The sequence below is a fragment of the Arachis hypogaea genome, chromosome 15, assembly GCF_003086295.3.
Source record: "Arachis hypogaea cultivar Tifrunner chromosome 15, arahy.Tifrunner.gnm2.J5K5, whole genome shotgun sequence".
In the NCBI taxonomy this organism is placed as follows: Eukaryota; Viridiplantae; Streptophyta; class Magnoliopsida; order Fabales; family Fabaceae; genus Arachis; species Arachis hypogaea.
In genome coordinates this window covers 72,514,119-72,586,207 of record NC_092050.1, presented here as the reverse complement: position 1 = coordinate 72,586,207, position 72,089 = coordinate 72,514,119, and the positions used below count along the sequence as shown (strand labels likewise).

General features: G+C 36.2%; 2 protein-coding genes and 1 long non-coding RNA gene across 10 annotated transcripts in view; 1 reads left to right on the top strand and 2 right to left on the bottom strand.

The window, feature by feature from the left end:
* LOC112750320 (putative formin-like protein 15b) overlaps positions 1 to 3,094 on the top strand; it is a 4,409-nt gene extending 1,315 nt beyond the window's left edge. The window contains exons 3-11 of one of the 6 annotated variants that reach the window (XM_025798992.3): positions 707 to 807; positions 899 to 1,014; positions 1,447 to 1,555; positions 1,637 to 1,687; positions 1,762 to 1,843; positions 2,041 to 2,135; positions 2,212 to 2,283; positions 2,529 to 2,604; positions 2,689 to 3,094. In XM_025798992.3, coding sequence (XP_025654777.1) covers positions 1,490 to 1,555; positions 1,637 to 1,687; positions 1,762 to 1,843; positions 2,041 to 2,135; positions 2,212 to 2,283; positions 2,529 to 2,582 — 420 coding nt within the window. In that variant the 5' untranslated portion in view covers positions 707 to 807; positions 899 to 1,014; positions 1,447 to 1,489 and the 3' untranslated portion in view covers positions 2,583 to 2,604; positions 2,689 to 3,094. Of the gene's footprint in view, positions 1 to 706; positions 808 to 898; positions 1,556 to 1,636; positions 1,688 to 1,761; positions 1,844 to 2,040; positions 2,136 to 2,211; positions 2,284 to 2,528; positions 2,605 to 2,678 lie in introns of all 6 variants that reach the window. The other 5 variants (XM_025798990.3, XM_025798989.2, XM_025798988.2 and 2 more) reach the window with 5 other exon arrangements.
* A 36,274-nt stretch (positions 3,095 to 39,368) lies between these two features.
* Positions 39,369 to 41,391, bottom strand: LOC112750322 (uncharacterized). Of its 3 annotated transcripts, none has more exons than XM_029293156.1 (4): positions 41,371 to 41,391; positions 41,196 to 41,232; positions 41,000 to 41,140; positions 39,369 to 40,147 (listed from the first exon to the last, which is right to left on the bottom strand). In XM_029293156.1, the coding sequence occupies exons 3-4, from the start codon at positions 41,096 to 41,098 to the stop codon at positions 39,809 to 39,811; spliced, it is 438 nt and encodes a 145-aa protein (XP_029148989.1). In that variant the 5' UTR covers positions 41,099 to 41,140; positions 41,196 to 41,232; positions 41,371 to 41,391; the 3' UTR covers positions 39,369 to 39,808. The 3 variants fall into 3 exon arrangements, with proteins under 3 accessions (XP_029148989.1, XP_025654785.1, XP_025654782.1); XM_025799000.2 differs by having other exon boundaries at positions 41,000 to 41,129; positions 41,371 to 41,385; XM_025798997.3 differs by lacking the exon at positions 41,371 to 41,391 and having other exon boundaries at positions 41,000 to 41,129; positions 41,196 to 41,355.
* Positions 41,392 to 41,477: 86 nt separating this feature from the next.
* LOC114925417 (uncharacterized) lies at positions 41,478 to 42,996 on the bottom strand. The gene is made up of 3 exons (XR_011872996.1): positions 42,593 to 42,996; positions 42,301 to 42,496; positions 41,478 to 41,629 (listed from the first exon to the last, which is right to left on the bottom strand). It is a non-coding gene; the product is annotated as an uncharacterized lncRNA (long non-coding RNA).
* Between the last annotated feature and the right edge of the window lie 29,093 nt (positions 42,997 to 72,089).

Genomic DNA, 72,089 nt, shown 5'->3' with positions numbered 1-72,089 from the left:
AATAAGACTTGCTGCTACCGATTCCAAATTCCAATGCTCATTTACCTACCTGTTTCTTGAGAACAGCCAGGCTCTTGGTGTGCAAGAGTGAAGAAAATTCCTCAGTGAACTAATAAAGCCACTAAATCAAACTTTGGGCCTTCTTAATTAGTAATAATAAGAGTATTTTTCACGCGGTTAATGAGATCGGTTTGAAATTATAAACCACCGTGAGAAGCATGAGTTTCTTGCCAAACTTAAACCCTTCATAATTTAATTTTTTTTATCATTTTATTAGTTTGTATACCCAATTTTAGTTTTCTATATATCCAAATAATTACTATCTTTTTATTTTGCTTTACTCAATGTCTATTAAAGAGAACAAGGATTGTACTACTTAATTTGATGTCACTCTATCTAAGAATGTATAAGTAGCAGTTGCGTGTGGGGTCCAGTACCTTAGAAGGAAGGAAGGAGGGATATAGGTCCCATAGCTTTGGATCTTCAAACGTATATAAACAATTTGGGAGCTTCTAAGTTTCACCACCTCCTTCACCAGCCATAGTTAAAGCCTCTCAATCTAAAAAAAAATGGAAAAAAAAAAACAGCTTTTCAAGTTTAGTTTTTAGTTTGAATGTGTTGATAAGAGAAGAGAAAATGGAAAGTTTGGTGATGAGTGGGAAGAAGCTTTGTGTGATGGTGTTATGTTTGTACTGGGTTTATGCAGTGACAGCTTCTATTACATATGATCACAAAGCAATTGTTGTTAATGGGCAGAAAAAAATTCTGTTTTCTGGTTCTATACACTACCCCAGAAGCACACCTCAGGTACTTTCTTTCTTAATTATGTTTTTATTTTATTAATCATTCTTTTTAATTGTATTTTCTCATTGTTCATTGATGGGGGAAATGCATGTAGATGTGGCCAGAGCTTATTCAAAAAGCTAAATAGGGAGGGTTGGATGTTATTCAAACCTATGTGTTTTGGAATGGCCATGAACCTTCTCCAGGAAAAGTAATTCACTTTTCAAATAGGTACGACTTAGTTAAGTTCATCAAGGTAGTGCAGCAAGCTGGACTTTAAGTTAATCTCCGAATTGGTCCCTACATATGTTCTGAATGGAACTTTGGGTAATGATCTTCATAATTTGGCTTATAATTCAATATAATATTAGTTTCTGTTGAGGCAAGATTAGAAATTTCACTTCCTTTCTTAACAAAGTTACAGTGGAAACAAATGCTGTCAGCCTTGATTAAAATTGTTCTTCACACCTATTTCAAGCTAGTTTCTTTTCTGATTATGAACTGAATAGTAGAAAAAAATTCTGCAGTTTCATCTTTGTTTTCTTTGTGTCTGTTGTGCAGGTTGTCTCTTGGATTAATAATTGACTATTTATCGAGTAGAATAGTTGGATTGAGATTTGTAATAGTGGGATCTTCGATTCTCAATTATTCTTCTTAATGCAGATAGAAGCCAGAAGATTGTGTGTGCTATGAATTTTTAGAGCTGATGAAGGTGCCACGAGTAGAGTCAAAGTTAAGAGTATTCTCTTTCAAGATTCAATTTCTGTCTCAGGTATGGTGGTGCTTGCTATATTTTTCTATATGTTTTGTGGATTTGAACTTTTGATTCAGTTATGCTTTCTTCTTTTTGCAGGTTACAGAATTTAAGAAGAGTTTAAACGCTGTGAACTCTGCTTGTGAAGAGGTACATTGTGCATGAAACTAACAAACTGTGTTATTGGCATTTCTTGGACCTCTTGCATTTTCTCTTGGGAATAGGTCCGAAAGTCTGTCAAGCTGAAGGAGATCATGAAGAAAATTCTTTTTTTGGGTAATACATTAAATCAAGGAACAACTAGGGGTATGTACTTTTTTCTTTTAAATGTTAATGTCCTTATCATTCCCTGGGACTTCGTTCTAGCTCTCTCAATTTTCTATGTTTGGATAATCACAGGCCCTTAATTTTTCAGCAATTAAAATTTAATTTGATTCTGTTAGATCTTGTCTAACATAAACTTACAGTTTATGGATTACTATTTATTTATTTAATTTATGTAGGATCCGCAATTGGATTCAAGTTGGATAGTCTTTTAAAACTTACTGACACTCATGCTTCTAACAATAAGATGACATTGATGCACTATCTTTGCAAGGTATAATAACAATTGCACTAAAGGAATATATCATTTGATCACTTACCTTCTTTCCATTTTGCTATTTTGGCTCTAGGTTCAAGCTGATAGGTCACCTGGACTGCTTGACTTCCACTTAGACCTTGTAAGCCTGGAAGCTGCAACTAAGGTGATGATTTATGCTTGGTTGGAAAAAGAAAATTATTCAACTGCTAGTTGCTAGTTTGGTTGGTTTATTGGTTCTGTTTCACTTTGTTCCCCTGTAAAACTGAGCACATATCTCCTCCTCTGAATTCTTGCAATGATATGTGTGTGACATGAATTAAAAGTTAACTCACACTTTAGAAGTATGCTACTACTGATCAATGGTTGTTTAAGCTCTTCCTTCTCATCACTGATATTGGATCCGTGCAGCCTGTGTCAGGTGCTGAATCTATTCCAGGAAGGCAAAGTCAGTGGAAAGGATAATACAAAGACTAATGAGACTAAGGTTCGTTCACATCTAGTGGTTCAAAGAATAATCTAGGATTATTGGTTACATACTTGTATTCATTGATTTGGTAGGATGATGCAGGAAAAGATGGTACTGGTGCAAAGAATGATACAAGGAGCGATGCCCAAGCAGCTGAAAAAAGCGAGAGAGAGAAATCTAACCCAGTCACAAAGAAGGATGGAGAGAATAGCACTCCTGCAAAATCAGCTGTATGATCAATATCTTAATAGCTAGCTACTCGGGAAGTTGTTGTTTTATCTCAATGAATTGACAATGAGCTCGAGAAGCGATTCCTCCTCCGGACAATGAGTTCGAGAAGCGAATAAGACCAGAGGTGATACCTGCAAGTGAGATAGGGGTTATATTTTTGTAGAGTATTAGTAGTAAATTCTAAGTGATATCATAGTTATTTTGATATGGCTATGCTTATTTTAATATGAGATGTATGAATATTTAAAATTAATATCATTTTAGTACTTTTGGATCATTATTATAAATATATTTTGGTTACAGATAATTTTGATTATTTAAAAAAATTATTTAGTATAATTATGTATTTATTTTTATTTTATAATATTTAACTCATTTAATTAAAAATGTAGAATTATTATATATGTAATTATAGTATTAAATATTATGTTGTATTAATAATTATTAAAATATTTTATAATAATAATAATAATAATAAACGAGACCTAAGGCTACATTTATATACAGTAGCTATAGTATACAAAAAAAAAATGAGGGACCTAAGGCTACATTTATGAAAAGTAGCCATGGTATACAATGTGGCTATGCTTTACACGTGATGCAGTAGTGTTGAAAAGCGTAGCCTATTCTAGTAAAAATAGAAGCTGAAAAGTGTAGCCTTTGGTCCTGGACAACATAACTTGAAAAGCGCACCGTATTCCCAAACGTCAAAAGCGTAGCCTTTGAAAATAGGCAACGGCCGAATAGGAATCACCCTAAAAAGCGTAGCCGTATCCCAAAAAGCGTAGCCGTAGCTTAAGGCATCATTTTTTTCACTTTTAGCTACACTTTTCAAGTGTACCTGAATAGGTGTTTTTTTTTTGTAGTGTAAAGAAGTAGAAATAGAAGACTCTAGTACCACAATTAATATCTCAATATATATATATATATATAGTAGCGTATATAAAAGAGAGAGAAGAGTGTGTTAGTAGTATAAGAAAGAGAGAGAATTTTTATTGATTGTTTGTGTAGTTTGTTCCTTAGTTGCTTCTCTATTATATTTATAGGTAAAGGAAGTTTTACATTTTCAATTTCATAACTTTGGTTTGCCTTGAGAAGTTGAGTAATTCAGTCGAGAACCAAATCAGCTGCCCATATTAATGGGCATCCACTTTGACCATTTTGATGTTATCGCAACACTCCCCCTTGGATGCCCATTTAGGTTTATGCCTTGTTAAAATCTTACTACAGAAAAAACCCAATGGGAAAAAACTTTAGTGAAGGAAAAAGAGTACAATATCCTTTGTGATGAGGACTGCCTCATTAAAAACCTTGTCAAGAAAAATCCAATAGGAAAAAATCTAACCAAGGAAAAAAGGGTACAGTCTTCCCCTCTTCCCAATCTCATGTACCAATCTTTCAAAGGAGAATTTTGGAAGTGACTTTGTGAATAAATCTGCCAGATTGTCACTTGAACGGATCTGTTGGACATCAATTGTTCCTTGATTTTGAAGATCATGAGTGAAGAAGAATTTGAGAGAAATATGCTTTGTTCTATCTCTTTTAATGTATCCACCCTTAAGTTGAGCAATGCATGCTGTATTATCTTCAAATAGGACAATTGGAGCTATCTTATGATCAATTAGTCCACATGATGACAGAATATATTGGATCAAACTCCTGAGCCAAAAACACTCGCAACTTGCTTCATAAATCGCTAGTATTTTAGCATGATTAGAGGATGTTACTGCAATTTTCTGTTTCGTGGACCTCCATGATATAGCTGTACCACCATATGTGAACATGTATCCTGTTTGAGATATTCCTTTATGTGGATCAGACAAGTATCTAGCATCTGCATAGCCAACTAGTTGTGACTAGGATCCATATAAATAAAACAATCCCATGTCAACCATTCCATGAAGATATCGAAAGATTTGTTTAATTCCACTCCAATGTCTTCTGGTTGGAGAGGAACTATATCTTGCTAGTAAATTCACAGCAAATGATATATCGGGCCGTGTATTATTAGCAAGATACATTAGCGCTCCAATGGCACTAAGATATGGTACTTCAGGACCAATGATATCTTCATTTTCTTCTTTAGGACGGAATTGATCCTTTTCCATGTCCAAAGACCTTACGATCATTGGGGTACTCAAGAGATGTGACTTATCCATATAAAATCTTTTCAAGATCTTCTTTGTGTATGTTGTTTGATGAATAAAGATCCCTTTTTTTATGCTCGATTTACAGGACGAGACAAAATTTAGTCTTTCCAAGATCTTTCATCTCAAACTCTTCTTTTAGAGTTTTTATAATTGTTGGAATCTCTTCAGGAGTTCCAATGATATTTAAATCATCAACATACACGGTAATTATAATGAATCCAGATGCAGATTTCTTTATGAAAACACACGGGCAGATATCATCATTCTTAAATCCATTTTTGGCCAGATACTCAGTAAGATGATTATACCACATTCGTCTAGATTGCTTTAGATCATATAAAGATCTTTGCAATTTTATTGAGTATAACCCTTGCGAATATTCATTGGATGGTTTAGATATCTTTAATTCTTCAGGGACTTTCATATATATATATATATATATATATATATATATATATATATATATATATAATGAGTCGTATAAGTAGGCTGTTACCACATCCATTAAATGCATATGTAATTTATGATATGCGGATAAACTGACCAAATAACGCAAGGTTATTGCATCCACTACAGGAGAATATGTTTTTTTATAATCTATACCGGGTCTTTGTGAAAAACCTTGTGCTACAAGTCGAGCTTTGTAGTGTAGAACTTCATTTTTCTCATTTTGTTTACTCACAAATACCCATCGGTATCCAACAGGTTTTACATCTTCTGGTGTACAAACTACAGGTCCAAAGACTTCACGTTTTGGAAGTGAGTCTAACTCAGCCTTCATGACTTCTTTCTATTTTGGCCAATCATTCCTTTGTTAACATTCTTCGACTAATCTTGGCTCAAGATCCTTATTTTCATGCATAATATTCAATGCCACATTATATGCAAATATTTCATTGACAATTGTCTTATTTCGGTCCCATTTCTCTCCTGTAAAGACATAATTTATTGAGATCTCGTCATTTTCACAATTTTCAGGTACTTGAACGTCTTCTGGCATTAAAATTATATTAGAATTCTGGACAACTGGAGGTATCTTTACTATGCCTTTTTCAACAGGAATAGTATTTACCTCTTTTCTTTTTCGAGAATTTTTGTCTTTATAACCGACAGGCCTGCCACGCTTCTGGCGTGAATTTGTTTCAGTGGCTATTTGTCCGACTGGGACCTCAATTCGAATTAGGGCATTTTCCGCTGGTATATAAGATTTGGTTATCCTCTTTGTATCAGAAAATGCATCAGGCAATTCATTTGCTATTCCTTGCAAATATATAATCTTTTGAGCTTCTAGTTCATATTGCCCTGATCGAAGATCTAAATGCATCTACGATAATGCATTCCAATTAAGTTCCTTTTCAGGAAGCTTATTCTCTCCCCCTAATGTTAGAAATTTTGATTCATCAAAATGACAATATGCAAACCGGGATTTAAATACATTTCCAGTTTGTATCTCAAGATACCTTACTATAGAAGGAGAATCATATCCAACATATATCCCCAATTTTCTTTGGGGTCCCATTTTGGTGCTATTAGGTGGTGCAATAGGAACATATGTCGCACACCCGAATATTCTTAAATGGAAAATATTTGGCTGCTGGCCAAAAGCTAATTGCATAGGAGAGAACTAATGGTAACTCGTTGGCCTCAAACGAATAAGTGCCGTGGTATGTAAAATAGCATGCCCCCAAAACAAAGTTGGGAGATTTGTTCTCATAAGTAAGGGTCTAGCGATTAATTGGAGGCATTTAATAAGTGATTCTGCTAACCCATTTTGTGTGTGAACATGAGCTACTGGATATTCAACACTTATTCCATTAGCCATATAATAAATATCAAAAGCTTGGGAAGTAAATTCACCAGCATTATCAAGACGAATTACTTTGATTGGATTTTCTGGAAATTGTGCTTTTAATCGAATAATTTGAACAAGTAATCTCGCAAACGCCAGGTTGCGAGAAGACAATAAGCACACATGTGACCATCTCGAAGATGTGTCTATCTGGACCATAAAATATCTAAAAGATCCACATGGTGGATGAATAGGTCCACATATATCACCTTGAATCCTTTTTAGGAATTCAGGGGACTCAAATCCAATCTTTACTGGTGATGGCCTTAAAATTAACTTTCCCTGAGAACATGCAGCACAACAAAATTCACTAGATTTAAAAATCTTCTGGTTCTTTAGTGAATGTCCATGGGAGTTTTCAATAATTCTCCGCATCATGGTTGTTCTCGGATGACCCAATCGGTCGTTCCAAGTTATAAATTCATTTGGGATTGTAAACTTCTGGTTTACAATCGCATGTGATTCAATTGCACTAATTTGGTATAATATAACCCAGATGAAAGTGAGGGTAACTTTTCTAATATAACCTTTTTATTTGAATCATGAGTTGTGATACATAAGTACTCATGACTTCCTTCATTCATAGTCTCAATATGATATCCATTTCAGCGAATATCTTTGAAACTCAATAAGTTTCTTAGATACTTAGTAGACAATAGTGTATTATTTATTATAAATTTTGTTCCTCCGGGAAACAAAATTATAGCTCTTCCGGAGCCATCTATCACATTGTCTAAGCCAATAATAGTATTAACATATTCTTCTTTTGGCACAAGATGGGTAAAATATATATCACTTTTGAGAATGGTGTGCGAACTTGCACTATCCGCAAGGCATACATCTTCATTACATATCTTTTCCATTTTCTTCAAAGATAAATAATAACAAAATGAGTAGTAAGACATGCACAGTTAAATTGAATTCTTGATTGGAATTATTTTTCTAAGAAACACTATACATAATGTCATATACTAAAATTTTATTATTATCACTATTATTATTATTATTACACATGATTTCAAAAATTCTTAAACATAAACATTAATTTTTTATTATTTATATACATCATATTTGAAACTTAAATACATAGAAAGTAAAACTTAACAATAAGTTTCTTACATTATTTATTTACATGAATACTTAACAATCTCACATATTAAACTATTCCATCATTGATCAAATGACCAATATTTCCTTTAGGATCTTTAAAGAAATCAGATACATCATAATGAGTGGTGGAATTTTCAACATCATTTGAAACAAAATTTGTTTCCTTTCCTTTGTCATCCTTTTTAAGTGATGCTTGATAAAGATCGACTAGGTGCCTTGGGGTACGACAGGTATGCGACCAATGGCCCTTTCCACCACAACGGAAACACTTATCCTCTGTCAATTTATTTTGCCCAGAGTTTCTTTCTTTATCCTACTTCTGGTGCGATCCTCTCTTGTGAACATAATTCCTTTTTCTTCCATAATTTTTCTTGTTACTAAAACATTGCCATTTACCTCTTCTGGGGTAATGATTCGCTGCATTTACTTCAGGAAATAGCGCGGCGCCAGCTGGGCGCGCTTCGTGATTTTTTAAGAATAACTCATTGTTGCGTTCAACAACAAGAAGGCAAGAAATTAGCTCAAAATATTTTTTAAATCCCTTTTCTCGATACTGCTGTTGCAGGAGCACATTCGAGGCTTGGAAGGTTGAGAAAGTTTTCTCCAACATATCATTATCAGTTATCTTTTCACCACAGAATTTCATTCGTGAGGTGATTCGAAACATTGTTGAATTATATTCATTTATGGATTTAAAATCCTGTAGACGTAAGTGCGTCCATTCATATCGGGCTTGAGGAAGTATCACCGTCTTTTGATGATTATACCTTTCTTCAAGGTCTTTCCACATATCTGCATGATCTTTTAATGTGAGATATTCATTTTTCAATCCTTCGTCAAGATGACGACGAAGAAAAATCATGGCTTTGGCTTGATCCTTATAGGATGTATTATTTACAGCCTTAATGGTATCTCCAAGATCCATTGAATCAAGATGGATTTTAGCATCTAATATCCATGATAAATAGTTGTTTCCAGATATATCAAGAGCATTAAATTCAAGATGAGAGAGTTTCGACATATTAAAAATTTGTTACCCGAGTCTTCCTAAAATTTGATTTGAGTCTCGTGCTGATAACGTGTTGTGAAATAAATAACTAAGATATGGTAAATATAAATAAAGAAGTAGACATAGAAGACTCTAGTACCACAATTAATATCTCAATATAATAGAAATTATATATATATAAAAGAGAGAGAAGAGTGTGTTAGCAGTATAAGAGAGAGAGAGAATTTGTATTGATTGTTCGTGTGTTTTGTTCCTCAGTTGCTTCTCTATTTATAGGCAAAGGAAGTTTTACATTTTCAATTTCATTAACTTTGGTTTGCCTTGAGAAGTTGAGTAATTCAGTATCGAGAACCAAATTAGCCGCCCATATCAATGGGCATCCACTTTGACTATTTTGATGTTATCACAACACTTTAAACCTTGAGTTTTTGGGTCTACTCAAGTCAACAACCCTCCTAACTATACTCTTGCATGAAATTGATTTCTTAAAAAAAAAATTAATGTGTAGCTTGATGCTTCAAATTTTTTAAAATGGTCTTACGTATAAATGTCTTGAAATACTAATTAAGAATATCATTTTTTAAAAATACAAAGTAAAAAATAATTTTCAAAATTCTTATACTTTCTTAACCAGCATTCTTCTTTAGTAAAATTCTTTCTTAAAATTTTATTATTGTTGTTGTTTGGAATTGTTAGAAAAGTTAATGAAATGCTTGATTCGTACATTTAAAATTTCTAAAGTAAGGTACCCAGTACTAGAAATTAAAAATTAGCGACCAATTTAGAGACCAACCTTTTTTGGTATAAAAAAATCAATTGATCACTATTAGCAACTGATGTTGTTTGTTGCTAAAATTGATCTCGTTATTCTGATATTTTTTTGTAATGACCAACATAGTCCCTGTCCATTTGTTCGAATGACAACACGAGCTTTGACCAAAAAATGATCCACTTCGACCATTGACCTTGTCCTCCGTCTGCCAACGCGGTCTTTTTGTTATTTTCGCTATCAAGGAGTAAGGAAACTTGCTAATGTGTCTCATTAAGTTGCTGATATAGAATGTTAAGCTGATGTGTAAAACCCGGTTAATTAATGACTAATTAACCCATAAATTAAAATATATTCTAGAAAATAAGAAATAAGATTTTATGGTTTAATATGATAGAGAAGATTAAAATGAGAATTTTTACACCAATTTTAAAGAAATCGGCCCAAGATTAGGCCGAACGGGCCAAACCGGGCCAACCGGACCCATGTTGGTCCCAAGGCCCAGCCAAGCCTCACTTAACTAAGAGAGCTCAGCACTCTCTCCCCCTCAAAAACACACACACGCTGAGAAAGGGAAGGGGAAACTCAAACCCTTGCCCTCATTTGCTTCCAACTTCCATTGATCATAACTTTTGATCCAGAGCTCCGATTGACGCACCGTTTGTAGCCACACGACCACAGCGTCAAGCTTTACAAAACCTATAAGGTTGTGCAAGAGGTAAGCCACGTTTTAACCTCTGTTTTTCCAGTCCTTAATTTCGAAAATTTTGGGTAAAAATGTTGAAATTGTGAGCTCTTTTGTGTTATAGGATCCAATTAACTTGAAGGGAAGGCTTAGTCTTGCCTCCTTGATCCTTAGGTAAGGTGAGGTTCTCAACCCTAAGCTAAACACTTGGAATTTTGTGATTTGGAGATTGAGTTATTATATTTGGGTGTGATATTGTGGTTTAGGTAGTGTATATATGTGTATTGGAACTTGATTGATGGTTTTGGAAAGCTTTGGAGTGGAGCAATAAGCTTGAAAATCTGTTGGTGAAGTTTTGGGACCTTGAAGGTTGAATTTGGAAGTGTTCCGAGTTGAACGGGAATCGGCCAAGGTATGGTTTCAGTTTCCTATATCTAAAATGTAATGTAATGTGAAAACTTAGGCTAGCGACCCTAGGATATGATTTTGAAATGTTGATGTAGTTGTTGGATGAATTGGATTGATTTGAATATATGAATAATGGTTGAATGATTGTGAGTGGTGATAATTGTTGGTAAAACATGTAAAGTTGCATGTGATATGGATTGATGTGTTTAATTGATGGTAAGGTTGAGGCTCTTGTTGGTGAGCATGATTTGGTGTGTGATATTGATATATGTATATATGTGGTGATTGATGAACTTGAATATTTATTTGGAAATTGAGGTACGTAATATTGATTATGAATTGAATTATTGAATTGAGACTTAGTTAAATGTGGAAGAATTGGTGGGTTGAGGATTGAATGAGAAGTTGCAAAGTGCTTGATGTTGAATGGTTGAAGAAAGGGGTAAAAAATGAGGAGTTATGACTAATAATGATGTTATGAGTTGTTGAGGAGGATGGTGGAGTGCTATGTATAATATAAGCCAAATGGCTGCGCATGATATAAGTCCAATGGCTGTGTGTGACGATGGTTTATGGCTGATTAGGAAATATGAATTTATGCCGAATGGCTGAGATGAATGTTGATTTATGGCTGAGAACAAATGCATATATGCTGAGTTATTGATATTGTGATTGTTGCACTCTACCCATCCGAGACACGAGTTTCCCTAGGTGAAAGCAATGGCTAGCCACCACGTGCTCCAGGTGGAGACTCGATACTCTGCTGACCCTATGTCGTAAGTGTGGGCAGACATTGTGAAAGTTCCGGATGAGCTCGCCCCCGTGAATATACACCAGCGAGGGTGTTAGATGTGAATTATGATTATGTTGTGGATAACTCGAGTTGGGGATGCGCGGCAGAGGGACAGTCCAATGGTTAGCTACCAAGACTTGTTGGGTTGGCTTTATAACCGATAGATGATACTTATCAGCCACTAGGACAGGCATACATCATACGCATTATATGTGATTTGTTTGGAATGCCTAATTGACTGCATACTTACTTGCTAATTGTCTAACTGTCGTATCTGCTTCCTACTTGTGCATTTCTTTGTTTGATATAATTGTGTTTGCATACAAAATTATTGGTGGTGGTTGGGAGGTTCGAAGGATTTCGAAAGGGGATATTTAGTTAGACTGAAGAACCTTAGTTAGTCGCCTAATTTAATTTCTCATGGTTTAGTATGTTTATATGCTTTGATTATAAATTGGGAGTTCTAGAATTGTCTTCGGCTTTCCCAGGACATTATATGTTAGATTTGGGCACTGTTACCATGCTGAGAACCTCCGGTTCTCACCCATGCGGATTTTTGTGGTTTTCAGATGCATGACGTGAGGCTCCTCGCTGAGGCATGCTAGAGACTTCTGTTTTAGCAGAGATCCTTAGCTCTCGGGACTTTATTTTGGTTTTATAGACTTGCTTAGATACTTATTATCTCTATTATATATACACTGTACTAACTCCTCTTAGAGGTTATTTTGGAGACTCAGGCTTTGTAACTCCGTATTTTGGGTAGTTCCTTTATATATGTATGTATACTTTCATGCTCGGATCGGTTACCTTCGCAGACCGAGTCTTAAGCCTTGATATATGTATTTTTGGCACTCTCTTGTATATCTTCTCCCGTTAGCTTATCCTTTATCTGTTTTGTTTACGTTATCGATCGGAGTGTTGTGCTTTTCGATTTAACGGTTTTGATTTACCCCTTTTTCTTCAAAGGCTCCTAGTTATAAACATTTTACACACTACTATATATACTAGATTTTACTTTTAGAGGTCGTAATACCTCGCCACCTCTATTTTATGACTTAAGCATAAGACTCTATGTGGTAGGGTGTTACATGATGAGGTAGATGTTAGATGCCCACGTGCATGGCTTGTTAGAAAGGACAGGGACATATCTGTCCTGTTCCACGTGAGCAAGAGCAATGTCATTTTGTTGCTCCCAGAATATGTTATTAGATGATTTTGGTTGTCTCTCTTCCTTTGTTTCATGTTTGGAACCATAAACCTACTTGAGCAGTAACAAAGAGCATGGGAGCGAAAGAGATGAAGTGAACGATAAAATAGTATAATTTAATTATGATTCAGATTACAGCTTCTAATTGGGGAGCAGACCGTAAAAATGAAATTTTATCCCCTTGTGTCACTAGAGTCCCTTCATTTAGAATTGATTTAGGTAGTTTTTTTTATTTGCCTACAATTATAAATAACATATAATTCATATATAAACAATGATAATATTATGAACACAACTTTGAGAGATATAACCATGAATCTACTCACCACCGGATTCATGGTAGTTATTATAGAATTGGTGTTCTGACTATTTTTCTCTATTCTCTAAACCTGTATAAATAATTATTCAAATATGATCAATTAAACATATGAGCATTTTATTTACAGATAATTAAATCCCTCATCAAAATATAATGTGACAATTAAACTCCCAACCTTTTCATATATAGGACAAATTGAACACAAAAGTGCTTATATCTGTATGGTGTTGGTAGAGCCCACTGATATGTAACATTTCCTTTGCTAGCTCTTCTTTCTTCTTGGTCATAGACTTTTAATTAGGATCTTTATGGGAAATTGAGCAAGTATTGTAGTAATGGTCTTTTTGACTATATTTGTTACAAGTGACTTCAAATGTCTTTGTAACACCCTAACTATCAAAATGTTACGCTTCCGGATGTGCCGCTCTAATAGCTCGGGTATTACGACGACTCGTATAATATTTAATACTGAAATATCAGCTTGTTTAAAACCTTAAACCCCGTTGTAAAATAAATAAAAGATATACTAAATATAAAATAAAGATGTGTAAATAGAAGACTCTAATATTAATATAATTAGCTCAATAGAAATTATTTATAAGTAATAACAAAAGAAAGATAGAGAGAAACTATTCATAGAGAATAAAGAGAGAGAATGATGTTTTTAGTAATATAAGGGGGGAGAGAGAATTTTATTATTGCTGTAATTGTGTGTTGTACGTAAGGCTATGAAGCCTTATTTATAGCTGTACAAATTCAACCTTCATTAAAGGTTGGTCTCAAATCTCTCTCTTGAAAACTTCAGCCGCCCAATATCATTAATGGGCATCCACCTCATGCCTTATCACAACACTCCCCCTTGGATGACCATTCAGGATAATTGCTTCATTAAAACCTTACTAAAGAAAACCCAATGAGAAAAAAAAAACTTTAGTGAAGGAAAAAGAGTACAATATCCTTTGTGATCGGTACTGCCTCAATAAAAACCTTGTCAAGAAAAACCCAATGGAAAAAAACATTACCAAAGGAAAAAAGTGTACAGTCTCCCCCTTTTTCTAACATTATTTTCTATCTCGAAATCGGCGCATCCCAATCTGATGTAACAATCTTTCAAAAGAAGATTTTGGGAGTGACTTTGTGAATAAATCTGCCAGATTATCACTTGAGCGAATCTGTTGGACATCAATTGTCCCTTGATTTTGAAGATCATGAGTGAAGAAGAATTTGGGAGAAATATGCTTTGTTCTATCACCTTTGATATACCCGCCTTTAAGTTGAGCAATACATGCTGTATTATCTTTAAACAGGACAGTTGGAGCTATTTTCTGATCAACCAGTCCACATGATGACAGAATATATTGGATCACACTCCTCAGCCAAAAACACTCACGACTAGCTTCATGTATCGCTAGTATTTAAGCATGATTAGAGGATGTTGCTGCAATCGTCTGTTTCGTGGACCTCCATGATATAGCTGTACCACCATATGTGAACAGGTATCCTGTTTGAGATCTCCCTTTATGTGGATCAGACAAGTATCCAACATCTGCATAGCAAACTAATTGTGACTTGGATCCATAGGGATAAAACAATCCCATATCAACCGTTCCATGAAGATATCGAAAGATTTGTTTGATTCCACTCCAATGTCTTCTGGTTGGAGAGAAACTATATCTTGCTAGTAAATTTACCGCGAATGATATGTCAGGTCACATATTATTAGCAAGATATATTAGCGCTCCAATGGCACTAAGATATGGTACTTCAGGACCAAGGATATCTTAATTCTCTTCTTTAGGACGGAATTGATCCTTTTCCACATCTAAAGATCTTACGATCATTGGGATATTCAAGGGATGTGACTTATCCATATAAAATCTTTTCAAGATCTTCTCTGTGTATGTTGTTTGATGAATAAAGATCCCATTTTTTATATGCTCGATCTGCAGGCCGAGACAAAATTTAGTCTTTCCAAGATCTTTCATCTCAAACACTTCTTTTAGAGTTTTTATAATTATTGGAATCTCTTCAAGAGTTCCAATGATATTTAAATCATCAACGTACATAGTAATTATAATGAATCCAGATACAGTTTTCTTTATGAAAACACATAGGCAGATATCATCATTCTTGAATCCGATTTTGGCCAGATACTCAATAAGACGATTATACCACATTCGTCCAAATTATTTCAGACCATATAAAGATCTTTGCAATTTGACTGAGTATAACTTTTGCGCATATTTATTGGATGGTTTAGATATCTTTATTCCTTCAGGGACTTCCATATAGATATCCTGATCTAATGAGCCGTACAAATAGGCTGTTACCACATCCATTAAATGCATATGCATTTTATGATATTCAGATAAATTGACCAAATAACACAATGTTATCGCATCCACTACAGGGGAATACGTTTCTTCATAATCTATATCGGGCCTTTGTGAAAAACCGTGTGCCACAAGTCGGGCTTTATAGCGCACAACTTCATTTTTCTCATTTTGTTTTCTCACAAATACCCATCGGAATCCAACAGGTTTTACATCTTCTGGTGTATGGACTACAGGTCCAAAGACTTCACATTTTGCAAATGAGTCTAATTCAGCCTTCATGGTTTCTTTCTATTTTGGCCAATCATTCTTTTGTCGACATTCTTCGACTGATCTTGGCTCAAGATCCTTACTTTCATGCATGATTTTTAATGCCACATTATATGCAAATATTTCATTGACAATTGTCTTAAATCGGTCCCATTTCTCTCCTGTAAAGACATAATTTATCGAGATCTCATGATTTTCACAATTTTCAGGTACCTGAACGTCTTCTGGCGTTAAAATTATATCAGAATTTTGGACAAATGCAGGTGTCTTTACTGTGTCTTTTTCAACAGGAATAGTATTTACCTGTTTTCTCTTTTGAGGATTTTTATCTTTGGAACCGACATCCCTGCCACGATTCTGGCGTGAATTTGCTTTAGTGGCTATTTGTCCTACTGGGACATCAATTCGAATTGGGGCATTTTCCATCCTGCCACGCTTCTGGCGTGAATTTGTTTCAGTGGCTACTTGTCCTACTGGGACATCAATTTGAATTGGGGTATTTTCCGCTGGTATATAAGATTTGGTTATCCTCTTTGTATCAGAAAATGCATCAGGCAATTCATTTGTTATTCTTTGCAAATGTATAATCTTTTGAACTTCTAATTCACATTGCCTTGATCGAAGATCTAAATGCATCAACGATGATGCATTCCAATTAAGTTCCTTTTCAGGAAGCTTATTCTCTCCCCCTAATGTTGGAAATTTTGATTCATCAAAATGACAATCCACAAACCGGGCTCTAAATACATCTCCCGTTTGTATCTCAAGATACCTTACTATAGAGGGAGAATCATATCCAACATATATCCCTAATTTCCTTTGGGGTCCCATTTTGGTGCGATTAGATGGTACAATAGGAACATATATCGCACACCCAAATATTCTTAAATGGGAAACATTTGGCTGTTGGCCAAAAGCTAGTTGCATAGGAGAGAACTGATGGTAACTTGTTGGTCTCAAATGAATAAGTGCTGCGGCATGTAAAACAGCATGCCCCCGAACCGAGGTTGGGAGATTTGTTCTCATAAGCAAAGGTCTAGCAATCAATTGGAGGCGTTTAATAAGTGATTCTGCTAACCCATTTTGTGTGTGAACATAAGCTACTGGATGTTCAACACTTATTCCATTAGCCATATAATAAGCGTCAAATGCTTGGGAAGTAAATTCACCAGAATTATCAAGACGAATTGCTTTGATTGGATTTTCTGAAAATTGTGCTTTTAATCGAATAATTTGAGCCAGTCATTTCGCAAACGCCAGGTTGCGAGAAGATAATAAGCACACATGTGACCATCTCGCAGATGCGTTTATCAGGACCATAAAATATCTAAAAGATCCACATGGTGGATAAATAGGTCCACATATATCACCTTGAATCCTTTCAAGGAATTCAGGGGACTTAAATCTAATCTTTACTGATGATGGCCTTAAAATTAACTTTCCCTGAGAACATGCAGCACAACAAAATTCACTAGTTTTAAGAATCTTCTAGTTCTTTAGTGAATGTCCATGAGAGTTTTCAATAATTCTCTGCATCATGGTTGTTTCCAGATGACCCAATCGGTCGTGCCAAGTTATGAATTCATTTGGGCTAGTAAACTTCTGGTTTACAGTAGCATGTGATTCAATTGCACTAATCTTGGTATAATATAACCCAGATGAAAGTAAGGGCAACTTTTCTAATATAACCTTTTTATTTAAATCATGAGTTGTGATACATAAATACTCATGATTTTCCTCATTCATAGTCTCAATATGATATCCATTTCGGTGAATATCTTTAAAGCTCAACAAGTTTCTTCGAGACTTGGTAGACAACAGTGCATTATTTATTATGAATTTTGTTCCTCCGGGAAACAAAATTATAGCTCTTCCGGAGCCTTCAATCATATTTCCTGAGCCAATAATAGTATTAACACATTCTTCTTTTGGCACAATGATGAGCGGATAATTTATAGACTTTTTGGCATTATTTTTAGTATGTTTTTAGTATATTTTAGCTAGTTTTTATTATGTTTTTATTAGTTTTTATTCAAAAATCACATTTTTGGATTTTACTATGAGTTTGTGTGTTTTTCTGTGATTTCAGGTATTTTCTGGCTGAAATTGAGGGACCTGAGCAAAAATCTGATTCAGAGGCTAAAAAAGGACTGCAGATGCTGTTGGATTCTGACCCCCCTGCACTCGAAGTGGATTTTCTGGAGCTACAAAAGCCCAATTGGCACGTTCTCAATTGTGTTGAAAAGTAGACATCCTGGGCTTTCCAGCAATATATAATAGTCTATACTTAGCCCGAGATTTGATGACCCAAACTAGCGTTCCAAGTCAGCATAGAAATTCTGGCGTCAAAACGCCAGAACTGGCATGAAAGTTGGAGTTAAACGCCCAAAATGGCACAAAAGCTGGTGTTTAACTCCAAGAAAGGTCTCTACACGTGAAAGCTTCAATTCTCAGTCCAAGCACACACTAAGTGGGCCCCGAAAGTGGATTTTTACACTAACTATTCTAGCTTACTCATTTTCTGTAACCCTAGGTCACTAGTTTATTATAAAAACTACTTTTAGTGATTCATATGGGACCTCATGACACTCTACATGTTTCATATTGTATCTTCTACGGCATGAGTCTCTAAACCCCATGGTTGGGGGTGAGGAGCTCTGCTGTGTTTTGAAGAATGAATGCAATTACTACTGTTTTCCATTCAATCACGCTTGCTTCCATTCTAAGATATTCACTCGTACTTCAACTTGATGAATGTGATGATCTGTGACAGTCATCACCATTCTCAACCTATGAACGCGTGCCTGACAACCACCTCCCTTCTGCCTTAGACTGAGTGCTTATCTATTAGCCTCCTGGTTCAGATCAGAGTCTTCGTGGTATAAGCTAGAATCAATTGGCAGCATTCTTGAGATCCTCTTGTCTGTGGTATTCTGAGTAGGATCTGGGATAGGATGACTGTGAAGAGCTTCAAACTCACAAGTGCTGGGCATAGTGACAGATGCAAAAAGATCAATGGATCCTATTCCAGCATGAGTGACAACCGACAGATGATTAGTCGTGCGATGACAGAATTTGTACCATTTTCACTGAGAGGACAGATGGTAGCCATTGACAACAGTGATCCACCAACATACAGCTTGCCATGGAAGGAACCTTGCGTGTATGAAGAAGAAGACAGTAGGAAACCAGAAATTCAGAAGACAAAGCATCTCCAAAACCTCAACCTGTTCTCCATTACTGCATAACAAGTATTTATTTCATGTTCTTTTACTTTTTACAATTAAATCTAAGAATTATTGATATCCTGACTAAGAGTTACAAGATAACCATAGCTTGCTTCAAACCGACAATCTCTGTGGGATCGACCCTTACTCACGTAAGGTATTACTTGGACGACCCAGTGCACTTGCTGGTTAGTTGTGCGGAATTGCAAAGGTGTGATTGTGATTTCGTGCACCAAGTTTTTGGCGCCGTTGCTGGGGATTGTTCGAGTTTGGACAACTGACGGTTTAACTTGTTGCTTAGATTAGGAATAATTTATTTTTGTTGGTTTAGAGTCTTTTATTTGAGTTTAGTTTCATATTTTAAGTTTGGTGTCAATTGCATGCTTTTATTTTCTTTTAATTTTTCGAATTTGCATGTTCCTAGTTCTTTCTTGATCTTTAAAAAATTCTATGTTTGGTGTCTTCTTTGTGTTTTCCTTTAAATTTTTGAAAATTTGTGTTTGATTTTCTAAAAATTTTAAGTTTGGTGTCCCTTGTGCTTTTATTTACTTAAAAATTTTTCAAAAATTTGTTCTTGGTGTTCATCTTGATCTTCAAAGTGTTCTTGGTGTTCATCTTGACGTTCAAAGTTTTCTTGTTTGTTCTCTTTGTTTTGATCTAAAATTTATAAGTTTAGTGTTATTTTGTTGTTTTTCTCTTTCCTCATTAAAATTCAAAAATTAAAAAAATATCTTTTCCTTATTTTACTCATAAATTTCGAAATTTTGCATTAAATTAGTCAAAGATTTTCAAAATCATATCTTTTTTTTAGTCAAGTCAAAATTCTAATTTCAAAAATTGATCTTTTCAAATCTTTTTCAAAAATCATATCTTTTTAATTTCTTCAATCATATCTTTTCAATCATATCTTTTCAATCATATCTTTTTTTTTAATAAATTGCAATCATATCTTCTCAATCATATCTTTTTCAAAATAATTTTCAATCATATCTTTTTGATTGCTAATTTCAAAATCTTTTTCAAAAAATCACCTAACTACTTTTCTCTTTCATATTTTGAAATTAACTAAGCATTCTTTTTCCAAAATCTTTTTAATTAATTAATTAATTTAGTTTTCAATTTGCTTTTATTTCATTTTCTTCTAATTTTCGAACTTATATTCAGTTTTTCAATTATTTTATTTTATTTTATTTTAATTTTGGTATTCTAAAAAAAAAACAAAAATATATTTTATTTGCAATCCACATCATCTCCCTTTCTCCATCATGGACCTAAGTGGAAATGAGCGGTCCAGAAGGACTCTGGGGTCATATGCTAACCCCACCACTGCTTCATATGGGAGTAGAATCTGTATACCTCCCATAAAAAGCAAGCAGTTTTGAGCTAAATCCTTAGCCATTATCATGGTGCAGCAAAATTACCTGTATTCCGGTCTTCCACAGGAAGAACCTACTGAGTTTCTGGCACAGTTCTTACAAATTGCTGACACAGTACGTGATAAAGAAGTGGATCAGGATGTCTACAGATTATTGCTGTTTCCATTTGCTGTAAAAGATCAAGCTAAGAGGTGGTTAAATAACTAACCCACAGCAAGCATAAAAATATGGAGACAGTTATCAGACAAATTCCTGAATCAATTTTACCCTCCAAAGAGGATGACACAGCTGAGGCTGGACATCCAAGGCTTTAAACAAGAGGATCATGAATCCCTTTATAATGTCTGGGAGAGGTACAGAGGGATGCTAAGGAAATGCCCCTCTGAAATGTTTTCAGAGTGGGTATAGTTAGACATCTTCTACTATAGGCTTACAGAAAGAGCTCAAATATCTCTAGACTACTCAGCTGGTGGATCTATACACATGAGAAAGATGATTGAAGAGGCTCAAGAACTCATAGATACGGTTGCTAGAAATCAACATCTGTACTCAAGCAGTGAGTCCTCCATAAAAGAAGAGGCTAGGACAGTAACTACTGATCCTAATCCTCAAGAACAAATTGTTGAACTTAATCAGCAATTACTCCTTGTGACAAAACAATTAGCAAAATTTAAAGAGATGCTCCAAGACACTAAAAATGCTAACAAGAATATGAAAGCACAATTGAATCAGACAAGACAGCAGCTATCTAAACAGATAACAGAAGAATGCCAAGCTGTCCAATTAAGGAGCGGGAAGACATTGGATAAATCAGCTCAAAGTAGCAGAAAGCCAAGAAAGGAACAACTGATAGAGGATGACCAAACCACTGCTCAAAATCCCTCTGAGGACAGCAAGAGCCCAGAGAGGAATAATTCTGCGTTCAAACGCCAGAAAAGGGTGAAAGATTGGCATCAAACGCCCAGTGGATGCCCACTTCTGGCGTTCAAACACCAGAAAAGGGAGAAAAGTTGGCGTTGAACACCCATTCCTTGCCTAGTTCTGGCGTTCAAATGCCAGAAAAGGGTGGGAAGCTGGCGTTAAACGCCCATCCAGCACCCAATCCTGGCGTTCAAACGCCAATGAGGGATCAGACATCTGCAAGTGCTGATAGTAACCCCTCTAAGAAGGCTTCTCCAACCACCTCTGTAGGGAATAAACCTGCAGCAACTAAGGTTGAAGAATATAAAGCCAAGATGCCTTATCCTCAGAAACTCCGCCAAACGGAGCAGGATAAACAATTTGCCCGCTTTGCAGACTATCTCAGGACTCTTGAGATAAAGATCCCATTTGCAGAGGCACTTGAGCAAATACCCTCTTATGTTAAGTTCATGAAAGAGATCTTAAGTCATAAGAAGGATTGGAGAGAAACTGAAAAGGTGTTTCTCACTGAAGAATGCAGTGCAGTCATTCTGAAAAGCTTACCAGAGAAGCTTCTAGATCCAGGAAGCTTTATGATACCATGCACATTAGAGGGTGCTTGTACCAAGGCAACTCTATGTGACCTTGGAGCAAGTATCAATCTAATACCTGCATCCACTATCAGAAAGCTTGGCTTGACTGAAGAAGTCAAACCAACCCGGATATGTCTTCAACTTGCTGATAGCTCCATTAAATACCCATCAGGCATCATTGAGGACATGATTATCAAGGTTGGGCCATTTGCCTTTCCCACTGACTTTGTGGTGTTGGAAATGGAGGAGCACAAGAGTGCAACTCTAATTCTAGGAAGACCTTTCCTAGCAACTGGACGAACTCTCATTGATGTCCAAAAAGGGGAAGTGACCCTAAGAGTCAATGAGGATATGTTCAAGTTAAATATTGTCAAAGCTATGTAGCATCCAGATAAATCAAATGACTGCATGAGTGTTGATATTATTGACTCCTTGGTGGAAGAGATCAATATGACTGAGAGTCTCGAATCAGAGCTAGAGGACATCTTTAAAGATGTTCAGCCTGATCTGGAGGAACCAGAGAAAATAAAAGAACCTCTGAAAATTCTTCAGGAAGAGGATAAGCCTCCTAAACCCGAGCTCAAACCACTACCACCATCCCTGAAATATGCATTTCTGGGAGAAGGTGACACTTTTCAGGTGATCATAAGCTCTGCTTTAAATCCACAGGAAGAGAAAGCACTAATTCAGGTGCTGAGGACACACAAGACAACTCTTGGGTGGTCCATAAGTGATCTTAAGGGCATTAGCCCAGCAAGATGCATGCACAAAATCCTATTGGAGGATGATGCTAAGCCAGTGGTTCAACCACAGAGGCGGCTAAATCCAACCATGAAGGAGGTGGTGCAGAAAGAGGTCACTAAGTTACTAGAGGCTGGAATTATTTATCCTATTTCTGATAGCCCCTAAGTGAGCCTTGTCCACGTTGTCCCCAAGAAGGGAGGCATGACAGTGGTTCATAATGAAAAGAATGAACTGGTTCCTACAAGAACAGTTACAGGGTGGCGTATGTGTATTGACTACAGAAGGCTCAATACAGCCACCAGAAAGGATCATTTTCCTTTACCATTCATAGACCAGATGCTAGAGAGACTAACAGGTCATGAATACTACTATTTTTTGGATGGCTATTCAGGTTACAACCAAATTACAGTAGATCCTCAGGACCAAGAGAAAACAGCTTTCACATGTCATTCTGGAGTATTTGCCTACAGAAGGATGCCCTTTGGTCTATGCAATGCACCTGCAACCTTTCAGAGGTGCATGCTCTCTATCTTCTCTAATATGGTAGAGAAATTTCTAGAAGTCTTCATGGATGAATTTTCAGTATTTGGAGACTCATTCAGCTCCTGTCTTGACCATTTAGCACTTGTTCTGAAAAGATGCCAAGAGACCAACCTAGTTTTAAACTGGAAAAAATGTCACTTTATGGTGACTGAAGGAATTGTCCTTGGGCATAAAATTTCAAACAAGGGAATAGAGGTGGATCAAGCTAAAGTAGAAGTAATTGAAAATTACCACCACCTGCCAATGTTAAGGCAATCAGAAGCTTTCTAGGGCATGCAAGATTCTATAGGAGGTTTATAAAAGGTTTTTCAAATATTGTAAAATCTCTGAGCAATCTGCTAGCTGCTGACACGCCATTTGTGTTTGACACAGAGTGTCTGCAGACGTTTGAGACCCTGAAAGCTAAGCTGGTCACAGCACCAGTCATCTCTGCACCAGACTAGACATTACCATTCGAACTAATATGTGATGCCAGTGACCATGCCATCGGTGCAGTGTTGGGACAGAGGCATAGCAAGCTTCTGTACATCATTTACTATGCTAGCCGTGTTTTAAATGATGCACAGAAGAATTACACAACTATAGAAAAAGAGTTACTTGCAGTGGTTTATGCCATTGACAAGTTTAGATCCTATTTAGTAGGTTCAAAAGTGATTGTATATACTGACCATGCTGCTCTTAAATACCTACTCACAAAGCAGGATTCAAAACCCAGGCTCATAAGATAGGTGTTACTTCTGCAAGAGTTTGATATAGAAATAAGAGACAGAAAAGGGACAGAGAACCAGGTAGCTGATCACCTGTCCCGGATAGAACCAGTAGCAGGGGCGTCCTTCCTTCCTACTGAGATATCTGAGACCTTTCCTGATGAGCAACTCTTCACCATTCAGGAAGCACCATGGTTCGCAGACATTGCAAATTATAAAGCTATGAGGTTCATACCCAAAGAGTACAGCAGGGTGCAGACGAAAAAACTAATTTCTGATGCAAAGTACTACTTATGGGATGAACCATATCTCTTTAAGAGATGTGCAGACGGAATGATCCGCAGATGCATACCTAGAGAGGAGGCACAGAAGATCTTATGGCATTGCCATGGATCATAGTATGGAGGATATTTCGGAGGTGAGCGAACAGCCACTAAAGTCCTCTAATGTGGGTTCTACTAGCCTACCCTCCACAGAGATGCCCGAAAGTTTGTGCGTAACTATGACAGTTGCCAAAGAGCTAGCAATATGCCTCATGGTTATGCTATGCCTCAACAAAGGATCTTAGAGATTGAGTTGTTTGATGTATGGGGTATTGACTTCATGGGTCCTTTCCCACCATCATACTCAAACACTTACATTCTGGTGGCAGTAGACTACGTATCTAAATAGGTAGAAGCAATTGCCACACCCACTAATGATACTAAGACCGTGCTGAAGTTCCTCCAGAAACATATCTTCAGTAGATTTGGCATTCCCAGAGTACTAATCAGTGACGGAGGCACTCATTTCTGCAATAAACAGCTATACTCTGCTATGGTCCGATATGGAATTAGCCACAAAGTAACAACTCCATATCACCCACAGACAAATGGGCAGGATGAAGTCTCTAATAGAGAACTAAAAAGAATCCTGGAACAGACTGTAATTGCCCGTAGAAAGGATTGGGCAAAAAGCTTGGATGATGCTCTGTGGGCATACAGAACAGCATTCAAGACTCCTATAGGAACCTCTCCATACCAGCTTGTGTATGGCAAGGCCTGTCATCTGCCCGTGGAACTGGAACATAAGGCCTACTGGGCAACCAGATTCCTAAACCTGGATGCTAAGTTAGCTGGAGAGAAAAGATTGCTCCAGCTGAATGAGCTAGAGGAATTCAGACTCAATGCTTTTGAAAATGCAAAAATTTATAAGGAAAAAGCAAAAAGGTGGCATGACAAGAAGCTGTCATCTAGATTCTTTGAACCAGGACAGAAGGTTCTGCTCTTTAACTCTAGGTTCAGACTATTCCCCGGGAAATTGAAATCCCGGTGGAGGGGACCATATGTGATTACAAGTGTGTCACCATATGGAGATGTTGAGCTTCAGGATATTGACTCTGAAAAAAAGTTCATTGTTAATGAACAGAGAATCAAACACTATCTTGAAAGCAATTTTGAGCAAGAATGCTCAAAACTGAGACTAGAATAAAACTCAGTCAAGGTCCAGCTAAAGACAATAAAGAAGCACTTGTTGGGAGGCAACCCAATTTTATTATATCTATTTATTTTCTATTGTTATTTTATGTTTTCTGTAGGTTGATGATCATGTGAAGTCACAAAAACAAATGAAAAAGTAAAAACAGAATGAAAAATAGTATTAAAAACAGCACACCCTGGAGGAGAAGCTTACTGGCATTTAAACGCCAGTAAGGCGCACAGAGCTGGCATTTAATGCCAGAAAGGGGCACAGAATTGGCGTTTAACGCCAGAAATGGGCACAAAGCTGGCGTTTAAATGCCAGAAAGGGGAGAAAAGCTGGCATTAAATGCCAGAAATGGGCGGCAACCTGGCGTTTAATGCCAGGATTGGCAAGCAAGAGGCATTTACACGCCAATATGGTGCAGGGATGAGAAATCTTTGACACCTCAGGATCTGTAGACCCCACAGGATCCCCACCTACCTCATCTCTCTCTCTACTTCACACCTTCCCATAACACCCTTCCCCAAATACTCTTCTCCATCACCTCTTAACCACTCACACATCTCCATCTCCTCTATTTTCTTTCTCTTCTCCTCCCTTCTTTCTTCTTTTGCTCGAGGACGAGCAAACCTTCTAAGTTTGGTGTGGAAAAAGCATTGCTTTTTGTGTTTTCATAACCATTTATGACACCTAAGGCCGGAGAAACCTCTAGAAAGAGGAAAGGGAAGGCAAAAGCTTCCACATCCGAGTTATGGGAGATGGAGAGATTCATCTCAAAAGCCCATCACTAAGAAAAGAATGGAGCAAACAAGAGAGCCCACTCGTGGACCTCAACAAGAGCATTCCACTATCCTCCATGAAATTAGAGAGGACCAAAAGGCCATGAAAGAGAAGCAACAAAGGCAAGGAAGAGACATAGAGGAGCTAAAGTACATCATAAGATCTTCAAGAGGAAGAACAAGCCGCCATCACTAAGGTGGACCCGTTCTTTAGTTTTCTTGCACTTATTTTTCTGTTTTTCGATTTCTATGCTTGATGTTCTATCTATGTTTGTGTCTTTACTACATGATCATTAGTATCTTAGTGTCTATGACTTAAAGCTATGAATGTCCTATGAATCCATCACCTTTCTTAAAATGAAAAATGTTTTCTGAAAAAGAAAAAGAAGTAGGTGAATTTCAAATTTTAAAACAGTTTAATTATTTTGATGTGGTGGCAATGCTTTTTATCTTTCTGAATGAATGCTTGAACAATGCATATTTTTGAATTCGTTGTTTTTGAATGTTAAAATTGTTGGCTCTTGAAAGAATAATGGAAAAGGATAAATGTTATTGATAATCTGAAAAATCATAAAAATGATTCTTGAAGCAAGAAAAAGCAGTGAATACAAAGCTTGCGAAAAAAAAGAAAGAGAAAAAAAAAAGAAAAAGAAAGAAAAAGAAAAAGCAATCAGAAAAATCCAATAGCCCTTTAAACCAAAAGGCAAGGGTAAAATAAAAGGATCCAAGGTTTTGAGCATCAGTGGATAGGAGGGCCTACAGGAATAAAATCCTGGCCTAAGCGGCTAAACCAAGTTGTCCCTAACCATGTGCTTGTGGCGTGAAGGTGTCAAGTGAGAAGCTTGAGACTGAGCGGTTAAAGTCGTGGTCCAAAGCAAAAAGAGTGTGCTTAAGAGCTCTGGACACCTCTAATTGGGGACTCTAGCAAAGCTGAGTCACAATCTGAAAAGGTTCACCCAGTTATGTGTCTGTGGCATTTATGTATCCGGTGGTAATACTGGGAAACAAAATGCTTAGGGTCACGGCCAAGACTCATAAAGTAGCTGTGTTCAAGAATCAACATACTGAACTAGGAGAATCAATAACACTATCTGAATTCTGAATTCCTACAGATGCCAATCATTCTGAACTTCAAAGGACAAAGTGAGATGCCAAAACTGTTCAGAAGCAAAAAGCTAATAGCCCCGCTCATCTAATTAAGACTGATCTTCATAGATGTTTTTGGAATTCATTGTATAACTATATTCTATTCTTTTTATCCTACTTTGTTTTTAGTTGCTTGGGGACAAGCAACAATTTAAGTTTGGTGTTGTGATGAGCGGATAATTTATACGCTTTTTGGCATTATTTTTAGTATGTTTTTAGTATATTTTAGTTAGTTTTTATTATGTTTTTATTCAAAAATCACATTTCTGGACTTTACTATGAGTTTGTGTGTTTTTCTGTGATTTCAGGTATTTTCTGGCTGAAATTGAGGGACCTGAGCAAAAATCTGATTCAGAGGCTGAAAAAGGACTACAAATGGTGTTGGATTTTGACCTCCCTGTACTCAAAGTGGATTTTCTGAAGCTACAGAAGCCCAATTGGTGCGCTTTTAATTTCGATGGAAAGTAGACATCATGAGATTTCCAGCAATATATAATAGTTCATACTTTTCCTGAGATTTGATGGTTCAAACTGACGTTCCAAGTCAGCATAGAAATTTTGGCGTCAAAACGCCAGAACAGGCATGAAAGCTGGAGTTAAACGCCCAAACTGGCACAAAAGCTGGCGTTTAACTCCAAGAAAGGTCTCTACACGTGAAAGCTTCAATGCGCAGCCCAAGCACACACCAAGTGGGCCCCGGAAGTGGATTTTTACACTAACTATTCTAGCTTACTCATTTTCTGTAACCCTAGGTCACTAGTTTATTATAAAAACTACGTTTAATGATTCATCTGGGACCTCATGACACTCTACACAGTTCATATTATATCTTCTACGGCATGAGTCTCTAAACCCCATGGTTGGGAGTGAGGAGCTCTGCTGTGTTTTGACGAATTAATGCAATTACTACTGTTTTCCATTTAATCACGCTTGCTTCCATTCTAAGATATTCACTCGTACTTCAACTTGATGAATGTGATGATCTGTGACACTCATCACCATTCTCAACCTATGAACGCGTGCCTGACAACCACCTCCGTTATACCTTAGACTGAGTGCTTATCTCTTAGCCTCTTGGTTCAGATCAGAGTCTTCGTGGTATAAGCTAGAATCAATTGGCAGCATTCTTGAGATCCGGAATGTCTAAACCTTGTATGTGGTATTCTAAGTAGGATTTGGGATAGGATGACTGTGACGAGCTTCAAACTCACAAGTGCTGGGCGTAGTGACAGACGCAAAAGGATCAATGGATCCTATTCCAGCATGAGTGAGAACCGACAGATGATTAGCCGTGTGGTGACAGCGCATTTGGACCATTTTCACTGAGAGGACGGATGGTAGCCATTGACAACGGTGATCCACCAACATACAGCTTGCCATGGAAGGAACCTTGCGTGTATGAAGAAGAAGACAGTAGGAAAGCAGAAATTCAGAAGACAGAGCATCTCCAAAACCTCAACCTGTTCTCCACTACTGCATAACCAGTATTTATTTCATGTTCTTTACTTTTTACAATTAAATCTAAGAATTATTGATATCCTAACTAAGAGTTACAAGATAACCATAGATTGCTTCAAACTGACAATCTCCGTGGGATCGACCCTTACTCACGTAAGGTATTACTTGGACGACCCAGTGCACTTGCTGGTTAGTTGTGCGGAATTGCAAAGGTGTGATTGTGATTTCGTGCACCACACAAGATGGGTAAAATATATATCACTTTTAAGAATAGTGTGCGAACTTGCACTATCCGTAAGGCAAATATCTTCAAAATATGTCCTTGCCATTTTTCTTCAAAGACAAATGATAATAATAAAATGAGTAGAAGTACATGCACAGTAAAATTATTCATATGAATACTTAACAAATACATACATATATCAAACTATTCCATCATTGATCAAATAGCCAATATTTTCTTCAGAATCCTTAAAGAAATTAGATACATCATAATGAGTGGTGGAATTTTCATCATTTGAAACAAAATTTGTTTCATTTCCTTTGTCATCCTTTTTCAAGGATGCTTGATAAAGATCAACTAGGTGCCTTGGGGTACGACAGGTACGTGACCAATGGCCCTTTCCACCATAACGGAAGCATTTATCCTCAATTGATATATTTTTGCCCATTGTTTCTTTCTTTATCCCACTTCTGGAGAGATCTTTTCTTGTGAACATAATTTCTTTTCCTTCCATAATTTTTCTTGTTATCAAAATCTTGCTATTTACCTCTTCTGGGGTTATAATTTGCTACATTTGCTTCAGGAAATGGGGCGGCGCTAGTTGGGCGCACTTCATGATTTCTTAGGAGCAACTTATTGTTGCGTTCAGCAACAAGAAAGTAAGAAATTAGCTCAAAAAAATTTTTAAATCCTTTTTCTCGATACTGCTACTGCAATAGCACATTCGAGGCATGGAAGGTCGAAAAAGTTTTCTCTAACATATTGGGCTTGAGGAAGTATCACCGTCTTTTGATGATTGTACCTTTTTTCAAGGTCTTTCCACAGATCTGCAGGATCTTTTAATGTGGGATATTCATTTTTCAATCATACGTCGAGATGACGACGAAGGAAAAATATGGCTTTGGCTTTATCCTTCTGGGATGTATTATTTTCAGCATCAATGGTATCTCCAAGATCCATTGAATCAAGATGGATTTCAGCATCTATATCCATGATAAATAATTATTTCCAAATATATCAAAAGCATTATATTCAAGATGAAAGAGTTTCGACATAATAAAAATTTGTTACCTGGAGTCTTCCTAAAATTTGATCAGAGTCTCGTGCTAATAACGTGTTGTAAAATAAATAAAAGATATACTAAATATGAAATAAAGATGTGTAAATAGAAGACTCTAATATTAATATAATTATCTCAATAGAAATTATTTATAAGTAATAACAAAAGAAAGAGAGAGAGAAACTATTCATAGAGAATAAAGAGAGAGAATGATGTTTTTAGTAATATAAGGGGAGAGAGAGAATTTTATTATTGTTGTAATTGTGTGTTGTACGTAAGGCTATGAAGCCTTATTTATAGCTGTACAAATTCAACCTTCATTAAAGGTTGGTCTTAAATCTCTCTCTTGAAAACATCAGCCGCCCAATATCATTAATGGGCATCCACCTCATGCCTTATCACAACCCCAAGAATACTTTTTGTTAGATAACATACATCCATACATACAATAAAACTTTTTGCAGAATTACTATGATAGGATACGCTAGATAAAATCATTACAGTGAACTGAACGGCAGTAGCTCGGTGTGGTTTCGGCTACGGCAACTCGCGATAACTCCTAGCATAAACAGCCTCAGCACAACTCTCATGGTAAAGGTGAACTTTAATGAATAAGGAAGCTAAAGACGGGTTAGCGATTACCAAACGACATCGGCTTCAGTGGTGGTTTCCGGCGGCCGCAGCAACAGCGTGGAGCTCCAGCGGCAGAGGCTCGGCCACAAACTTATGCAGCGGCATATCTGGTGGCGACGGCTCCTCAACGGCGACACACTCCATGGTGGCAGCTCCCTTGCGGCGCGTCTCTCTCCCTCTCGCGAATGGCGATGGCGTCTGACAGCGGGGAGGACGAACGGCGACGGGGACTTCTCCTCCTCGCACGACTCTCTCTCCATTTCTGGTCTACCTCGCGACGGTGATGGGTCGGGAAGGACAGATCGGCGGTGATGGGTCAGACCCGCGCCTCCTCTTCCCGCGGCTGAGCTCTCTCACGCTCGTTCTTCCTCTCTCTTCCCTCTACCCTGAACAGTGCCGATGGCGCCCTTCTTTCTCGGCGACAAGGACGACGGCTATAAGCCCGTGACCCTCTCACTCACGAGCCATCCCTCTTCGTTGGCATTGGTGGCAGCAGCGGGATGGATTCGATGGCAGGGCATGGTGGCGCGACGGCGAGGCGTGGTGGCGACGCCCTTCCTCACTTCGGATCTCCCTTCCCTGTTTCCCCCTTCTCCCTTTCTTTCTTTTACTTTGCAGCTACTGCTGCTGTGTTGTTAGGTTTGTTGCTTGTTGCTGGGCATTGGGGGGAAACGAGTAACTAGGTGAGGGTGTCAGGGTTAGGGTTTTCCCAATTTGGGAATTAAAGTTTTTGTAAAATTAGGTTTAAGGGTAGTTTTATAATTTCAAATAAAAGTAGGGATAATGTAGTAATTAAAAATAAATTTTAATCAAACAATGATAATGTATAAAAATACTATTTGTTCATCAATTTCAGAAATTATTTTCAATAAAATGTTCAAATCTGATAATTAGAAATAATATAATTAAATTCTTTATTTTCCCAAAACAGCAGTATTAATATTTTAAAATATTAATTATTTAGTCCGAATCATATAAAATTCTTATTATGTCATAACTACCAACTTTATAATTTAATTATAGAAAATAATTCAATAATTGTAAAATTGGATAATAATCTTAATTTATTTCAAATTCAATTAATCGAAACTTGCTTTAATTATCTTTAATAAAGAAATTTATGAAATTAAAGCTACAAAAATATTGAATTTGAAATTAGCTCATGATAGCCCTTTTTCAAAAGTTCTGGGTCTTACATTCTACCCACCTTATAAAAATTTTCCTCCTCAAAAATTGATACAGAACGAAAGAAATTTCATAATAGTTCACTCTTGAACACATTTAAGGAAGAAGGAAAAATATCTCAACATATAAACATATATACGGTTTTCAAATACTTGGATCGTCGTATGCATAAAGATACAAAGGTAGGAGTGCGATTGCAAAGCAAATGTTACAAGATAGACTCAATGCAAAAGATGACATGGTTCAAACATGTGATAGTAAAGCAAGGCATCGAAGGCTATAAAACAGGATGGGGTTAAAATGACATGTTTAACATCCACACACTAATCTCATATCAACCTCAAAGCTTCAACTTTCTAACTCCATCAATCACGTAACAACCCCACAACCGGCCACAAGTCTAACACCCGCAAACTCTTTCACAAGGAACAAAACTACCACAACTCCTCATAACGTTACACACCTACCGCTTCACCTTCCATATATACATATCACGTCTTAAAGAACTAACGCATCACATTACTACGTCTACAGGTCATACGTGACATCAAAATAATTCTCGAGTCTACTCAGAGGATACAGGATTTTAGAAGGGAGAGACCAATGTCAAAGATAATACCCAGAGATTTGAAAGAATGTATACAATTCCAGGTAAACAAAGATGCTTAAGCAATGAAGTTTGCTAGAAATAAATCAACTGACAACTCCAAAGATAACCCTTGGATCAAAGAAATTAAATAGGATCAATAAGAAGAAAAATCAGCGCATTAGTTTGAAATAAATTCAAACTGAGTCGAAGAAGTATGAGGTTTATACAAAAGAAAATCCAAGGCCAAAGACAAACTTACAAGAGTCGAGTATGGATGAAACTCTTTCGAATGCATTGCTCATGAAAAGTGAAAAACCTTTCAAAAACTATTTCACGTTTTCAAAGGAAAGGGTGCACAACAAACACTTTGAAAAAGGATATCAAAAGTATAAATGTGGCATCCTTTAATATAGTTTCATGTTGAGATAGATTAGGTAGAGATTTAAAACCAAATGAACACCAATTTGGCTAAGAACAAAAATATTTCCCCAAATATTTTAGATAGTTAGGTGCACAGCCTAACCAAAAGTAATCATAAAACTTGGAAGAAAACCAAATGCTGGTTCAAGAATTCTCAAAGTTCATATTCAAAAAAGCGTGTATAAAATTATTGAAAAGACGGAAGAAGAAATTAAACTATATTTAGAAAAGAAAATCCGAGGTAAAAATTTGTTTATAAGTTAGTAAAGGAAATAAGTGGTGCGTTGCAAACAGACAGATTTCCGATAAATATGGAAGCTTTCCAAAACTTCATTTAAAATGGTGCATGCCAACTTCAAAATATCTTTGTCAAAATTTGAAGAATGGTTTCAATTACAATCAAGCAACAGAAAAAATTTAGTTTGGAATTTCCTTCAAAGAGAATTCAAAACTTCTTTAAAAAGTTCAAACAAGACTCTAAAAGTATACTTGAAATCACCATCTCAGAAGGACATTCAAGAAGTTTAGGATGTACTTAAAAAGGAGTCAAACCATACAAGAAAGGATCTTAAATCAAGGGAGTTCAAACAAGGTCCACTAGGCATGAGACATCAAACAAGCTTTCAATTGCTCCAAAAGAATACCAAACGTCATAGGAAAAGACAACTCAATTGCTAGTAATTTTTCAAGAATAAATATTTGACTAAGAACTCTGGTAGAGACAATGAGAGGATAAATGATGCACTAATTTGAAACGAATCAAGCTGACTCACATAAGAAGGATATTCACAAGAGAGGAAAAACCAAGATCAATGATAATGTTCACAAGATGTAAAAGATTAGTTAAAAACAAGGTCAAGTATGACATCCATAGAAACAAAGACTTAAGGAATTAGTCCATGCTAGAAAGGAAATATATGAGCCCACTATTTTCAAAAGAACAACAATTGCATAAGCAATGTATCATGCTAAATTAAATTCAATTAAAAATGAATTAAGCAAAACTTGTCAAACAAAGATCAACCGGAATAAAGGCGAAAATCTTTTCTTTCTAAAATTTTGAAAAATACCTAAGCGCATAATCAAATAAAGATATGCATAAGAACTTTAGTAAGGTTATTTGAAAAATCAAATTGTATTTAGAGTAAGTATAATTCCTTAAACCAGTAGAAGAATAAGTGAGGTATTAGAAATAAATAGTTTTAAAATTGCATAAGAAATTTTCAAAGTTTTATGTAGATGAGTGTATATTGAATCAAAAACGACTTTATAAAAATTCAAAAATTGATTGTAAACATAGCCGAATAAGAGAAAATTATGAATCATAATTTCTTTAAAAAGAGACCCGGAATAAGAACTTAAAAAGGCATGCGACATCAAAACAAGATCAAAATCATATAGAAAAAATACATGAATAGAAAAGAAGGGTTTAAACAGAGAAAGACAGACACACTAAGGATCTCAAACAGGCATATACGATTAGGATCAAACAAGAATGCATATGAATAGAGAAATACGGTTGGAAATCCAAACTACTTTCCAAAAGGGAAGGGCAACAAGGACTTTAAGATAGGCTAGGAAGGAACAAGTTGACTGCATCAGAATTTCAAGACACATACTGAGTAACCTCGAGAAATAGTCTCTAACGTTTCCAAAACCCGCGATTCGCTTTACCCAAAACTTGTATATCATCTATGATAACCCATTAGTGCTTTCATATACATGATTCACTAGTATTAAGCCGGCCAAACTTAATACCAACAAGTATGCAATGCAAGACTAATAGCGTTAATCAATAGACCGTCATGTGCATAAAGCTCTAATTCTCGTCATCCGACAAGACCTAATACATGACAAACGCGCAGAGTATGCAATTGAAGCATAGTCGGTCCATTCCTCAGGCTCTACAGGAAAGACCGCTCTGATACCATAATGTAACACCCTAACTATCAAAATGTTACACTTCCAGCTGCGCCGCTCTGATAGCTCGGGTATTACGACAACTTGTATAATATTTAATACTAAAATATGAGCCTGTTTAGAACCTTAAACCATATAACCACCCCAAGAATACTTTTTGTTAGATAACATACATCCATACATACAATACAACTTACAAAATTCACAAATACATGTATATATATATATATATATATATATATATATATATATATATATATAATTTTACAAGCATCTCTTATCAAAACCTATCCCTCTTACAATACTTGCAAAGTTAAAGGCGAGGGAAACATAAATACTAAAGCAATACAGAATTATCGTCTAACAGAAAAGAAATAAGCTCTTCCGAACTTCGTCGTCCGTAACCTGAAAAGAGAAAAGACCTGTAGGGGAGTGAGAACATCATCCTCGAAAGGGTTCTCACTACAGGGTTGCAGAATTACTATAATAGGATACGCGAGATAAAATCATTACAGTGATTAATAACCGCCTTATGTATCTTTTCAAAAACAAAAGTCTACTATAAAAAAAGGTATCTGAAATCTTTTCTGAAAGAGGAAACTGTTCATTTCTTATAAATTCAAAAGCCTTTCAAAAAGTTCATCTATGCTGAACTAGGTTAGTTTTTCATACTTTTCCAGACTAGAAACATCAACCAAACATGGCATTCGGCCAACCTCATGACCAACCACGGCTCTAGGCCCAAACAACCCAAACAACAACCAATCACCACAGTCCAATAGAGTCTCAATCGCAAACACAAATAGAAAAGTTCAGGCACAAACAAATAGTTACTGCAAGTAGAATAATTAGCAGATAAACACAAGTAATCACAAAGGCAAACCAAGTACATTATGCACACCCAAACAATGTCACATAGATGCATATGATGAATGCCTGTCCTAGTGGCTGATGATATCATCTGTCGGTTATAAAGCCAACCCGACAAGTCCTGGTAGCTAACCATTGGACTGTCCCTCTGTCGTGCATCCCCAACTCGAGTTATTCACAATCATAATCATAATTTACATCCAACACCCTCACTGGTGTATATTCACGAGGGCGAGCTCATTCGGAACTTTCACAGTGTCCGGCCACACTTACGACATAGGGTCAGCAGAGTATCGAGTCTCAACCTAGAGTACATGGTGGCTAGCCACTGCTTCTACCTAGGAAAACTTGTATCTCAGATAATTGGAAGTGCAACAATCACAATATCAATAACTCAGCATTTATGCATTTATTTTTATCCATAAATCAACATTCATCTCAGCCATCCGGCTCATAACATATTCCGCAATCAGCCATAATTCATTATCATACACAGCCATTCCGGCTCATAACAAAATAGCACTTCCACCATCCAAAATCACCAAATTCATAAAATCATCATTCAAGCCATAAATCACTTTTTCTCAATTCACTTCACTTTGAAATCAAAAATCAATTCTATTCAGCCTTGGCTTTAAAGTTCCCATTCCTCAATCATCTCAGGCTCATAAGCCACTTTTACTCAAAGTAGGTTCCCTTTTTAAAAAAAAGCCACCCTCGATATCCTCTTTCCAAAACTTCCAAAACCATGGCAAATTAAAGATCTCTTTCGAAATATTCAAAATCATCCATTCAACAACGGGATTTTATAACAAAAGTTCCTCGGCAGAGTCTCAAGTCTTTAGGGAAGGACAACCTATCTCAATTTCTTAAAAATTCATTGAAATTCTTAAAATCATAGATCCTTGGTTTAAGCAAATAAAAACAGAGTTTATTATAAAACCGGATCATATAAAGTCACAAGTCCCAACCCAATCCAAAGTCAATTCACTTGAAACGGAACCGATTCATTTAAATTAAAACCACTTTTAGGTTCCTCCTTAAAACTAATTCTCTGACTTCTTCCAAAATGTCACAAACGCAATTATTCAATCAAAGTCCAATTTCTTTTAAAATCACTAAAAGCTCCTCTGAACGAAATCTTTAAGTCTAACCAAAAGCAAAAGTCCTTTTTATATGAAAAATCAATATTAGAACATAATACTTTCCTTCAGTGATTCAAATGGTAAAATAATTCATTTCTAAATAAATTGAACTCAAGACATATAGTTTACTTAAATAAATTAAGCTCGAAAACATAAATATTTTCTTAATAAATCAAATAATACAATTTTTCAAACCTTTCTAAATAACTTTTCAAACAAAGTCTAGGATTTTTATAGAAATTTCGGCAGCACCTCCCCAAAAACTTGGACTTTACCACCCAGTTCGGGTCCTAACTAAACCATTCCACAATCCTTTTCAACGGTCTAAATCCAAAATCAGTTCAAAAGCAAGCTAAATCCAATAGTCACCTCATTTTCATATCTCAAGGAAACTATTTCAAAATCAAATCATTATCAACCGATTAAACTCATTTCCAAAACTTTAAAGAACAGTTCAGCAACAATTCATTTATCAAAACCAAACAATAATCAAATCAAAACATATAATCATATTCATCCAAAGTAGCCAAATAATACATAAGACTGGTACAATCACTAAAAGTATATAATTCTCACACCAGTATCCATTTATAAAAATTCCAGATATAAAATAGCTTTTAGAAAAGCCCCTACCTTAATACGCAAAACTATAACCCAAACGCATCACAGGAACCTTCTCTCTCAACCCGAAAACACCGACAACCGCAACCTCAGCTCCAAGCCACTTTCGCAGTAACCACCACAACTCTAATCGTAACATATAATAACTGAGACTCAATCTTATAGCAATTTGCACTACAAACCTTAGCGTGAGATAATAGAACAGTAACTAAAGGGCTTTCAAAACGAAAACGCTTACCAAAACGAAGAAAGAACGGCTGAACTGAATGGCAGTAGCTCCAGTGTGGTTCCGGCGGCGACAACTCGCGATAACTCGTAGCACAGACAGCCTCAGCACAACTCTCATGGTAAAGGTGAACTTTAACGAATAAGGAAGCTGAAGACGGGTTAGCTCTTACCAAACGACACCGGCTTCAATGGCGGTTTCTGGCGGCCGTAGCAGAGGCTTGGAGCTCCAGTAGCAGAGGCACGACCATAAGCTTAGGCAGCGGCAGATCTGACAGCGACGGCTCCTCAACGGTGACACACTCCACGGTGGCAGCTCCCTCGCAGCGCGTCTTTCTCCCTCTCGCGAACGGCGACGCCGTCTGGCAGCGGGGAGAACAAACGGCGACGATGACTTTTCCTCCTCGCACGACTCTCTCTCCATTTCTGGTCTTCCTTGCGACGGTGACAGGTCGGGACGGACGGATCGGCGGTGACGGGTCAGATCCGCGCCTCCTCTTACCGCGGCTGAGCTCTCTCACGCTCGTTCTTCCTCTCTCTTCCCTCTACCCTGAACGGCGCCGATGGCGTCCTTCTTTCTCGGTGACAAGGACGACGGCTACAAGCCCGCGACCCTCTCACTCGCGGCCATCCCTCTTCATCGGCGTTGGTGGCAGCAGCGGGATGGATTCGATGGCAGGGCACGGTGGCGCGGCGGCGAAGCGTGGTGGCGACGCCCTTCCTCCCTCCGGATCTCCCTTCCTTATTTCCCCCTTCTCCCTTTCTTTCTTTTACTTTGCAGCTACTGCTGCTGTGTTGTTAGGTGTGTTGCTTGCTACTGGGCATTGGGGGGAAACGGGTAACTGGGTGAGGGTTTCAGGGTTGGGGTTTTCCCAATTTGGGAATTAGGGTTTTGGTAAAATTAGGTTTAAGGGTTTTGTAATTTCAAATAAAAGTAGGGATAATGTAGTAATTAGAAATAAATTTTAATCCAACAATAATAATGTATAAAAATACTATTTGTTCATCAATTTCACAATTATTTTCACTAAAATCTTCAAATCCGATAGTTAGAAATAATATAATTAAATTCTTTATTTTTCCAAAATAGCAGTATTAATATTTTAAAATATTAATTATTTAGTCCAAATCATATAAAATTCTTATTATTTTATAACTACCAACTTTATAATTTAAATATAGAAAATAATTTAATCATTGTAAAATTGGATAATAATCTTATTTTATTTCAAATTCAATTAATTGAAACTTGCTTTAATTATCTTTAATCACTACTAGAAAACTAGTTATTACAGACAGATTTACAGACAGATTTAGTCCTTATTACAGACGAATTTTTGGTTATCGACGAAATTACCGACGGATTTTGTCCCTCTGTAAAAGTCCCGTCGGAAATTATTTACCGACGGATTTTTTTTCCGTCAGAAAATTACAGACGAATTTTTACCAGTTACCGACGGATTTTCCCTCTGTAAATTCTCCATCCATTTTCCAAAGCCGACGAACTTTCCGACAGATTTTCTGTCTGTAATTACAGACGGATTTTCCGACGGATTTTCCGTCTGTAATTACAGATGGATTTTCTGACAGATTTTTCGTCTGTAATTTGAACTTTGGAAAATCATCTCACACTCTGATTACAGACAGAAAATTCGTCTGTAAATCCGTCTGTAAGGTAAATTTTTTTTTCTAATTACAAAATAAACTTATTTTCATACAAAATAAATATAAATTTAATACAAATTTTTATCTAATTTGTATTCAAATATTTATAATATTTCAAAAAATAAACAAATTCATCGTATTATCAAACTAAAAGAAAAGTACTATAAACAAGCAAGTCAATATATATAATTCAAAACACAAACAAAATGTATTGATCATCAACTATAATTCCTAGTATATCATCAACATGTTGCTTCTTGTAAAACATTCTGGGTGGCATTAAAATGGCAAAGAATGATTGGATGAGAAAAGTTAAACCCCTAGACCAAGTATCTACAGCAACGAATCAGCAGATATCTATATTCTTTCTTTTTCTGCCACTCACACATGCCCAGTCATCCATTTTCGACACTTCTATGCCTTCTAAGAATAGTGAATATTTTTGTAATAAGTTCTGGACCTGCATAAGGAACATAGAAGATGAATTTAGGAGGAGAATGTGATTCGAAGCAGTTCCACCAACAAGAATCTGCATTTGGCAGCAAAGAGATAGTTGCATTCTGAATAAAGAAAATTGATAATGAGAATTAATTGAACATTTAAACTACTTGTTCACTTAAGATTCCAGAGAGACCAATAATTGCTCCAGGCTTTACAGAAAAGATAATTTGATCAGCAAGATTTAACAGAGGATTTAAAAGTATGTTTGCGATGACCACATCATATTTATCCTTGTGAGTGACTGTGTCTATCTCGAAAGCATTTTCTCCCTCGACAACTCTAGATGGCCAGTCATCCCTGCAGGATGAAGAAATTTGGCTTGCAATCAAGTGCAGTTGCAGCTTGTCTGGTCTGATGTTATTCAGAGTATCATTTTCAGATGCTGATGCAATTGCTTGTGAATCTATATCGACTCCAATGGCAAAGGCAGCACCAAACTGCAAAAGGTCTATTATTGGTGAATATGAAACTGCAGAAGGTCTAGAATTGCTTTCCTTCACTCTCATTTGATTAATTTCTCAACTGATTCTATTACATCAATAATATGCTCTTTTACTAACTTAATAATTAAACCCTAAACCCTATATAAGGCCCAATAAGTACAGAACATGTCATATCAAAATGTCTCTGAAAATTCATATCTGACATATGTTCTGTTAATTAACCAAAAAAAGACAGTTAAAATATGTGAATATGATAGAGATGGTTATAATATTTATCTTTCCACACAGAGATGTTCAGGGAAACAAAGTAAGAATGAAAATGAACTCTACTATACACCAAAGGCATTCTCGCACTGACAGTTTTTCATAATATGAATAAGTGATCATTCCCCGAATAAGAATGCTAAGTAAAGAATGCAGTAAATTTAATAGCTATTAAACAGAAACCAAACAATTAGCAGTTAGTATTTAACAGCTAGAACACAGGACTAACTCGATTTCATAAAGAGCATCATTGCCTCATTGACTCGATTTCTAGTTCATAAAAGATGAACCTGTCTGATTTTCACTCATGCCCTTCCAAAATTGATTTGAACAGAGACACTAGAAGATACACCCAAAAATTTCAGCTACTCTGCCTTCGAGTGAAAGGCATACCAAGACATTTTTCTCATGAAAAACTTTGCCAAATATCATAGAACAGAGACTAGATGGCTGAAGAAATGTGAATATAGCATAATAATGCAGAACTTCAATAGCAAGGAAGTTGCGTAGATATTAGATCAATCTTCTAAAGCAACACAAGAACAACTTCATGATATTGATCTAGAAAAGAAGCAAACTAACCTGAGCTCCTTTCATCCAGTCATCCTCGTCAATAATTTTAACTTCATATCTTGGTATCTTTTTCAAACTAATAGAATCAGCAGCATGTGAAATGCTCATATTTATATCCTCACCTTCAAGAAAAATAGAACTAACACAAATCTGCAGAGTTTTAGAAGTGTTTGAGTGCCTTGATCAGATTAGAACTGTAGAGTACCTCTCGTTGGTTTTCACCCTCTGATATTGTCGGATTCCTGAAGAACCAAGAGAGAAAAAAAAAGAAGCAAAGATCATATTCACATTCATACCAAACCCACCGAAAAGATAAGAATGGAAAAGAGATAAAAGAAATAGTAGTGCCATCACTAGATAAAAGAAACAGTAATGCCCACTTTGCTTAGGCATGGACCTTGCATAATCAAATTTCAAGGGAAGTTGAGTAACTTAATTGAATAGAGAAGCTTCTATTCTAAATTAAAATTGAATCACATTAGCCTCCTGCTTCTATTGGTGGTAAAATTTATCAAAACCTTCAGAAATTTTAAGTGAAAGATAGCGAGGCTTTAATCTTAGCAAGTAACCTCAAACTAGCATGTAACCTCAAACAAGAAAAGCTTATACCTTCTTTCTCGTCAATTTTTGTTCAGTCAACTATCAAACAAGAACACATTCAAATAATTAGAATAAAGCAAAAAAATTTGGAGAGAAGAATGTTAGAGAGAAGAAAACTTAAAATTATCCTTAAAATTAAGTAGCTTCATGAGTACTACATTTATCATACAAGCAACAACTAATTAACTATTTGTGTTCACGGTTGAAGACTAGATTCATTCGCTTAATTATTTTAGAAAATATATATTATAATCTCAATTTATTAAAAAGGTTATGTTAGAACTTACAACAAACAGAGAAGGAGTGAAATCAAGTGAACAAGTATGATTAATTAATAACTTAACAAGCCCTGCAATCAAGTGAACACTAAACCTATACTAGCTAGGAATATAGTAATATAGTATCATGAATAAATGAATTACTGGCCGGATGAAATTGTAGATATTGATTTCAAATTCAAATATTGCTTTCTTACTATTGTTGATGAGAGATAATAAAAATAAATGGATAAACATACATTGCATGCTTGAACCTTGAAAAATATTTAAATTTGATCAATGGGTTAACACAGCAGAAACGTAATAATTTCTTACTTCCATTTTAGAAACCTATCATAGTCATGAAATTATATTAAGTCTCTTACTTTGAACCAGTTAATAATCTTTTATATAGTCAAAATTGAATTTAAAAGCAAGAAAGAGAGTAAGTACCTTACTTGTTCATATAATAACATGGTGCAATAAACTTGGATCTGACTCTTGGGTTCCCTTCATTAGCTCTGGCAAGGTCCCATGGACCGCTAGAATCCATCTTGAATGGCAGAGGCTTGGCTCTGTCTCTCCTGCCTGTAACCTGTAACGCCCCTTTTCCTCAAACATTCTCCTTGTCTTGCAATCCAATTTCAAACTTCAAATAAGTAAATAAAGAAACAAATAAATAAGAAACATGGAACCCAAATCTATAAAGAGCAACTGGCGTATTAAGAGCAAAACACTAATGTACCTATTAAGAGCAAAACACCATCTTAAGGTGGTTGCTGTTGAACTCTGACTATCTGTAAGGAAGCAACTGGCATAGAAGCCAACCACCATCCCACAGCTTCTCTGGATATGTAATAAAACAACAGAAGAGGCTAACTAATACATCAATTACCTGAAAAATACACCATACATAAACATAGGAATTATCTATGAGAAGAGCAAAAGGTACAACACAGTATACCAAGAATTATCAGACAAAAACAAATATTGATTTTACTTTGTGCATTAATTAAAAAAATATCACTTTTTGAAAGAAAGTAATGTCGCCTACACACTTGAATTCAGATATTAAACTAAGTAGTATTACCTGTTATTTATCTGCATATAATTTAGTGTTTTTGGCAAATTAAAGTTTTTAAGAGTGAGAATGACGCGACAAACCCTCATAGTGGTGTCTTTGTGGGTCAATGATTCAATTTAGTTTGTTTGAAAATTGGAAAAGTGACAAACAAGAAATAAGAAAAAGCTAATAAAAAAATTTCTAACCCTTTAATTTTTAAAAGAAAATTGGAGATAGTAGTTAACAAAAAATTAGATGCTGCAACATTTATATATATAGTGTATGAAGTATCTCACAAAGACCGGAACCTAATAATAAGCTAAGGAAATAGCTTCAAACGAATTAGTAAATGTACACTGACGTGGCGGAAATTGGCGAGTCAAGAATTGTTATAAAATATGCGTTGCAAGTATAGTTCTTAACCAACCAGAAATCCGCTTATCAATTTAGAAGGGTTGTCACAAAAATTAAAATTAAAATACTGGTAGTATGAATCCCAGGTCGTCTCCCAACGAGTTGCAGAAAGGTGTGCTATTTTATTAATCAGATGTTTTCAAAAAGAAGTTGAGTTGAATAAACAGGAAATTAAATTGGAAAAATTAAGTAATTTAAATAAAAGCCTTGACTGGGAGTAGATTAGTTAGAAGCCCTATTCTTGTTGCAGTACTCTCAAGATTAATTGATAATTGAAGGTTGTTCTGTTTAGTTATCCCTTACTAGGTAAGGGAAAGTCAAACAAGTTGGAATGTTGTTTCTATTCACAAGTCCCAATCCGCTTACATGGAAGGACTGGCGTTAGTGACTAGAGAGCAATCCAACAATAGACCCAATTACAATTTCTCCTTTGAGCATTCCAACTCAAGAGTTCCTTTCAATCAACTCCCCATCAAGTTAGGGAACTACTCGCTCATTTTGAACGTGGAATTCATAACATAGAAAAGAGAATTAAAGAAAGACATGATAAATAAAACTCAAAGGAATCAATTAAAAATAAAAGTAACTCTTGTATTAATAAATTCTAAAATAATCCAATAGTAAAATTGAGTAAATTAAAGGACATGGAAGAGTAAAGCCAAGTAAAGAAAACGAACTAGAATGACGAAGTCTTGATGAGGTAATAACTCTTCTCAATATCCCAATGCAAAGAACAATAGAAATTAAAATCCTAAGAACTATGAATGTGTAGAGAGAAAACCTAGAGGAGGAGTAAAACTAGATCTAAAAACTAAAACTGTGTAGAATGAATGTTGTTCTTGGTTTCTGCATGTCCTCTAGCTCTAGTCTACTTTTTCAGGCCAAAAATTGGGTCAAAACGGGGCCCGAAATCCCCTAAACTCTTGAGACTCTGATGAGAAATTTCTATTACCAAATTCTGTTTTAGGATGACTGATTTTTGAATCTTTTAGAAGAGATTTTTAATTTGGCCTAGTTGCTGAATTGTTTGGAAGTTTTAGAAGGATGTTGCGGAAATATGGCTTGTTTGAAAGAGGAAATTTCTTTTGAGAAAGTTGGCTTATAAGCTAGAAGTGATTTGAGAAATGTGGTTTTTTAAAGTTAAGGCTAGAAAGAATTGATTTCGATTTCAAAGTAAAGTGATTTGAGAAAAAGTGATTTATAGCTTGAATGATGATTATATGTTTGATGATGTTGGATGGTGGTAGTGCTGTTATGTTATGAGCCGGATGGCTGTATATGATAATGAATTATGGCTGATTGTAGAACATGTTATGAGCTGGATGGCTGTATATGGCTGATTGTGGAATATGTTATGAGCCGGATGGCTGAGGATGAATATGAATGAGAATTGACTTGATAAAGTGACTGTTGCACTTCCAACTATCTGAGATACGAGTTTTCCTGGGTGAAAGCAGTGGCTAGCCACCACGTGCTCTAGGTTGAGACTCAATACTCTGCTGATCCTATGTCGTAAGTGTGGCCGGACACTGTGAAAGTTCTGGATGAGCTCGCCCCGTGGATAAACACCAGTGTGGGTGTTGTATATGTATTGATAATTATGATTGTGGATAACTCGAGTTGGGGATGCGCGAGAAAGGGACAGTCCAATGGTTAGCTACCAGGACTTGTCGAGTTGGCTTTGTAATCGACAGATGAGACTCATCAGCCACTAGGACAGGCATTCATCATATGCATCTATGTGACATTATTTGGGTGTGCATATTGTACTTGGTTTGCCTATATGATTAACTATGTTTAACTATTAATTGTTCTACTTGATGTAACTGCTTGTTTGTGCTTGAGCTTTCCTACTTGTGTTTGCGACTGAATCTCTGTTGGATTGTGAGGGATTGGTTGTGGATTAAATTGTTTGGGCCTAGGGCCGTGACTGATTATGAGATGGGCCGAAGGTCATGTTTGGTTTGTGTTTTTGGCTTAGAAAAGTATGAAAAACTGAATTGGTTCAGCATAGACTTAATGAACCTATGTTTGGAACAGCTTGGTCATTCATACTTTATAGGAGAGACTTTTCGAAAGGCTTTTCTGAGTTTTGAAGAATTAATAGTTTTCTCTTCCAGAAAGGATTTCAGAATTTTAATATTAAATCTTTGGTTTTGAAAAGATGCATAAGACAGTTATTAATCACTGTAACGATTTTATTTTCATGTATCCTATTATAGTAATTCTCGAGGTTTTTCGGTTTGGTGTCTCGAACTCTGTGAATGTCATATGGCTTGTTCTTTCTTGATGTGCCTTGAGGTTCTTGTTTGTGATATCTTCCTTGGGAAGTAATTTGATTATCTCCCAATCCTATCCTTTTGTTTACATGCATTCTCGTCTGATCTAAACTGCATATGTCTATTTACAATTTTTTGGAGTATCTCCTTTTACTTGTCTAAACTTTTCTCCTTGGCTCCTATACTCTTTGATGTAACTTTGAAAACTGTTTAATGTATCAAAAAGGTCCTTGAAAATCTTAAAGGAATCATTATCAACTGAATTGTCCTTCTTTGTAAGTTTTGTAACTCATCGGATCAGTTAAAAACTTGTTCCTTATTTCATGCCTTGAGAATCCTACTTGTTTTCCTTCGAATTGAGTTCCTTTCTTGAAGGCAACCCTTTTAGCGTATTCTGGATGTCCTTATGAGGGTGCTATTTCTATAATATACACAGAGTTTTGTTTCAAACCTTTTGAAAGAAGTTTTGAACTCTATTAAGAAAAATTTCAAATCAGTTCTTCTCTTATTTGATTACATTCATGGCCATTCTTTAAGTTTTGATAAAGTTGTTTTAAAATTTAGCATGTCCTCCTTTATATGAAACCCTGAGGACCATATTGAACTAAAAACCTATCTATTTGCCACACATCACGTGTTTTCTTTATTGACCCATAAGGGACTTTTACTTCGAATGTTCTTTTTAAATAAAGTTTGGTTTTGTCGCAACTTTTATGCCCGTCTTGTTTGAAAATGGATTTTGATAAATTTCCTTTGGTATCATGAGTTTTGAAAAATAAAGGGTTGTGAATTTTGTAAACGCTTGATTTTTAAAAATCTCTAACGAGACATAGCTTGACCTTCGGACCTCCAAATTTTGTAAAATTTGTTTTAAATAAAAATTGGGTCTGTGAGGTTTACATCGTTTGAAGAACAGATGAAAAATAATTTTTTAAAACAAAAAAATTATGCGCGTTTGAAGTTCGGTATGAAAATCTAAGATTTTGTAATTTTTGAAAATTTTCAAATTTTTCTAAGGCATGCGTATGCGGAGCAGAGCACGCGACACGAGCGTTGGCTACTGCCAAGTGATCTCGCGTACGCGGGAGAGGTGCTGCGTACGCGGCTATTGCTTTTTATCGCTGTCCATATGCAGGACCGGGGCATGTACGCATGACCCCTGTTCTGCTAAAAACTTGTTTCCTTTACAATAACCATTCCCAGCTTACTAATCTTTTCTAATCACAATTTAATTTTTATAACTAAAGACTAGGTTTTGAGTATTGAGGTTGGTTATGATTTCCACTTTTGAAACTCTCCTATTCCGTTTTTAAACTAGGAAATTGTTTTGATGAATATAACTCGATTTTCTTTTGACTATATGCAAATTTTATGCATGCGTTGGGTTAGTGATGCACCTCAATATTTTCTTCTTACTTTTCAAACTTTACATAATTTCCTTCAACTTGAGTTTGTATTAAGGTGAGGTCACATCTATGCTTTCGTCGTTCTTTTACAAATATGTTGTTGCATGCTTTCTCTTTTGAAATGTAACATGATTTTCTTAAGTTCCGATTCTTATGGGCAATGCATTCGAAAGAGTTTCATTCATATTCGAATCTTGTGAGTTTGTCCTTGGCCTTGGATTTTCTTTTCTATAAACCTCATACTCCTCGAATCAGCTTGAATTCGTTTCAGGCCGTTGTCACTTGTCCTTTATCTCTAATCTTGTATCTTTCTGAATAAATTCAAAGGTTGCCTTAGAGTCACGTATGACCCTTAGGCGTAGCAAGCGAAACGTTAGTTTCTTTAGAATGCTGTTCGTGAGCGTAGAAAGGTGGAGTTTTTAATGCCTAGTATCACAGGAAGCTGTGGAGTTTTAGTTTTCACGTGAGAGAGTTTTGCACATGTTGGACTTGAGACCAGTAGTGGGCGTACGAAGGGAGTGGAGGGGTCGAGAACTCTCGGATGAGTTGTTTGATATAGTAAGGTTGGTAATGGTGGAAATGCGTCTGGATGGAGTTGGAAGTTGAAGTTTTCAAGTAGGTACGAGATCGGTGAGCGAACATTTTACCCGTTGTCTAAATAACAGCCTGCTTGGTAGCTTTTTGCCACATTAGCTATAGCTTTGCTTTGTGAATGCATGTCTTGTATCTTCTGCCTTACACCATGCTCTACCTTTGTATTTAAATCTTACAGTTATTCAGTATTTGAACATTTACATATATGTGTATGCTCAGATTTGTTACTTTTTCAAAAAGGTATTTAATAGAGCGCTAAGACTATGGATTACCTTAAGTATTACTTTAATTTTCAAAGACGAAAATTTTTATAAGGTGGGTGGAATGTAAGACCCAGAACTATTGAAAAGTTAATATGAACTAATTTCAAATTATATATCTATTTATTTATAGTTTTAAGTTTATAAATTATTTTATAGAAGATAACTAAAGGTAGTTTTGATTAATTGGATTTGAAATAAATTAAGATTTTTATCCAAACTCTATAATTTTGGATTATTTTCATATTTACTATTTAAAGTCTTAGAAATTCAATAATAATGATGTTTGGAAATTTAAATTAGAATTTTATCTAATCTTTTAATTATTGAATTAATCCCTATATTTAAATTATAAAATTAGTAGTTCTAGAATAATAAGATTTTTATATAATATTTTTATAATTAAATACTTTAAGTTTTGTTAATAAAGAAAATTACTCTTATTATCTGATAATTTCAATTAGAGTATTTGATTCCAAGCCAAATAGTATTTTGATATAATTAAAGTAAATTTAGAGATTCAATTAGTTTCAAATTAAACCCCCAAATCTCCAATTCCATACCCAAACACTAATTTTGATTAAATCAAATTTTCCCTTTTTGTCCCAAATAAACCCTAGCTGCTACGCTCAACCCCTTCAGCAACCAAAACCCCTTTCCCCCCAAACCCATACAGCAGCTTCATGGAAGAAGAGAGAACCGAGAGAAAAGAGGAGCAGGAGAGGGGGGATGCGCCGGTGCCACTAGGTCTCGCCACCACCACCGATGCCAATAAAGTGAGGAGACGCCGAGCTGCTGCACGCGGGGAACCGTGCTCTGTCGATGCCACTATGCCACCGCCACCATGCCACGCCTCACCGTCGAAGATCGTCATTGCCGCTGCCGATCGTGAAGAGAGAGACAGCAGCACCGAGAAGGAGGGTTCGAGGGAGCAGCTGCCGCACGCGAGCTAGAGGAGCTCGTCCTCGCCGTTCTACCGTCGGCGTTGAACCTCGACCGTCGCCATCAGAGGAGCTGCTTCCAGCCATCGTCGTCGCTTTCGTTCGGGCCACTGTCACCGGAGAAGCCCGAGGAGAGAGAGAGATGACGTGACGGGAGAAAGGGGTAAGCCACCTGCGATGCCGCTGGAGCTCCTGTTGCTGTCAGAAGCTGCCACCACCGCCGTGTCCAGCTGCAGTCGCCAGAAAATGCCTCTGACGCCGTCGAGATCCACTACCGGTAAGGGTTTTGAGTTTGGATTTCGTTTATTTTGAGATTTCGGGAGTTTTATTGTCACTGCATGTTGGTTTCAGTCATCGTCACCGGAGTCGGGTCACCGCTACCACTTGAGCTGGCTGCCAAGGCCGCTTCCAAACTAGTTCAGAAGCCGTCGCTGTTTGGTTTCGCTAGTTCAATAAGTATTTCTGTTTCAAAAGCCCTGCGTTAGTGTTCTGTTCCATGTAATAAAGTATTTACGATGTCAATTGTTTTAAGAGTTAAAATCCGAGTTTGCTTGTGGTGTTTGAAGCTATTTCTGCTTTTGAGAAAGCAAGCAAAGCTGAGGTTTTGGTTGCCGTCGATTCGAGTTGAGGCGAAAGGAACTCTGTGGGGCATTTGGGTTATGGTTTTGCGTATCGAGGTAGGGGCTTTTCTAAAATCTCAATTTTATAATTTGGAATTGTTATAAATGGATATCGATGTGAGAAATATACATTTTAGTGATTGTACAAGTCTTATGTATTGTCTGGCTATTCTGGATGAATATGATCATATGTTTGATTGGATTATTGTTTGGTTTTGATAAATGGATTTGTTGCATAACTGTTTCTTTAAAGTTTTGGAAATGAGTTTAATCGGTTGATAATAGTTTTATCTTGAAACGGTTTCCTTATTGAGATTTGAAAATGAGGTGAATATTGGATTTAGCTTGCTTTTGAACTGATTTTGGGTTTTGGACCATTGAAAAAGATTGTGGAATGGTTTAGTTGGGACCCGAAAAGGGTGGCAAAGTCCAAGTTTTAGGGGAGGTGCTGCCAAAATTTCTATAAAAATCTTAGACTTTATTTGAAAAGTTATTTAGAAAGGTTTGGATTTGAGAAATTGTATTATTTGTGTGTGGAATGACTGGGTTGTTAGTGAAGACAACTCTTATGCCAGGTGAGAGGCCTTCAGTGGGGATCTTTTTGTCCCTCCAGCCTTTAGGTACCTTCTTCTTAGCACCTTTATTCTTAGTGCTTGATAGTGGCTGCCCAACACCAAACTTAGAATTAGTGTCTGGGGGCTCTGTATAGCTTTGCACTGAGAGAAAGGGTTGGAACACTAGGTGTTGCACAACTGTCTCTATTTTGTCAGTGGGAGAGTTGGGGTTAGGCATATTGAACAAGATGTGGTCTTCCCATAACTGTAGAATCAGCTCTCCTTTTGCTACATCAATGATGGCATTGGCAGTGGCTTGGAAGGGTCTTCCAAGGATGACGGATTCATCCTCTTCCTCCTCAGTATCCAAGATTATAAAGTCCGCAGGGATATAAAGGTTCTCAACCTTTACTAGGACATCCTTTACTAGACCATATGCCTTTTTCATTGACTTGTTTGTCATATCTAGTGAGATTCTTGTAGCTTGCACCTCAAAGATTCACAGTCTCTCCATTATAGAGATTGGGATAAGGTTTATGCTTTACCTTTGGTCACACAGAGCCTTATCAAAGGTAATGGTGCCTATGGTGCAAGGAATTAGGAAGCGTCTAGGATCCGGCATCTTCTAAGGTAGTTCCTGTTGAGCTAAGGGTTTGAGTTCCTTGGTGAGCACTTGAGGTTCTTCCTCCAATAGCTCTATTCTAAATAACTTGGCATTTAGCTTTATGAGGACTCCTAGATACCGAGCAACTTTCTCTTCCCTAATTTCCTCTTCCTCATCAGAGGAGGAGTGTTCCTCATAATCCCTGATTTGCAACAAGGCATTCAATGGAAGTTCTATAGTCTCCTCATGAGCCTTAGTTGCCTTAAGTTCTTCAGTGGGGAAGTTTTTAATGGGCGTTGAACACTCAGCTGCCCTATTATTGGCGTTCAACGCCAGCTTTTGTGCCACTTTGGGCGTTGAACGCCCAGTAAAGACTCCCTTACTGGCGTTCAACGTAGGAATGGTTCCTCTTTGGGCATTGAACGCCTAGTTAGGACTTCCTTACTGGCATTCAACACCAAGAATGGCTCCTCTTTGTGCGTTGAACTCCCAGTGATGGCTCATCTTTGGGCCTTGAACGCCCAGTAAGGGCTTCCTTAATGGCGTTCAATGCCAGAGTATCCCCTTCAGATTCGGCCTCAGCTTCTATAGTGATGGCCTTGTACTCTTCCCTTGGATTTACTTCAGTGTTGCTAGGAAGAGTGTTAGGAGGGGTCTCAGGGATTCTCTTGCTCAGTTGACCAACTTTTACCTCCAGATTTATGATGGAGGACCTAGTTTTTGTTATAAAATTGTGAGTGGTCTTAGAGAGTTCAGAGACTATGGTCGCTAAGTTAGAGAAGCTCTTTTTAGGAGTCTCCATGTTTTGCTGAGAAGAAGGGAATGGTTTATTATTAAACCTATTCTGGTTTCTTCCACCTTGATTATTGTTGAAGCCTTGCTGAGGCTTCTATTGATCTCTCCATGAAAGGTTAGGATGATTTCTCCATGAGGAGTTGTAGGTATTTCCATAAGGTTCTCCCATCTGATTCACCTCTTCCATCATGGGTTGATCTGGATCATAAGCATCTCACCCACAGAAGGCTTCTTGATTGCTGCTAGCTGCAGCTTGCATTCCAGTCAAATACTAAGAGATCATATTGACCTATTGGGTTAAGATCTTGTTCTAAACCAATATGGCATTCAGAGTGTCAACCTCCAAGACTCTTTTCTTCTAAGCTACTCCATTGTTCACAGGGTTTCTCTCAGAAGTATACATGAATTGGTTGTTTGTAACCATTTTAATGAGTTCCTGTGCCTCTGTAGGCATTTTCTTCAAGTGGAGTGATCCACCAGCAGAATGGTCCAAAGACATTTTGGACATCTCAGATAGACCATAATAGAAGAATCCTAGGATAGTCCATTCTGGAAGCATGTTAGGAGGACATCTCCTGATCAGTTGCTTGTATCTTTCCCAAGCTTTATAGAGGGATTCACCCTCTTTTTGTTTGAAGGTTTGAACTTCCACCCTGAGCTTGCTCATCTTTTGAGGTGGAAAAAACTTGGCCAAGAAAGCATTGACCAACTTTTCCCAAGTGTCTAGGCTTTCCTTAGGTTGAAAATCCAACCATATCCTAGCTTTGTCTCTGACAGCAAAGGGGAAAAGCATAAGCTTATAGACCTTAGGATCCACTCTATTGGTCTTAACGGTATCACAGATTTGCAAGAATTCAGATAGGAATTTATGTAGATCTTCCAGTGAAAGTCCATAGAATTTGCAATTCTGTTACATTAGAGAGACTAACTAAGGCTTAATTTCAAAGTTATTTGCTCTAATGGTAGATATGGAGATACTTCTTCTATAGAAGTCAAAAGTGGATGCAGTGAAGTCACCAAGAACCTTCCTTGCATCTCCTCCATTATTCTGATCGGCTGCCATGTTTGTATTTTCAGTTTCTTGTTTGAAAAGTTCTGTGAGGTCTCTTCCGGAATGTTATGCTTTAACTTGTTGTAAACGCTTCCTTAGGGTCCTCTCTGGTTCAGGATCAGGATCAAAGAGAGGTTCTTTATCTCTATTCCTGCTCATAAACATGAAAAAAAAGAACAAGAAAGGAAGAGAATGCGAGTTTCTATGTCAAAGTATAGAGAACTACCTGTGAGATATGAAGAAGAAAGAAGAATTAGGGTAGAGGAGTGAGAGAAAGAATTCAAATAGAGGGGGTAGAAGAATTCGAATTTTAAGAGATAAAAAGAAAAATTGGAAAAATATTTTTTTGTTTTTATTTTATTTATTTATTAAATTCGAAAAGCAAGAAGAAAATTAAAAGCTAATTAACTAAAAAGATTTGAAAATTAAAAGGTCATTTTGAAAAAGAAGAAATAGAAAGAGGTAAGAAGTTTTCGAAAATAGAAGATAGAGGAATTAGTTAGGAAGTTTTGAAAAAGACGGAAGAGAAAACAAGTAACTAATTAAGAAAGATTTGAAAATAAGATAAGATATGAGATTTGAAAAAGATTTGATTTTAAAAATTTTTAAATTTCAAAATTAGAAAGGAAAAGTCAACAAGATAAGAATTGAAAAGATTTGAAAAAGATTTGATTTTAAATTTTGAAATTGAAATAAGATGAGATAGAGATTTAAAAATAAGTTGAAAAGATAAGACATGGTGAAGATTTGAAAAAGATTTAAATTTGAAATTTAAAATTAAGATAGGATAAGATCATGATTTGAAATTTAAACAAAAATAAACCAAAGATAAGATAAAGATTTGAAAAAATTTTGAATTTTAAAATTTTAAAAGAAAGATAAGATAGGAAAGAATCAAATTAAAAGAAAAGATTTGAAAAGATTTAAAAAGATCAAATTTGAAATCAAAATTTAAAACTTTTTTTTGAATTAATGAAGAAAGATAAAAACAACCAAAAGACACCAAACTTAAAATTTGTAGATCAAAGACACTAGCTTTTTCGAAATTTTAAAGAAAAACAACCAAAAGACACCAAACTTAAAATTTTTAAGATCAAACAAGAAAAGAAACAAGAACAACTTGAATACTAAGAAGAACACACAAGAACAAACTCGAAAATTCAAAGAAAATAAAGAACACACAAAGGACACCAAACTTAAGAACTGACACTAGACTCAACCAAAAGGACACAATTTTCAAAAAAAATTTTGGAAAAAGAAAACAAGAAATTTTGAACTTTTAACAAGAACAAGAACAAAAGACTCACACAAAAGACAAAGATGAATAAAGAAAAGATAAAGTTTTGAAAATTTTTTGAAAAGAAAACAAAAGACACAAAACAAAATAGTAAAAAGTACCCCATCTAAGCAACAAGATAATCCGGTTGTTTGTCAAATCTGAACAATCCCCGGCAACAGCGCAAAAAACTTGGTGCACGAAATTGACTCAGCAGTATTCGCACAAATAGACCGGCAAGTGTACCGGGTCGTCCAAGTAATACCTCAGGTGAGTGAGGGTCGATCCCACGGAGCTTGTTAGTTTGTGCAAGCAACGGTTACCTTGTAGATCTTAGTCAGGCGGATAGAAAATATGATAGTTGTTGTGAAAAACGCATAAAACAGATAAATAAATAAAACGTTACTAGATAGGTGTGAAATCAGTGATGAGAAAATGGTTGAGGCTTCGGAGATGCTTCTTCCTTCTGGATCAACTTTTCTCACCATCTACTCCAATTTCTAATTGATTCATTCCATGGCAGGCTGTAAATGATTAATGCCGGGTCAGCGGTCATTAATCTCCTCTACTTCAGATCAAATGCCGGGTCAGCGGTCATCCAATCTGAACAGGGGTGAAGCTCTAGCAGTCCATTCCCTTGGTGATCCTACTCAAAATGCCACAGACAAGGTCAGATCTTCCGGATCAGAGAATGCTGCATCCTGGTTCTAGCCTATACCACAAAGGCCCTAATCACCCCGTACCTTGGCTGCACTGATGTCTCCAAGTACCCAACGAAGTCGTGGATTAGCCGTCTAAGAGATGTGTAATCAAGCTTGTGGTTCAGTACTATCCTGTCAAGGACTCACAAGAACCCATGTGAAATAGGGATAACAGTCAAGTTACACTCCCAATTCATTAGGATGAAGAACGAAGATACATCTTAGAATGGAATCAAGCATAGATTGAAATAGAATAGTGATATTATTTATCTATAAAAATTAGCAGAGCTCCTAACCTTAACCTAGGAGGTTAGTGACTCATAACTTACAAAATGTTTGAAACTAAAAGTGGGGGAAGAAGATCCTAAACAAGGGTGATCTTCTCCCATATATACTAGTCTAGCAACTAAGGATTACAGAAATAAGATAAACTAGGTTGATACTGCGAAAATCCACTTCTGGGGCCCACTTGGTGAATGTTTGGGCTGAGCTAAGGGTCACTCCACTAGCTAGTACCCTTCTTAGGCGTTAAACGCCAGCTTTGGACTCCTTTTTGGGCATTGGACGCCAGCTGCTCCCTTTTGGGCGTTGGACGCCAGGAATGGGATTGGTGGCTGGCGTTGAACGCCAGTTTTGGGCCTTTATTTCCAAAGAAAAGTATGGACTATTATAAATTTTTGGAAAGCCCTGGATGTTAGATTTTTATAGCCATTAAGAACGCGCCATTTGGACTTTTGTAGCTCCAGAAATTCTCTTTCGAGTGCATGGATGTCAGAATTTGACAACATCTGCAGTCCTTTCTCTATCTCTGAATTAGACTTTGCCAAAACTCCTCAATTTCAGCTAGAAAATACCTGAAATCATCATAAAACACAACAACTCAAAGTAAAATCCAAAAATATAAATTTTGCACTAAAACCTATGAAAATATAATAAAACTTAAACAAAACATAACAAAAACTATATGAAAATGATGCCAAAAAGCGTATAAAATATCCGCTCATCAAACCTTTTGACTATTCTCTCTTATTCTGTTGGTTTATGAATCTTGATAATTTTGAATTTCCATTAATGCATTGAAGTTTTATGGTCTATATATGTTGATTGAGTTGTGATTATTGCCAATTAGTAGTGGGTAGACTTAATTGTGCTTAATTTTCTCAATTATATGATACTCTTTTTACTTGCTCACCAAGTGTTTGATAGAATGTTTACTTTGAAAATGAAGTAGATTTTCCTTCTTGGCTTTGGGGTTGAGTATTGAAAACTCTTGAATTGTCAAATTTAATGTTGATTAGTGATTGAGGATTGCTAATTGACTTGAATTCCACTAAAGTTAATCTTTCATTAGGATTTGATTAAGACTTGTGGACTAAAGTCAATTTTGCTCACTTGACTTTCCTTCAATTGTTAGAGGATAATTAAGTGAGAGAAAAATACACTTGCCATCACAATTGATAATGATAATGAGGATAGGAACTCCAATTTTCACCCCTAGCCAAGGCTTTTTATATTAATTGATAATCATCCCTTTTGTTAGCCTTGATCTCTTAGTTCTTGTAGTTTAAGTTCACATTCATTAGTTATATGCTTTTGTAATGCTATCATTTCATTTCATACTTGTTAGTTAGTTAGCGCCTTGATTGGTAATTCTAGTTGTCCCCTTTTAATTGTTACTTGTTCATTGCCTTTATTTTCTTGCCAATTTACTTTTTCCGCAAGCAATTTAAAAATCTCCTAAACTTTTCTAACTAATGATGTGCATTCAATTGCAAGTCCTAGGGAAGACGATCCGGGATTCTACTCCTGGTAATTAATTTGATTGTTGTGACATTCTTACAAACTTTGACTGGGGATCACTTGTCGGTTTAGGCTATACTTGCGACATTTGAGTTGAAAATCCTTTAGAATTTTCTAAACTGGCATTTATCCCACGTTAACCACCAATACAATCCCTATTGCCAAATATACACCAACACTTGTACCTAATTCATAACCCGACAGAGTGTCTCAATCCAAAGTTAGCTCCAAGAACAAACCAATGCCCAATGAGAAAGTGGTAAAGAATAAGGGAGTTGCATCAAAGTAATATATGAAGAAAGGGAGTATTAGGTTAATAATGGACAAGAGATATATAATAAGATCATTAGATAAAGGGTATGTGACAAGAAATCTAATGAGAAAGAAAGGAAAACAACTTGAGATAGTTGTGTTATCATATTTTGTTTCTTCGGACAGTTACAAAAGTGCAAATGATAGTGCTTATAAGCCTGGTGTTGAAGAAAGTTCTAGTGATAAGGAGGTTTTCAACAATATATTAATGGCTAAAAGAAAGGAGCTTAAGAAAAAACATATGCGAAGAGATAAGCTAAGTAAATTGAGGAGGGAAATACGTCAAGATGATTATGGTTTGGTGTCTAAGGATGATGATTCGGCTAATGATGATAAGTTATTTTTTGGAGCTATTGCAGACCCTAATCCTAATATTGTGGTTTGTGATTCTCATGATGAATACCATAATGATTTAGTGGGATATATTCTTGGCATTTAGATAAAATAAAGACACCTCCTAACTTAGAGGATGAGCTAGATAAGGTTGTTGATGATGAAGCATTCTCTATTTTTAGAGAAGACGCACAATTTAAGAAACTATGCCTTGAGATGGGGATGAAACTTAACACAAAATAAGAGTTGGAGAACTATTCCTATTGTGTCAAAAAACAAGGACTCTCAATAGGTATTAATCTAGCTCTTCTAAAGTTGCTTTTCTTTTCTTTTTATATCTCAATTAACATTTTTCTATAACTTTTAATAGGTTACATCAATTATTGTGCAGCCACAGGCAAGGCTAGCAAAGCTTCTCCTTAAAAGAAGACAGTCCCATGTTTTAAGTACTCTACCACTAACTAATGCTTCAATTGATCCAATGCTAGGTGCATCCACAACTATAGCTTCAAGGCTAGGCAACTTCATGTGATTTTTACCAATTTCGGGATTCAAATAGTTAAAAAAGTGCAAGAAGTGAACTTATAGATGGAAGTGTTTGTTAGTAGTGTCATTTTTGGTTTTAGAGACTTGCCTTTTGTTTTACTGACTTTCATGTCTAAGTTGTTATGTCTATGTTTTGGTTACCTTTTAAATACTCTATATGGCATATTTTTTTATGGTACTAGGTTCATACAGACAAGTTTGGAAATACATTTGATGGTGTGAATGTTATTAGTCATGACTTTGGTTTTATTACTATTTCATAATTTTAGTTTCCTTCTTAATTGAAGTTATATTTTAACAACAGTGAAAAACCAGAACAAAGTCACTTTTATTCATGTGTTCACAAGTACAACGATGATAACCATTACATTTAGGATTTTCCAAACCATGTTAGCCAAAATTAACTTCACCACTTTCATACTACAAACACAGTTATAATAATTACTAAGATAATAACCATCAACAAACAAAAGGCCAATTTCAAAGTCATAACTTCAGTTTTCAATCTTTCAAACAAATTTTGTTCTCCATTTATCTATTTCAAACTCAAGATCTACTCTACCACTTATTTTTTTCTTTCTCCTAAACTTTGTCAGCCCAAATAAAGAGACCACACCAGCTTTTGCCAAAACTCTGCCATCACATTATATGACCATCGAGAAGAAATTATATATTGAAATAGAAACAACACTAGCAACATAAATTAACAAAGGGCACTTACATTATAATTTGGACAACCAGAAAATGGCCTCTCTAGATTCACATATGTTCCTAACCATTTGAGGATGGATCGTTTATCAAACCCACACCTATCTAAAAGTTGTCATGGCTACTTCTGGTGGTTCTTGATGAGAGAACTTTTGCGTGGTCTAGAAATTTGCAGATAAATCCTCGTTGCAAGTATAGTTTCTAAACCAACAAAAGTCCTTTCATACAAACGTTTTGGTTGTCACAAGTAACAAACCCCTTTAAAATTGATAACCGAGTATTTAAACCTTGGGTCGTCTTCTCAAGGAATTGCAGGGAGGTATGTTCTTATTATTGGTTATGAGTCTTGTAAATTGGGGGTTTTGAAAGTAAGGAACGAGTTATTTAAATGACAATTCGTTAAAATAATAAATAACAAGGCTCTTGGTAAGGTATAAGAACTGAAAGTCCCATCCTGGTTATCTTTATCAATTGTAATGAGAATTGGATTTTTCTCCCACTTTGTTAACCTCTAACTATGAAGGTAAGTTAAGTGGATGAATTAATTTTTATTCCTCAGATCCTAGTCTTTCCTTGAAAAAAGTTAGAGTTATTGGAACTTAAATTAATTCTTGAAGAATTCCAATTTTCAATCAACAATGAGTTTGATAACTCAAGAGTCACCAATTATTTAACCAAAGCCAAAAGGGAAAATATCTAAATTAAATTAAAAGTATTTATAAATAAAGCAAAGCAAAATTAAATCTGAAAATACCTCAAATAATATTAATTAAGAAAATCATAACATGAATGTAGCATAAGCCAAATAGGCAACATAACTAATATAAGCATTAAAGTATCTGAAAGTAAGAGATAAATATAAAGTAAAAGAACATTGAACCTGGGATTGAGAGGCACTCCTAAAACTAAGAGAAATCCTAAATCCTAATCCTAAGAGAGAGGAGAGAACCTCTCTCTCTAAAAACTACATCTAAATCCTATGAAAAGTGGATTATGAAAGCTTGTTCATGTATGGATGCATTCCCCCCACTTTATAGCCTCTAATATGTATTTTCTGGGCCGTAAACTGGGTCGAAAACAGCTTAGAAATCGCTGGAGAAGAAATCTGTCACGCTGGTTTTTCGCCACTGCGATGCGTCCACGTAGATCACGCGATCGCGTCGCCTAGCTTCTGGGCAACTATAGCATATTATATATTAAATCGAAGCCCCAGACGTTAGCTTTCCAACGCAACTGGAACCGCATCGTTTGGACCTCTGTAACTCAAGTTATGACCGTTTTAGTGCGAGAGGGTCAGGTTGACAGCTTTGCAGTTTCTTCAACTTCTTGTATTCCTTCCACTTTTGCATGCTTCCTTTCCATCCTCTAAGCCATTCCTGTCCTATAAACTCTGAAATCACTTAACACACATATCAAGGCATCTAATGGTAATAAGAGAGGATTAATATTAGCAAATATAAGGCCAAAGAAGCACATTTTTAATCATAGCACAAAATCAGGAAGGAGAATGTAAACTCATGCAAATAGTATGAATAAGTGGGTAAAGAGTTGATAAAATCTACTCAATTGAGCACAAGATAAACCATAAAATAGTGGTTTATCAACCTCCCCACACTTAAACATTAGCATGTCCTCATGCTAAGCTCAAGAGAAGCTATAAAGATGAAGAGGAATGATAGAGAATATGCAATGCAACCTATCTATGTGAATGCAACTACATGCTAAATGTTTCTACCTACTTGATTAAAAGTAAATAAATTCTCCAATATAAATCAGATTCCACTAATTCAAATCATACAGAATAAAGTACAAGTAAACTTGTAAGAAGATAGCTCATGAAAGCAGGGAACATAGAATTTAGCACTGAATCCTTACTGTTAGTATATATCACTCTAACTCTCAAGTGTCTAGGGTCAATCACTCTACTCTTCTCTAATCATACTCTCTCAACCTTGTTCTTTATCTAACTAATCAACAAATATTTAGTATACCAATGCAAACATCATGAGGTCTTTTCAGGGTTGTAATGGGACTGAGGTAAAGGTAAGGGTAAATGTATAGCCAAGTGAGCTATAATATGAATCTTTGACTAATCTAAGCTCTCACCTAATATACATATACTCTATATACTTTTAAATTCATGTCTAGCTACCCATAATTCCCACTTTTGTATGATTCCCATACTCATGTACCAAATTTTTTATATTTCTTTACTTTTATCACATGTGCATTAATCTTTTCATTAACTTAGCATTGGGGTGATTTTGTCCCCTTATTTATTTATTTATTTATTGAATATTTTTTGGATTTTTTTCTTCTTTTTTTTTATAGAGAAATAAACATAACTTATCAATGCATATAGATTTTCCATTATTTTTCTATTTTGGTTATTCATGAGTAGGTTCCCAAATTCCCAATATTAGAAATATGATACATTCCCTTATTAACCCATGTTCCCACAATTTCTCCACACTTAGTTGATGCACAATCTCTATCTTAAGCTAACCAAAGATTCAATTTGGGGTATTTAATTTGTTTTTCTGCTTAAGGCTAGTGATGTGGTAAAATATAGAACAAATGGGGATTAAAAAGCTCAAGGTGGTTAACAAGAGTGATGTAAAGGGTAGGCTTATTTGGGATAAGTGAGCTAAAATCAAATAATGGCCTCAATCATATGCAAACATGTAAATACACTAAATATTGGACATATAGACTGAAACAAAGTAAAGATCACAATTATAGAGAAGTAAACACACAAGAATAAAATATTTATGGTTAAATAATGTAACCATATAAATAAGCTCAAATCTCACAGGTTGTGTGTTCTTTAGCTATAATTCATGTTCCAAATACAACTTCCAAACAAATTTAGCAAAAATTTTTTATTTTAAATTAGTGAAATTTTTCAAAAAATAGGATCTTAAAAAGAAACTTATTATTTCTCAACCAAGCAGTAGCTAAATGCATAAAATAAAAAAATCATGCAATGAAACATGCAAATGTAACAATGTACTAAATAAAATATTGGTGTTGAGAAGAAAATAACTAACCCATGGAGATCGGTATCGACCTCCCCACACTTAAAGATTGCACCGTCCTCGGTGCATGCTAAGATGTGCAGGTGGACGGGCTATTCCAACTGGCACTTTTCTCTGAAGATTTTGCAGATGGACTTGTCTGTCTCCCATGTAAACGTCTTCCGGTTCTCTTCCTAGTGGCCATCCTGAAAGAAAAAGGGAAGAAAAGTAACCCAATAATAAAGATAAGAAAATAAATGAAGTATGGTTGGGTTAATGCCAAATGATAAGGGTCTCATATACATGGAAGCTTCAACATGTACGTGAGAAAACAATATAAGCACATGGCATACTAGTGGTGCAAAATTTGCAACAAAGGAGAGGAAAATGTGGGTAATGCAAGATAGTATAAGTTCATATCAATGCAAGAGAAGTACAAGTATCATAAAAGATTAGCATTGATTTAAATAATGTTATCCAATCAGAATAAAACAAGTCATAAGCACTAAGATAATACTAGAAAAGATATAACAGTTGAATAGAAAAATTTTAACACCAAAGGAAAAATAATTAATTTAGAAAAGAAAATAAAAATATGCACAAAATTAAGATACAATGAATGAAATATGCAAATAAATTAAGTGAAATAAAATGAAAGATAAGAAGAATGAGAAAGGAAAGAAGTGAGGAAAAAGAAAGTAAGAAGGAGAGAGAAAGAAGAGAAGATGGAAGAAATTAGGAGTAGAGAATAAAAGATAAGATAATTGGCAAATCAGGAAAACTATGCGGCGCAAGCGACGCCTCGCGCGACTTGCGCTTAAACTGATTGACGCGGTCGCGTCGGTCACGCGGTCGCGTGACCCATTTTAGGCTATGGCGCGAGGGTAGCCTCGCACTCGCACAACTCTCTGTTCAAAATCATATTAGTGCCAAATTTTGGGTGACGCGATCACGTGGGGCATGCGATCGCGTGAGTGGGCTTTTAGAAGGATATGACGCGGTCGCGTCGCTCACGCGATCGGGAAGGATTTATGCGCTCAACACCAATCCAGCACCACTCTAGCACAACTTTCGGTCGTGCACCCTTGTTACGTCGAAATCCAGGTCACGCGGCCGCGTGAGGCACGCGGTCACGTGGGAGGCCAATATTCCCATTTGACGCGGTCGCGTGGGATGATTTGTGCCACGGGCACACCTCCAGCCACGCTCCTACATGACTCTCTGTTCGTTTATTATTTTCTCCCATCTCCCTGCGACGCGGACGCGTCAATGATGCGGTCGCGTCGCGTAACGTTTTTCTTTTTTTTTTATAATCTGAAAAAAAATGCAGAATGCAGTATTAATATGAATGTGATGCAAAACTCCAGGTTCAATATAATAAAATAAAATAAAACTCGAAAACAAATAAAACTAAATGAAAAAGGAACGATCATACCATGGTGGGTTGTCTCCCACCTAGCACTTTTAGTTAAAGTCCTTAAGTTGGATATTTGATGAGCTTCCTGTTATGGTGGCTTGTGCTTGAACTCATCCAGGAATCTCCACCAATGTTTGTAATTCCAATGGCCTCCGGGATCCCAAACTAGGCGCAGAAAGCCTTTAAGTAAGTTAAAGCAAGTGACAAGGCTCCAAGAGTGTTGATTGCCAGAATGAATTCCGGGGTCCCAAATCTTACTTTTGCACCCGTCTTCTTGTTGATCATCATGATTCCATCCGGGTGGTTCAGCTTTAGAATTCTCACTGAAGCGTCGAAACAACTTCCTAGACCCATTCAGTTGAACTTTACACCAACCTTTAAACTTTGAGCACACAACCATGTTGAACCTTGCTTGACAACTCTTACTGACCATCTTCCTCTTACTCTTAATGCCACAAAAAGCTCTAAGTTGACCATGCGTCTCCAGTAGCCCATATTCAAGTGGAATTAGAAAGCTAAGGGATATGAATTTTACCCACTTGAATGTTGTGAAGGATGATGGCAACTTAGGGGGAGGGGTTTCTAATGAACTTGTAAGCTCCACTCCTTTGTGTTCTTCTTTGACAACTACCACCTCCTTGCAAGCTTCTTCAATATCAACCTCTTCCTCTTGGTAGCTTTCTTCCAAGTCAATCTCTTTTTCATTGTTTACCAAGGGCATGGGAGGTTGTGCTTCTTCTTCTTTAATCTCTATGTCTAGTCCAACGGAAGAGGATTCAAATATAGATAAGAATTCATCAATGATTGAATCCATCTCTTGATCATCTTCTTCAAATTCTTCAACCATGATATGCCTTGGAGGTTGTACACTCTCCTCAACATCAATTTCAGACTCCTTAGAAGGGGGTTCTATGACTGGACTTTTCAATGGAGGTACAGCATCTCTTAAGTCTGCAACCACTTCTTCCTTTTTAATAATTGCTGCTTTGTCCAGTTGTTTAAGTATAAAATCGTACTTATCCTCGACGATTTTATTTCCATGATAACTCCTTTCAACTACTCCTTCATCTACAAAGGTCTCTTCTACCTTCACCTTTAGTGCCTCCTCTAGCTCCTTATGAAGTATGGATTCGCGAAGATGATCCATTCTCTCTTGTTCCATGTCAATAGCATCATTGGGATCATGTTGCTCTTGGATTGATGGATGTGGGTGCTCTTCCATGGATGGTGGTGATGGGATGGAGAGATCATTCTGTGGTTGAAGAGGAAGTGCACTAGAGCTTGAGGGTTGAATATTGGAGGTAGAGGGTTGGTTTATGCGGGATATAAGATTTTGGAGTGTAGAGGTGAGACCAATGATGTTAGAGATGAGTGTATTATTATCCAATGGAGGTTGGGGTGGATCTATGTATGGTTCATTTGGTTTATAGGGTGGTTGGCATGGTGGATGTGGGTTAGGGTCATATGGAGGTAAACGGTGTAAAGGGTTGATCAGATCCTCTTGGCTCCATCCATCCTTGACTGTTCTGACCTTGATGCATGTCCCTGCTGTAGCTTCCATTCCTTTCAACATTATTAGAACCAAACTCAAAGCGAGAGGGGTGAGAACTCATAGTTAGTTAATAAAAATTAAAAAAAATAAAAATAAAAACTAATTTGAATTAAAAAGTTATTTAAATTTTGAATTTGAAAATTAAATTTTGAAATTCGAATTTTAAATCTTGAAATTTGAAATTTTGAAAAATTTTTAAATTTGAATTCTTAAATTTTGAAATTTGGATTTTGAAAAAGTCAACAAAAAATTTGAAAAAGATTTAAATTTTGAAAAGGTTTGATTTTTAAAATTTAAATTTAAAATTTAAAATTTTTGGATTTTGAATTTTGGAATTTAAATATTGAAATTTGAAATTTAATTTTTGAAATAAGATAAGATAAAAAAAATTTTAAAATAAAAATTTGAATTTTTAAAAGGAAAATTCGAAAATCCAATTAAAAACAATAAAATGATACCAAACTTAAAATTTTTAGATCAAAACGAAGAAAACAACCAAGAACAACTTGAAGGTCAAGATGAACACGAAGAACAACTTGAAGATCAAGATGGACACCAAAAACAAATTTTTAAAAATTTTTTTTAATAACTAAATAGAAAAACCAATAACCTCTTAATTTATGAAAAAGCAAAAATAAAAAAAAATAAAAACAAATAATCAAGCAAAAAGTAAATATTTACAATAACCAATAATAAGGCACACGTTTGCAATTTCCCGGCAATGGTGCCATTTTGATGAGAGAACTTTTGCGTGGTCTAGAAATTTGCAGATAAATCCTCATTGCAAGTATAGTTTCTAAACCAACAAAAGTCCTTTCATACAAACGTTTTGGTTGTCACAAATAACAAACCCCTTTAAAATTGATAACCGAGTATTTAAACCTCGGGTCGTCTTCTCAAGGAATTGCAGGGAGGTATGTTCTTATTATTGGTTATGAGTCTTGTAAATTGGGGGTTTCGAAAGTATGGAACGAGTGATTTAAATGACAATTCGTTAAAATAATAAATAACAAGGCTCTTGGCAAGGTATAAGAACTGAAAGTCCTATCCTGGTTATCCTTATCAATTGTAATGAGAATTGGATTTTTCTCCCACTTTGTTAACCTCTAACTATGAAGGTAAGTTAAGTGGATGAATTAATTTTTATTCCTCAGATCCTAGTCTTTCCTTGGGAAAAGTTAGAGTTATTGGAACTTAAATTAATTCTTGAAAAATTCCAATTTTCAATCAACAATGAGTTTGATAACTCAAGAGTCACCAATTATTTATGTAACACCCTAACTACCAAAGCTCACGCTTCCGGCTGCGCGACTCTGATAGCTCGGACATTACGACGACACTTATATTATTTAATACTAAAATATGAGCCTGTTTAAAACTTTAAACCGTAATACCGCTCCCAAAAATACTTTCATCCGATAACATACATCTATAGATACCATACAACTTACAATAACTCATAAAGAGTACATCCATATATATACACACATATATATAAATAATATTACAAGCATTAACCAATACAATCCCTATCCCTCTTACAGAATATATCAAGATAAAGGCGAGGGTACAATAAACAATAACTAAAGCAATACAGAACATTTCAATAACTAAATAAACTCTTCGTAACTTCTGCGCCCATATCCTGAAAGGGGAAAAATGTAGGGGGGTGAGAACATCATCCTCGAAAGGGTTCTCAGTAGAGGGTTTTTAGGAATTACTGTAATAGGATACATGAAGATAACCGCACCAGTGATTCATAACCGTCTTATGCCTCTTTTCAAAAACAACGGGTACAATAAAAGTAAAGTCAAAAATCTTTTCTGAAAGAAGAACCGTTCAATTCTCAAAAACTCAAAAGCCTTTCAAAACGGTTTATCTATGCGAAACCAAAATAGCCTTTCATATTTTATTCCAAACCAGAAACACAAAACCGAAATCAACCATCAGTTCATCTTATTCCAACCACGGCCCTAGGCCCAAACAATCCAACCAACAACCAATCACCACCATCCAACAGAGTCCCAGATGCAAACACAGATAGGAAGTTCAAGCACAAACAAACAGTTATTACAAGTAGAACAGTTAGCAATTAATCACATAGGCAAACCAAGTATAATATGCACACCCAACCAATGTCACACAAATGCATATGATGCATGCCTGTCCCTAGTGGCTGATGATATCATCTGTCGGTTATAGAGCCAACCCGACAAGTCCTGGTAGCTAACCATTGGACTATCCCTCTGTCGTGCATCCCCAAGTCGAGTTATACTCATCATAAACTTGATCATAATCATGATCCATATCCATCACCCTCACTGGTGAATATTTATCCATCACCATCACTGGTGAATATTTATGCGGGCGAGCTCATCCGGGCCTTTCACAGTGCCCAGCCACACTTACGACATTGGGTTAACAGAGCTTCGAGTCTCAACCTGGAGCACATGGTGGCTAGCCATTGCTACTACCCAGGGAAACCCTCATCTCCAATAGTGGAAGTACAAAAATCACAATTATCAATAATTCAGCATATACATGCATTCATTCTCATCCATGGATCAACATCCATCTCAGCCATCCGGCTTACGGTTCAGTCCAGAACCAGCCAATATTGATAATCATACATAGCCATTCTGGCTCACAACAAAACAGCACTTCCACATTCAAAATCATCAAATTCGTAAAATCGGCATTTGAGCCATAAATCACTTTTTCTCAAATCATATCACTTTGAAATCAAGTTTCAACTCTTTTCAGCCTTGGCTTTAAAGATCTCATTTCTCAAATTACCTCAGGCTCATAAGCCACTTTTACTCAAGGAAAATTCCCTTTTTAAAACAAAGCCACTCTCGGCATTCTCTTTCCAAAACTTCCAAAATCATGGCAAGTTAAGGATTTATTTCAAAGCATTCAAAATCACCCATCCAACAATGGAATTTTATAACAAAAGTTTCTCGGCAGAGTTCCAAGTCTTTAGGGGAGATCAACCTATATCAATTCCTTAAAATTCATTGAAACTCTTAAAATCATGGATTCTCGGTTCAAGTAAATAAAACTGAATTTATTATGAAACCGACCATACAAAATCTCAAGTTCCAACCCGGTCCAAAAATTAACTCATTTGAAAAGGAACCGGTTCATTTGAATCAAACCACTTTCAGATTTCTTTTTGGAACCCATTTTTCTAACCCTTCCAAAATGCCTCAAACTTAATTACTCAATCAAAAGTCTAGATTCCTTTGAAACCACTAAAAGCTCCTTTTTATATTGAAATCAATATTAGAGCATCATTCTTTCCTTCAGTGATTCAAATGGTAAAAATAGTTCATTTCTAAATAAGTCAAACTCAAGGCATAAAGTTCATTAAATAAATTAAGCTTGAAAATATAATTATTCTCTTAATAAATCAAATAATACAACTTCTCAAATCCAATCCTTTCTAAATAACTTTTCAAACAAGACTAGGATTTTGTAGAAATTTCGGCAGCACCTCCCCTAAAACTTGGACTTTTGCCACTCGGTTCGGGTCCCAACTAAACCGTTTCTCATTCCTTTTCAACAGCTCAAAACCAGAAATTAATTCAAAGCAAGCTAAATCCAACAGTTGCCTCAGTGGCATATCTCAAGAAAACCATTTCAAAATCAACTCAATATCAACCGATTTAACTCATTTTCAAAGCTTTAAAGAATCGGTTCAGCATTAAATCATTTATCAAAACCAAATCAATTAAAGCAACCCGGGCTGACTTTCAAGAGTATTCTATCTTTCACATCATCAAAATAATTGACTCAATTCAAACCAATCCTCAACGGATTAAACTCATATTTCAAATCTTTAAAGAATCAACTTCAGACATTACATTTCACAAAGCCGCACCACAATTCAGCCAAACCAACATCCATAGTCATTCGAGTTAATCAAATAATACATAAAGCAGATACAATCACCAAATACACAATATCTCGCACCAGTATCCATATGTAATAATTCCAATACACAAAACATAGTTTTTGGAAAGCGCACCTACCTCAAAACGCAAATTCCATAACTCAAACGCGTCACAGAGTCCTTTCCGCCTCAACCCGAACTGACGGCAACCAAAACCTCAGCTCCCAGTCACGTTCGCAATAACCATAGCAACACTAATCGCAACATACAATAATCAGGACTCGACCCCACGTTACCAAAACTCATTTATTAACCAAACACAACTGAAAACTAACGCGAGGCTTTTCGAAACATAATTTCTTACCGGAATAACAACACGAAATAGTTGCGATTTCGAACCGGCCCCGACAACAGCTCCGGCAGCGGCCAGAAGCTTCGGTGGATCAACTATAAAAAAACTGCGCAGCATTAAAACCTTCTCAAGATCCAAAATGACCAAAACCGCAAATTAACCCTTACCGGCAGAGTTCTCCGGCGACGGCAGCAGGGTCTCAAGTGGCAGAAGCTCAGCCCGGAGCTCCGGCGGTGATCCCAGAAGTCACATAACCACTCCCAGCGGTCAGAAACGCAGAGGCGCAGTTTCCCCCTCCAACAGAGACACCTGCAGTGGCCAGAACCTCTTTTCCGGCGGCGGTGAGACCCCAACAGCGCCGGCGCGGCTCTCCCACTCCACCCCGTCGCGTTCGTCTCTCCTTCCTTAGCTCAGCTCGCGAACAGAGTAGATCTATGGTGTGAGGGTGGCACGGCGACGAGGCCAACGCGAGTCCGCGGCAGTGGCACCCAGGCGCGATGGCGACTCCGGTTTGAACGGCGATGGCAAAGGCTCCAACGGCGCACCAACCTTCTCTTTTCCCTTGCCTGACAACCCTCAAGGCGTGAACAACGGCGTGGTAAGATGGCTGGGCACGGTGGCGGCACCCGCTCCCTTAAACCCTCCTCTGCGCGCACAGTGACGACACAGGAAGCTTCGGCAGCGACGCGACGGCGCGGAGGCTTGGCGACGGCGACCCTGGCGGCATGGACCATTGCGGTGGCGCGATAGCGAGCTCCCTCCTCCTCTCCTCCACCACGACTCAGTCTCCCTCTCCTTCTGTTGGCGACGGCGGCGACGCTCCTCACGGTTCCGGTGACGAGGATAACCCTCTCTCTCTCTCTCCACACGCAGCGAACTCCCCTCCTTCTCCCTCAATTTTGTTTTCATTCCTTCATCTTGCAGCTGCTGCTGCGGTAGTTTTGGCTTGAGGAAAGGGAAAAGCAAAATTGCGTTGCTGCTGCTAGGTTGGGTGAGGAGGAAACCGGGTCGGGTACGGGTTACTGGGTTAGGGTTTCATTTTGAAAATTAGGGTTAAGGGCATTATGGTAATTTCACATAAAATTGGGAATAATATAGTAATTGATACCCAATGTAAATCCAACACTAATTGTATATAAAAATATACTATTTGTTCATCAATTTTACAAATTATTTTCAATAAAATGCCCAAATCTAAAAATTAGAAATAATATAATTAATTTCTCTATTTTCCAAAATAGCAGTATTAATATTTAAAATATTAATTATTTAATCTAAATCATATAGAAATCCTTATTATTTCACAACTACCAACTTTATAAGTTGAATATAGAAAATAATCCAATAACTGTAAAATTGGATAATAATCTCAATTTATTTCAAATTCAATCAACCAAAACTTGCTTTAAATTTCTTTAATAGAGAAATTTCTGAAATTAAAGCTACAGAAATACTAAATTTGAAATTAGCTAATGATAGCCCTTTTTCAAAGGTTTTGGGTCTTACATTCTACCCACCTTATAAAAATTTTCGCCCTCGAAAATTGATGCAAAATGAAAAAAAAATTTCATAACAGTTCATCCTTGAACATATTTAAGGAAGAAGCAAACATATCTCATCATATAAACATATATACGATTTTCAAATACTTTGATTGTCATATGTATAAGGGTGCAAAGGTAGGAGTGTGATTGCAAAGCAAAAATTACTAGGTAGACTCAATGCAAAAGATAACATGGGTCAATCATGTGATAGTAAGGTAAGGCATTGAAGGTTATAAAACAGGATGAGGTTACAACGATGTGCTCAACATCCGTACACTAATCTCATCTCAACCTCAAAGCTTCAACCTTCCAACTCCATTAAGCACTTTACAATTCCCATATCCGATCATAAGCCTAACGATTGCAAGCTCGTTTGCAAGGGACAAGACACCCACAACTCATCATAACGTCACACACCTACCGCTTCACCTTTCATATACACATATCACGTCTTAAAGGACTAACGCATCGCATTACTACGTCTACAAGTCGCGCGTGATGTCAAAATAATTCTCGAGTCTACTTAGAAGGATACCAGATTTAGAACGAAGGGACAATTACCAAGAGTAATACTCATAGATTTAAGGGAATGTATCCAATTTTCATATAAACAAAGACGCTCAAGCAATGAAGTTTGCTAGAAATAAATCGATTGACAACTTCAAAGATAACCCTTGTATCAAAGAAATCCAACAGGACCAATAAGAAGAAAATTCAGTGCATTATTTTGAAACAAACTCAAGCTAAGTCGAGGAAGCATGAGGTTTACAGAAGAGAATATTTCAAACCCAAGACAAAGCTCACAGAACTCAAGAGCACGATTAAAAGTACTTCCGAATACATTGTTCATAAAGGAACCGAAACTTGCGGAAAATCCACTTCGCAGTCTAAAAGAAAGGTTAAGTAACAACATCCTTCAAGAGAGTATCAAAAGCATAATCGTGGCTTTGCTTTAATGCAAGTTCATGTTGAAGTAGATTTTGTAGAGTTCTAAAAACAGGGTGCACACGGGTTTGGCTAAAGGCTAAAATATTTCCTCAAATATTTTAGAAAGATAATTAGATGCACAACTTAACCAAAAGCAGTTCATAAAAACTCGGAAGTAATTAAATGCTAGTTCAAAATTCTCAAAATTTCATATTCAAACAAGCGTATATAACATTTATAGCAAGTACGAAAGGGGAAGTTAAACTCTTTTTAGAAAAGAAACTCCGAAGTAAAAATTTGCTTACAATTTGGTAAAGAAAATAAGTAGTGCGTTACAAACGAACCGATTCCACTAAACAAGGAAGCTTTCCAAAACCTCATTTAAAATAGCGCATGCCACTTTAAAACAACTTTGTCAAAGTTGGACGATGGTTTCCATTACAATCAAGCAGTTGAAAAGTAAGTTTAGTTTAGAACTGCTTTAAAGAGAATTCAAAACTTCTTTAAAAAGTTCAAAACAAGACTCTAAAAGTGTTCTTGAAATCACTATCTCAGAAGAACATTCAAGAAGTTTAAGATGTACTAAAAAAGAGTCAAGCCATACTAGAAAGGATCTTAATTTAAAGTAGTTCAAACAAGAGCCACTAGACATGAAACATCAAACAAGTTTTAAATTGATCCAAAAGAATACAAAAAGTCATACGAAAGACAACTCAACCATTAGTAATTTCTCAGGGATAAATCTTTGACTAAACTCTTGTAAAGATAATGGGAGAATAAACAATGCACTAACTTGAAACGAATCAAACTGACTCATATACGAATGAGATTCACAAAAAGGAAAAACCAAGATCAATGGCAATATTCACAAGATGTAAAAGATCAGTTAAAAACAAGGTCAAACATGACATTCATGGAGATGGAAGATTTAATAGAGAATTTAGTCCGTTCATAGGAAGAAAGCTATGAGTCCAACACTTTCAAAAGAACAACAATGGCATAAACCATGTAGTATGCTAAATCAAACTCCAATCAAAATGAATTAAGTGATGTTTATCAAATGAAACTCAACCGAGACAAAAGTGGTAAATCCTTTCTTTTCAAAATTTTGAAAAAAATCCAAATACATAATCAAATGAAGATGTGCACTGGAGCTATAGTAGAATTACTAGAAAGTCAATTTACTTTTAAAGTAAGTGCAGTTCCGTAAACCAGTAAAAGTATGGTCGAGGTATTAGGAGTAAATAATTGTTAAACTTTATAAGAAATCTTCAAAGTTCA

What these genes read in the sequence shown, in the direction of transcription:
- LOC112750322 (XM_025798997.3), bottom strand. Translation starts at nt 41,341, where the DNA reads ATGGCACTACTATTTCTTTTATCTCTTTTCCATTCTTATCTTTTCGGT. An exon ending in AGGGTGAAAACCAACGAGAG is followed by an intron (nt 41,130 to 41,195) that starts GTACTCTACAGT and finishes GATTTGTGTTAG; the next exon opens with TTCTATTTTTCTTGAAGGTG. An exon ending in ACTGGATGAAAGGAGCTCAG is followed by an intron (nt 40,148 to 40,999) that starts GTTAGTTTGCTT and finishes GACCTTTTGCAG; the next exon opens with TTTGGTGCTGCCTTTGCCAT.